This window comes from Ambystoma mexicanum, chromosome 6q, assembly GCF_040938575.1.
Source record: "Ambystoma mexicanum isolate Mex_15411 chromosome 6q, UKY_AmexF1_1, whole genome shotgun sequence".
In the NCBI taxonomy this organism is placed as follows: domain Eukaryota; kingdom Metazoa; phylum Chordata; class Amphibia; order Caudata; family Ambystomatidae; genus Ambystoma; species Ambystoma mexicanum.
Genome location: NC_090937.1, coordinates 1,269,827,849 through 1,269,899,937, shown reverse-complemented (window position 1 = coordinate 1,269,899,937; position 72,089 = coordinate 1,269,827,849).

Genomic DNA, 72,089 nt, shown 5'->3' with positions numbered 1-72,089 from the left:
AATCTGCTCTTCCTGGGGGCTTGCATTCAGAAATGGCAATATTTTGCACTTTTTAACTGGTTTGCGATACCGGACATTACCCCAAATTTACACACATGTGCGCAAGACACATGTGCGCAAGGAGTATGGACATTAGTTGATGAAGTGTCAGATTTTTCACATGCACACATTTTGAGTAATATCCTCTTTTCCGCTAAAACCCCCCTGAACATACCACCGGTTCTAAAAACCTCTTAAAATGTGAGCAGAAAAATCACAAGAATTATGGTATCATTTATAAAATTTTCACATGTCCGCTCTATGAGTTGTTCATCTTTTTAGAGTTATGTTCTGGCCCCAAAGGGGTGTGGTTTTCCTCCAGCACAAGGTTGAATTTCTGGTTTTTCCAGTTCTGCCAAGCCAGCTTGCTCTCACAGGCAGTGCCCCTCCCCTTTGCTTGCAGGAGAAATCTCCATTTACGACTCCCGCCATAAAACATTTGCCTGAGTCAAGACAGGGCTTTGTTCAATTTCCTGCAGAGCCCAGGTAATTCAATCAGGGAAGTGTCATATCCCTTTTGGTGTGAGCAGCAAAAGGGCAGCTAGGCCTGGGAACACAGCTGTGACTCAAGTTTCACTCCTGATGGGGGTAGTTGCCAGGCAAATTGGAATCTCTTTAAGCCAGTTTTTAGCTACATGTCATTTCTGTTCCCCAGTTTCTGCATTCAAATAAACTAACAATTTCACATATGCAGCTAGAATGCTGATTCTAAGTTTAAAACTATGACATTTAAAATTGCAACCTATGTGACACTCAAAAGTAGGTCACTCATTTCTCTTAAACATTGAGATTTTTAATGTCTTTCAGTCCAAATTTACTTAAACTGCTGAAATCCACAGCTCAGCCAGTCTTGTTATAAACCTTCAAGTCACTTCAGAATATAACTTTACATTGGATCCACCTCTCAGTAAGTCTTTCTTTGGCATGCTCTGGGTTCATTTATTCAGTTTTACAAAAAGTAAAATCTGGTGTTGTTTTAAAATGCCGGCTTTTGGATAGTGGTGAGTACTGGTACTGCACCCTTTTTGGGATTTAAGAAAATGAATTCCCAACAGTTATGGGTTTGCTTTTGGCAATCAGCATTGCCATTCCCAATGGTTTCAGACTACTGTGTGGGTAGTCCAATGGTGGTTTTAGGCAGTGTCCTTCTGTGCCCATAACATCGGCAAAAATGAGTGGCAGCCTATTCTTCATGCATTTCCCTGTGCATTTTCTGGGAAGCTCTGGCCATCATGATGTTTTCCATGTCAGTACTGCACAGTTTTGAGGTAGGGCTCGGATGCATGGGTAAATACATCCCACAGCATTTCTAGGGAAACGATTTAGAAAGTAAATGTTGGTCTTGTCATATATTCAATCGTTCTCATTTGCTTTCTCAATGATAGTAATAATAAGAGATTTCATCTCGATAGTAGGATCATTGTCCAATAGTGCGTACGTGGATTCATCTTTTAATACAATGTCACAACTGCTATGGTAAAAAGATGCATCCATGATGACAATCGCTCCCCCTTTATCAGTTGGTTTTAATGTTAACTACTCGTTGAAGGAGTCCGTATATCACGTGACTCAGAACGTGATCACATGATCTCTCATGTGACACGCTATACGGACCATGTGCTTTTTCGCCGGTTCAGATGTGAGTAACTATTCGGTGTATGCTGAATCGAACTTCACATTGTAAGCGGTCCGCTCCCAAAGCCCACTGAGTGCGAGGTAAGAACTTGCTTTATTTAGGCCGTGTTGGCCGCCGATTACTAGCTTCTTGTTCCAACGGGAAATACTAATGCAGGTTCCTGCTTGCAGGTGGTCCCAGACGTTGCAAGGAGAGTGACCCATTGCACACCAGTACAGTAACACTGGCGAAATGTGATGTTCTTTAACACATCGCTGAGGCACCAGTAACATGAGTGAAGAGGCTCTTCATAAGGGTTGTATCCTGAATTTTCAGGTACCTATTTCCTTTGGGTAATTATATATGGACTCTCACATTATTGTAGTGTATAGACATTATTGCTTACTTTATGCATTGTTTATATGCAGGTTGACTGTATACCGTTTCAATTTTGGTGCACTATGTCAGGTAGGAAGTGACTATACTCTCGCTTTGATGGAACTATACTAACATGTACACGCTTGAGACTTGTTGGCGAACACCTTTGTGTGATGGGTTCATTAAGCAGTTAGCTATACTGAAGGGAAAGTGTGTGGATTAACAATCTCTGTGTAAACACTTTCTCTCAACATAGGATTGAACTGAATTCATTTGGTTATAGTATGTATACTTGTGACAGCCACTCCCAGGGTGCTTTGCAATAAGGACTTCACACTTGTGGTGAAGGTGTTGTTGTATTGTATAACAAAACATGTGAAAGTTTTATACATATGAATATATTCTGGGACTGAGTCGGTTTGTTCTGTGTGCACTTACAGAATTTCGCTCCTGAAGAAGGCGTGTTTGACCCCGAAACGCATTCAGCTTGAAGGATTCGATCTGAAAGGAACGCACTTTTGTGTTTTATGAAATTGTAGAAGCAGATTATTATACGCCTGTAACACATGTTTATATATTTTTCATTTCTGTGAATCTGATGTTACATTAAACTGTACATTATTGTTTTGAAGCTTTGACTGATGTTCAGTAATAGTGTTGTGCAGGGGATGGGAGTGTCTATCCTTTTGGGCACTATTTTATTTGTAATTAATTAAAAAGCCTGAGGCTTCACCAATAACTGTGTAAAATCTCCATCACACTCAGTAAGTATTTCCCTGCATCTACCTAACAAAGGCAAAATAACATCAGTAAATAGAGCAATTTTATAGTGCTGCCTCTTACTTATAACTCCCATAATCCTCTTATCCTGTCTAATTACACCAGTAGCAGTTCCATTGCCATTCCTAAAATCAAAGAGGACGGCAGGCAACTCTGACGCGGACCTCTCAGTATGTTGATAGGGAACAATAGCGTACCACTAATGTTAATTCTCGTGACCGGAATTCGGAAGTTCGTCAAAATCATTTTGTTTAATGTGAACCCTAACTAAATGCTTCCAGCGTGTGCCATAGATATGTCCTGTCCATACAATTAAATGCCTGATTAGCATTCAATGTCAGAATCAACATTTTCTGTCCCATTTCGTCTCACCCATATGATCAGGTTATTCGCCCTACTAATGTTATTGTGTGTATTCCATCCCACCATGAAACCCATTTGGTCCCATTTAATCATTTTAGGCAGAACCAATATCATTCTAGAAGACAGAATGGTGGTGTATAGTTTAGCATCTCCATTATGAAGAGATATATGGCGATAGCTCCCACATTCCACCAGGTCTTCACACAGGTTCAGCAGTAGTGTCGTCATCGAGAGACCCATGTCTTGCAAACCACCCCCTTTGTTTGAATTTCATTGAATCATTTTGACATAGGTTGTACCAACAATGGTTCAAACATCTTATAGTAACTGTTCCCAAACCCATCCGTTCCTGGCGTCTTATTATGAGGTAAGGCATCAATCACCTTTCCCACCTGTGTAGAGATTGTAGGACTGCCCAGTAACACACGATCTTCCATTTTCACCCTGGGTAAGCCCACCCTTTATAACAATCTTTGTGTCTCACCATTCAATAATTGTTTATAATATGCCACACTGATTTCCAATGTATTCACCTTGTTTCGATGCTTCACACACAACTCATCTTTTTTATTCTGGTATATACTTCCTTATCCTTTGTTTGCGTACTTTTGCAGCTAAGAATCGGTTTGTTTTATTGCCCTTTATATAATAGGACTGCTTAGCATGAGGTATCAATTGGGCTGAATGGTCCGCTACATGTGCTTCCAACTGACTACCAGCCTTCGTTACCACTCTCAATGCCTTCAGGGGACCTTTCCTTTTATGTTCCCATTCAAGCTCCTCCATTATCTGTTCCAATACCACTCATGTATGTTCCTGCCCCTTCAAAAAGGCCGCCTAGTTTATGTCTACATCTATTGTTGTTTGCAGTGGGGGAAGAATTTTGTCTATTTCTAGATCACCCAGTTCAAATCTCTGCCTAATAGGGCATATCCCCCACAAAGTCCCTGCAGCTTTCCCACAAGACCCTGAATATACTTTTCCTGATGGTATTTAGGAGCATAAGACGAGACCAACGTGAAGATCTGACCCCTATGAGACCCTTGAGAATTAAGTAATATTTTATAATGTTCATAATGCCTGAGAGACGGTTTCTAAGCACGAGACCAGGATTCAAACCTGTGGTGCTATGACTTGTTTTGCTTCCAAGACAAACGTGTTGACCCTGAGCTATGGTCCAAGTCCAGTATGTACCCTTTGGATCTCTGTATACATATCACTTCGTGAATTCAACCCCTTTACCAAATACAATTGCCACCCTTCTCTTCTTGAGCCCACTAGAATCAAAATATTGAGTAGGGAATGATTTATTTCTCATCCTCTTTCCATCCTGTGAGAAAAGATGTGTTTCCTGTAAAAAAACGAATAGAGGCTTCCATTTCCATTATCCTCTGTAGTATGGAACTCCTCTTCGGTGGGGAGTTAAGGCCCTGTATATTCAGGGTAACCCAGCCCAAATCAGCCATCATCTCTTAGTTTCTTCCGCATCCATAAATGCTGTAATATCATGACTAATATGTATATATTCTCAGGAGGCCTCATCTGCCCATATCGGCGCACAAAAAACCAAGAACATAAAATATTGTAACTGTAACAGTAACTTCAATAACACATAACCAAACTAACTTCCTTCCAATTCCCACTCCTTGGGACTCTGCAGTCATCCAAGGAGTCTATGGGCCAGTATCTGGAGCTGATGCCCCTCCCCACCACAACCTTCAAACTCCCACCACATGTCTTCTCCAACGCACATCGCCTCCTCCATCCAATCACCATTTAGGACTAGGCCCAGCTTTTCCCTGGAATCTTAACCCACAACCTCCCCTCCACCCATTTGCCATCCCAACCGTCAAAGGACAGTACAGTATCCCTCCCATTTGCATCATTCGCATTGAGAGTACCCCCGTCCCCTTACCTCAGCTAATGTTTGGCAAACGATCCCCATTTACCCTCCCCCGGGGTATGGACGACCCCTCCTCCACTCCCCCTTCTCCTCTTTTTCCTGTTCATTTTACTCTCTGTTTGGGGAGGATTTAGGAGGAGGAATACTTTCCTGCTTTTTGAAAAGTTCTGCAACATCCTCTTCCTTGGAGACATTGTAGGACTTCCCCTCAGATTTAAAGATTAGCTTGAATGGGAAGGCCCACCTGTATCTCACTTTTTCTCTAAGCCATTTCATAACGTCCACAAGCTTTTCCTCTTATGCAGCTTTGCTTGTGCTATGTCTTGGAATATCAAAATGGAGGCATCCCTAAAATGCATCAAATTCTGTTTCCTATATGCTATCATGATCTTGTCCTCAAGTAGAAAAACATGAATTTGAGCCGAGACATCAGGAATACAATGTTTGTTTTGTTGGTACATTGAATAAACACAGTTTGTTCTGTCTAGCATTTCAACAGAATCTTCAGATGTGTTCAAAATGGGCTGAAAAAGTTCCACAATTTATTCTTCCAGATCCTTATCTGCAATTTTTTTCGCACTTCCCTGTAGCCTGATGTTTTTCTGCTGTAGTCTATTCTCAGTGTCCTCCTGCTCTATCAAGATGTATTCCATCTTACATTCCATACCCGTCATTCTTTAGGACAGTTGCGCTTGCCATGCACTTGGTCGCATAGGGTGGTTTCTACCTCTTCAAATCTCTTTTATGCCAACAACACGTGTTTATTTAGCTCTGTCAAGTCTCGTCAAGTTCGTCATGCTGTCTATAATTTCTCTCTTAATTTCAGAGCATTAACTGTAAAGCCAAATTCATAGTTTGAGGTCTTCTATCTGACACCCTGAATCTCATGGGGAATGAATATGCACCGCGGTTTGCTGTTGATTTCTACTTAACTCCCTTCTGAGCCTGAATCATGTGTTTGATATCACCACCGCGGGATCTCTTTTGTTTCGCTGGAGCCTTCACCATAAAGATGATATATTCACCTTATCAATGTCACCACCAGCTGAATCTTTACCAAAAGTGCTTGCTCACCACCAAAGCACTGGTGTGTTCCAAGGGTGCTCCACACACATTGCTGCCCTTACACTCCTGCTCAACCTTCTTAATGCTCTCATTCCATTATCCAGTATTACTGGAGCATCATCAATCTCCTCCTTTCAACCCCTATGCAGGCACATCCCATACTCATCAGTGAGCCCTGTCCAAGGGCTTTGCCTTGTGCAATGAGTGTTTGCTCTATCAGGATTTGTAACCCTCCAAGGTAAGTTGCCACATCACCCATCCAAGTGTGCGTCCAGTAGTACAACGGACGATCCCCCACCACACGATCGAATAGCATACTCCACTCCACTCTTCTCCCGGAATCGTTTCCTGCAGTCGGGCTGGGCCAGTTGCCAGGACTGGCTTCATTCCATTACTGCCTTTGCAGAGAGCTGATGGAGTCTCAGGCACTCCCGAGACATCAGTGCATGGGCACCATTTTGTGCATCAGTTTCATAATTTCCATTTCCCTCCCGGTGACCCTAGGAGCGTCTACGGGACCCACACTCCAGAGTGGTTGTTGCAGGGTGGATCTTAGGCACATTAGCGTTGGGTAAATCCATCAGTTTTGCACCATTCATGGGAGTCAAGAGCGTCTACAAAGCATGAGCTCACGTAGCTCACAGAAGAAGCAGGTCCAGGCTTCCCTGGTCGGCTACACCTCTCTAGAAAGTTATTTTCTGAATTTTGTTTGGAACCCTGCTCTGTCATTAGATTAGATGGTTTAATATCCCTCATCAGAGAGCTGTGGGAAAATCTCCCCAGCACACTCCTTAACCATCCAAGTTATCCTTTCTCTACCAAGAAATGTCTCACTATCCTCCTCTCTCTGTGCTGATGACTGACACGTACTTCTTCAAAATTACAAAAATAAAGGACACATTTTCCAGCCTCTTATCTTTCCCTCTCCTCTCACATTTGTTCGCACCACATTTCCCTAACAAACTTTCCTCACACTCACTTCTAGCCCACATGCCTGGCAGAGCTCCTACCCATACTCCTCTTAGTCAATCCTTCCAGGGCCTTCATTGAAGCCTCTGCATTGCAAACTATTAAGCAGACTAAAAGGCAAAGGTAAAGCCAGTCAGTGAGATCTTAGCTACACTGAGTGCATGACCAAGGAACTTAGTCAGAAATTGATAAAGGTTTTCAAAGACTGTTCTCTTGGCTAGGTCCCCTCCTTCACGGAATTATCTTCACCCCAGAAAGCCCAAGTGCCTGCTACCTTTTTTGAAACCTGCTGCACAGTAGACTTCAGTACAATCACCCTGATAGCAATCCTTTATCATTTTCAAAACATTGTTTGTACCAAATTGACTTCTTTCCTGCAGGAGTACCAGGGAGAGTAGGGATAAAGCCCCTACTCAGCCCTCACACATATAACAACCAATAGCCAACCCCATCGAAGGTAAAACATGCACAGTTAAGAGACATACCTCCTTCGCCTTTTGTGGTGACTTTGCCTGAGGGAAGGCTGTACTCTCAAGAGGGGTGTGAATTTGAAACAGCAACAACCCACACAGTTTAGAATCCAAAATTAAGGAATGTACAATAAAGTTTCTATACAAATATATTCACCTTATAAAGCATGCAGTGCCTGAGCTGAAGTTACTGCACTGAGAAGGGTGGACTGCTGGCCTCTGCTATAAACTCTGAAATCAATCTGGAAGGCTTTGACGGGGAGTCCGTGTCAACGCTGGGTCAGGCCACGTGACCGTTGACTTGTCTCAGTCTATGAGAATGGAGTTTCTGGATGAACAACGGTCTTGGCACAGGATCCATGTTTTTCCATAAATAAAACGTTATTTGTGACTTCACTATGAAACATGTGAATTTCAACACAGTTGGCTGTTACGGCCAGGGACGAGAGATGTCGCTTTCAAGTGTTGCAGTCCGAGTGCTTATCCAGCATACTATGCTCCTCATGCCTATTCTAAGACAATCTACGCTGCCAATTGTCCCATAACACTCTCAAGGGGCATCTTCACTCAGTAGAAACATAGCCCATCAAATTTGACTCCCCCTCCTCTTGCCCTATCCAGCAACCTCTGCTAACTCCGAACCCTACCTAATACACCTCTGTTGGGCCCCCTATGCATTCTGTTGTTTCCTAGCTAGCTTTGTGTTTTATAAATCCTACACGTGCATATACACAAGCATGCATACATACATGCATGCATGCATAACCGCAGCCTGTAATTGCGCACAGAAGTCCGTCCCCTTCCTCACTGACGCTGCAAAGGAAGACAAGGATGAGCTGGGCAGTCCCGGCAGCTAAGTGCCGAGAAACGCGCGATATAATATATCAGAGTGAATCCCCAGAAAGTTCGTTTTCCCTTTCTGCATGGCAAGCAGGCTGCACGAGACATCAAGCTCCTTCGCCCAAACAGCCATTATTCGGAATCCAGCGGCAGTACACTTTTATGGAAGACACAAAATCTTGAGGCGACCTTTTGAAATTTCTATAAATCAGTAAGGAGATCTTGGAATATTGATGAGGCTGTCTCTTGACGGTTTCACAAAGTACCCTACCACGCTAAACGCTCCTGTAATGCAAAATGACACGTTAACGGCCTGCTAACACTATGTGGCGCACTCTCTGGCGGATGGAGAGCCCAGTGCATCTTTCCACCCAATATAAAGTTACTCTGTTTATTAGCTGGCGTGCAGCCACTCGTTTTTACATTTTCAAAACCCCTTCTTTTCATTTTGGAACAGAGACTACATTTTCAAATGCTTCACGGCATTCCGTGTGGAGGCAGCAAAGTCTAAGCGCCAGACAGATACTTCAGCCATTTCTGAACATGGCCTGAAGTGTTCAAGTGGTGTGAACAACTCCAAGGTTACAGGCATCACAATAGAGCCACCACGCATGGGGCTTTCCTAATTTAGGCCAGGGCTGCTAAACGGCGCTTGCGTCATGTGCGCAGGGTCGGCCATGTGATGCGACGCTCGTGCAAGTCATTCCAGAGACTCTTGGAATGTGACATTTCATCTGAAGCACCAGCCTGAGTCCGTTCCCAGTCGAACCGCATGACCTAATAGCCGGAGTCTTTCCCTGTGCCTTACTCAGCTGTTGCACCGACAGCCTGTTGCGGTGTTGGGTTTCAAAATAGACAAAGATAGTCCGAAAGCATGCTAGGGTTAATTTATAGAGGGTCCGGCTGTATTCATACCCGGGCTCCAGGCAGTGACCTTACCCTGGTAAATTCTATTACAAGAGACAGGTGGTAGGCGTGGGGTTTCAGACACCGCAGGCTTCTGTGATACAAAAAAAATCCCTCTTAGGTCTCTGCTGTCATTTGAGAGATACTGGGCGAGCAAGTAATCGTGAACGGATGCAAAGAATAGCGAATGGTACAATTACTACTGGTGTGTTGGGAAAAATACAACTGCAGTATGCAACAGAATTCGGCTGGAGCCATATTAGGGCAGATCGTGTTCAGTGCTGCAAGGCAGGCGCGCACAGGCATACATACGGAGAAATAATGGCAATGCCTAACTTGCTAGGGTGGGCTAGTTTTTTGGGGTCAAAGTGGGTCAGTTTGATGAGTTACTTCGCTTTGCAGCTAGTAGTTTTGACCAGTGATATTTAACAGGTGTTCTTTAAAATGCACAATTGCACCACATTTTACCAAAAACACTCTCCCCTAGGCACTCCTCAAACAGTAATAAAAGGACGAATGGACATTTGTGACTGTGGGCCACTTTACTTTATTGGCGCATGAGTCAATTTTATGCCCCAGTCCGATCCTGGTTTAAGGTACAGATTAGAATATTATAAATGATCGTTTAACGCAAAATATCTCGAACAGAGTCAATACTCATGCGAGTGACAACACAGCTCGTAAGTGTCATGTGCCCATGCGGGAGGACAGCCGGTCCTGGTTTTCCCTTTGAATTCTGGGATAATAGTTTTTCTTTCCCATTTGAAATTGAGGAAAACGACAAGTCCCAGAAATCCAAGCCTACCCAGTAAAGTGTCTCCTTTGGATTCTGCGACTTGCAGTTTTTCTTTTCCATTGGAAATTGGGGGACACTGCAAGTTCAAGAATTCCAAGTCAAACCTCCATTGCTTTCTCACGCATGGCCGGGGCAAACTTGAGAGCTCTGTGATAGTGACTGAGTGTCCTTTTATTTGGGCGCATGCTGTGCAGAATGAAGCACTTCAAAGAGGGTGAAATGACACCATCTGCTGGAGAGAATCAGATCGACATCTAGCTGCTGGTCTTACACCCCGGCTACTGGTGTGCATTCCTCAAGGAGGGGATAGAGGGAGAGGCGGGTGGGCCTCATGCCCCAGTCTCCACTTTAAGTCCTCTGTATGCTCTTTATGAGGTAAACCTAGATTGTTCACACTCACTTGACATGTCAATTGCCACACTTTTTTTCATTTTCTTGTAAACTGAGGTCTAGCCCAGCCAACATTTAATTCTTATGAAGTTAATAAATTGATGATTATAGAGATAAGAAATAAGAGTGCATGCTGCTGTATTATTTGAACTGTGCACTGCCTTAAAATGCTGCAGGAAAAGAAGAAATCTGTTTGCACCTGTCAGGATGCAAGTCTGTGCATGGTATTACAAAATACTGTTTAATTCTGCATGCAGCACATTTGTGGATGCTCTGCACAGCACATGCCTCATTGTTAAAAAAGCATCTGTCTGTGCTGTCACTAGGGGAATATTTACCCGTTCATATACCCAGTGAAACCTTCGGTAGATGGGGACGTTGAAATGTGCATGTGTTGAAGCTAACAAACCTGCAAAGCTGCCATCTACTGGGCAGTGCATTTATGTACTGGATTTAAAAAGCACAAAACTGGCTGGAGAGCAAGTGTGTTAAAATAACTAATGATATTACTAAGTTGAGTGGTTGTCCTGTTATCTTTTTCATGATGGAGGCACAGAGGATGTCATTCTCAGATGTGGTGCCCAGGGATGTAATTTCACCAAAATGCCAGGGGTAGCGGAAGTGTCAAAACACGACCCCTGACCGCTGATGACATCACAGGAAGTGATGTAATATGACCCCACTCTCAAGTGACATCACAGGAAGTGATGGTACACAAGCTTTCACCCCTTGACAAAACAGGAAGTGGCATCACATAGCATTGTTTCTGAGTACACTAATAAAAATGTGGTTATATCACTGTAATATGATTTACATTTCATACAAGACTGGATCACCATATGTATCATTAATATCAGTGTGTATAAGCCCATATTACCAAATTACTGTGTATGTAAGCAGACACCCAATACAACAACCTTGGCTAGCGTACATAACTCAGGTTAAACTGTAAACAGACAGAGCATCTCCAAGAGGCCTAAACCCAAAAGCGCAGACATCCAGTGCCTGCCTGGCGTCTGGCCACAGACTGGACACAGCAATTGAACAACACATGCTCAACCAGAAAAGAATCAGAAGCTGTACCACTTCATGCTTTTACACTTGGACAATACATGCAATGATTTTCGGTACCCAGTCAATTTACCAAAAATAATTCAGAGCAGTATATTTCACAGAAGACCATAATAATGAAAAACACTGAAAATATTCAATAAATATATAAAGGGTAGTGGGTTAAGGGATTAAAATGAGTCAGGATGGGGTGGGGTGGCATTATGAGGGTAGAAAATCTGGGGGTTTATGGGCTGGTCCCCCTAATTAAAGAAAATAATAATACAGTGTGTTTTGGTATTTTGGTTACAAGGAAATGTACCACTCTGAATTTGCAGCGTTAAAATCACATATAACCTGATTTTCTTTTTCAGTAGTGCACTTTGAACCATTTCACAGCAACCCACTCCCGCCAGACACCCAGATCCTGTATATTCCCCAACTATGTTCACCATGGGCACCCCACCATCCACTACGAGTTGCTAAGGGTCCCCTGTCAACAGATTTAAAATGTCTGGCACCCACTCCCACCCTCTAACATCTTACACCTCCAATGCCTTCTTTCAACATCTTCATGTTGCTGTTGGTTGTCTCCATGATCATCAGTCTGGCTTCAGAGTTGCCAGAAGCACGGAAACTGCTCTCCTGAACATCCATGAAGACCTGCTCTCCAACCATAATTCCAATATCCCCTGTGTCCTCATCTTACTTGATCTCTCTCTGCCTTTGACACAATCAACCATGCCATCCTGATCAACTGTCTCCGTGATAACCTGGGTATCACCGGTCAGGCCCTGGCATGGCTGACTTCTTTCCTCTCTGATCGACCCTCCCAGGTTCAACTTGGGTCCTTCCTCTCCTCTATGTTCATCTCTATTTGTGGTGTTCCCTAGGGGTCTAGCCTCTGTTCCTGGCTGTTCAACCAATGCCTGGCACTTCTTGCCCACCTCATTGCCTCTCTCTGCCCCAACTTCCAGTGATATGCGGATGACACTCAGCTCATGTTCAGGCTACCTCTTCTCCCTCTCTCATCTCTGACTGTCTGTCCGCCATCCAGGAGTGGTGTGCCACCAATGATCTCTGTCTTAATTCCAGTAAGACTGAGGTTCGCCTCATCGGCTCACCTGCTCCCTCTTTTCTTGTCACTCTGTGGCCAGCCTCTCTTGCCCCTCTTCCTGCTCCCACCTGTGAGGCTAAAACCCTTGGGGTCATCTTCAACTCCACACTCTACTTCTCTCATCACATGTCTGACATCTTTAAGAAGTCAAACTACCAGCTGCACCTCCTCAGCGGTACTCTTCCTTTCCTCTCCTTCCCCCAGAAGCTCACTGTCTCCAGAGCTCTGGTTCTCTCTAGGCTGTACTATTGCAAGAGCCTCTTTCTAAATCTGCCTGCTTCTACTCTCCGCCCTCTGCAACTCATCCAGAACAGGACTGCGAGACTTGTCCTTGGCCTCAAGCCCAGGGGTCATATCTCTCCAGGACTGAAATCTCTGCACTGGTTCCCAGTGGCTGCGAGGATTCATTTCAAAACCCTCTGCAATGTCCACAAGACAACCTGGGGCCTCAATACCTTTAACTCTCTCTCTCTTCCAAAATATCTTCCATCTCAAACTCTTCACTCATCGGCCCCCAACTCCGTCAGGGTCAGTCGCTTCTCCAAGCAAGGAGTTGGTGGTAGATCTCTTTCTTCGGCTGGGGCCTCCCTCTGGAACAGCCTCCCTGCCTCCCTGAAATTTGAGGAGAATCATCGCTGGTTCCCGAAGCATTTCAAAAACTTTCTCTTTGCTTCTGCTTTCTCTCCTCCTCTACCCTGCTGAATTTCCTGGATGAAACTGAAAACTGCACTGGTTACCTGGCCACCCTCTGATCTCGGGCCCAGGTCCCCTCCCCTAACAGTCGCACACCTACATGGCCTCTTGGCAACCCCCGCATTTGCGGACTGTTTTCTGTGTCCCTACAGTCCCACTACCAGCACTTGACACCTGTGGACACATGATGTCTTCACTTACTCTTGCACTTGCCACCAGCTGGCCATACTTTTTTACCTATTATTTATTCTATTATCCCATGTACTGCACTGTCCCCCCCGCCCTTTTCCCCTTCCCCCTTCCCATGCACTTGCACAATCTGAATGACACATGGCCTAGTAGGTGTGGGATGTATTTACCCATGCATCCGAGCCCTACCTCAAAACTGTGCAGTACTGACATGGAAAACCTCATGATGGCCAGAGCTTCCCAGAAAATGCACAGGGAAATGCATGAAAAATAGGCTGCCACTCATTTTTGCCGATGTTATGGGCACAGAAGGACACTGCCTAAAACCACCATTGGACTACCCACACAGTAGTCTGAAACCATTGGGAATGGCAATGCTGATTGCCAAAAGCAAACCCATAACTGTTGGGAATTCATTTTCTTAAATCCCAAAAAGGGGTGCAGTACCAGTACTCACCACTATCCAAAAGCCGGCGTTTTAAAACCACCAGATTTTGTAGAAAACTGAATAAATGAACCCAAAACAGGCCAAAGAAAGACTTACTGAGAAGTGGATCCAATGTAAAGTTATATTCTGAAGTGACTTGAAGGTTTATAACAAGACTGGCTGCGCTGTGGATTTCAGCAGTTTAAGTAAATTTGGACTGAAAGACACTAAAAAAAATCTAAATGTTTAAATTGACTGAGTGACCTACTTTTGAGTGTCACATAGGTTGCAATTGTTTAAATGTCATAGTTTTAAACTTAGAATCAGCCTTCTAGCTGCATATGTGAAAATGTTTAGTTTTATTTGAATGCAGAAACTGGGGAACAGAAATGACAGCTTAAAGAGATTCCAATTTGCCTGGCAACTACCCCCATCAGGAGTGAAACTTGAGTCACAGCTGTGTTCCCAGGCCTAGCTGCCCTTTTGCTGCTCACACTAAGGATATGCCATCTATCTGATAATTGAATTACCTGTGCTCTACAGGAGCTCTGAACAAAGCCTGTCTTGACTCAGGCAAAGGTTTTATTACAGCGGTCGTAAAATGTAGCTTCCTCTTGGCAGAAGCTGGGAGGGGCACTGCCTGTGAGAGCAAGCTGGCTTGGCAGAACTGGATAAACCAGTATTTCTACCTTGTGCTGAGAGGAAACCACACCCCTTTGGAGCCAGAAGATAACTTTAAAAAGATGGATCATTCATAGAGCGGACATGTGAAAATTTTATAAATGATACCATAATTCTTGTGATTTTTCTGCCCACAGTTTAAGAGGTTTTTAGAACCGGTGGTATGTTCAGGGGGGTTTTAGCGGAAAAGTGGATATTACTCTAAATGTATGCATGTTAAAAATCTGAAACTTCATCAGTTAATGTCCATACTCCCTACGCACATGTATGTAAAGTTGGGTCAATGTCAGAAATTGAAAAATCAGTTAAAAAGTCAATTATCTGCCATTTCTGAATGCAAGCTCTTAGAAACAGCAGATTTGGACGGAGACATGGCTAAATTCAGCCACACCATGTATATGTAATTTCAAACAACTGTGTAACTCTGAAATATGTATTTTGATCATATATAGATTTGGGTGCACAGATGACAGGGGAGGTTTTTCAAGGGATCATAAATGGATGACATCACTCTGACTCACAGTTCCTTCCCCAATCAAATGAGAAATGGAAGTTTGACCAATTAGAAGCTGAGAGAGAGGTAGGGTCAGTGATGCAAGAACACACCCACATTCTAAACACATAAAAGTAGAGAGACAGGACAGATAGGGAACCTTCAAATCCATCTGCCGCTGGAAGCTCTGCCGGAAAAATCCATACTTTACCTCCATCAAACCTCCAGAGAGCCAAACTAGAGACTTCAATCTATCCAGAACTAGAGACCCAGACCAGAGAACCAGAGAGAGCTGACCCAGATCACTGTGAAGTGCAGAGACCAGAGGCGAGTTTAAAACCTGACCAGATCCATGGCGAGGCCCATTTCACTCAAGAATATAGTGTGAGTACCTAGAAAACTGTGCAGAACCAATCTCCTAGTTAAATAATATAATTCAATCTAGTTTAATCTAAGTAGAACTGTCTCCTAACTGTCACCTGTCATTTGCAAAGCTGTTACCTGTCATTTTCTAGTTGCAAGCTGCACTTGTCTTTTTGAACTTTAAAATTTCAAATCTGAAAAACGACCTTTATTTAATCGCTCATATCTCCGCGACCTTAGCTTTGAATCGCACTAAGAACCACATTCCTACCCCTTATAGTTTTACCGCAATCGCGGAAAAGGCACGCGCGAATTTTGCCGCGATTTGCAAATTTCTCCACGTGTAAAAAGACAGCAGTTTTGCTTTTCCTTGCCAAAAACTTCGTTTACCTGCTAGTTACTACTAAAGCATTGTTAAGGTGATCCTGAATTCATAGAGAGTAGCTATCACTCACCCTGAACCTCTGAAAGGGAATTAAAAGCATTTCCAGCATATTTCTCATCCATTGCTAGCACATATAAAAGCATTTGGGCCTGTGTTTTCAAAACTCCTATCTGTTTTCTTTAAGCTTGCTGGGGATTGAACTGAATTACATTGATTGCATTTCTGAGAACTGTGTGCTTTCCTCCCATTTCCTTGCATTGCATAAAGAGGGGGGGAGTGAATAGCCCGAGAAAAGTGATTACATTGTTTTGCTGAAATCATATCAAGTTGTTTTCTATACTGCATTTCATTCATTCAACCTTGCATTTCCTTGAACCTTATAAAGCATTCTCTACCACATTATACTTCTGTACCTATTTACCAGTGTGCTACCTTATCCATTTCATGTCAACTCCTTATTGATTATAGAGAAGCGTGTTAGTGCCAGATTCTCCGTTGTTAATCTTTATCATATCAGATTAAGTGTGCTAGTCAATTATTAATTTATTATAAAGTGTGATATATATATATATTTTAATTTATCAAATAAACCTTTTAAACTTGCAAAACAGAACTACTTCTTGGCTCAGTGGGGTCAGGGGGATTCCAAGAGAGGGGTGTTATATAGGGGTAGTCATCCAGAACGCATGAACTGGACCTAAAGATATATCAATAAGGGTTTTCATTCAGTATTATAGACTAGGCGTTGACTTAGCTGTAGTGTTGAATTGAATCCTCTTACAAATTGGGGGCTCGTGCCGGACGTTTGGGTTAGAATACCACTTGTGCAGCTTAATACAGTGTGCTAACTGACGGGATACATACATCCGGTCGGATCACCACGCTGCATTACGCTGTGAAGCATTCCTCAAAAGGGACACTCCAAGAAAAGTTCTGTTCTGCAAAAATAAAATACTAACTTCTGTAAGTCAGGACAGAGACCAATCTCTAGAATGACGACCTTGGTAGATATGAAAATAGCCAGAGAGCACTTCTTACATAAACTATTTGTGAGAGGTGAATGGGCTGAGCAGGGCCAGGATGCCTGGTTGCAGGCCATCACGCGACAGGTCACTGAAACAGGGTCAGACTTATGGAGAGATCAGGGTCCATTACATGTGGCCCTGAGTGAACTATATATGGCTCCTAAAGCCAAAGAGGAACACAATAAGATTGCCAGGATAGCAGCATACCTGTACCTATATATGGGAGACATGCAGGATAGATGTGCTGAAAGCCAAAATCTGTCAAATAGGCAACAGGTGGTGTTAGAGAAGGTCCAATCGGACCTGGTCTCTTCTGAGCAGAGGCTGCAGGGGAGCCAGGAGTCAGAAAATGACAGCAGGCAGTACATCATTAAAATAAAAGAGGATATGGGCATCCTACAACAGGAAAAGACAGACCAGGATACCAGATTTCTGGCCCTGCAGAAGGAGCACCAAGACAGTTTGGACTCCTTACTGCAGAACCAGAAAAAGTTGGAGCAACAGATCAATTTCAACAGGGCATGCGCGGAGCAGGTAGTCACCCTGCAAAGCCAGCTAGATAGAGAGAAAGAGGAGAGCAATAAACTGATTCTGAAAGACCTGGATACCCAGGCAGAGTTTGATCAGGAGCGCCAGAAAGCTGGTGCCTTCCAAAGGCAGAGGGACGACCTGGCGGCACAAATGCAGGCTCTTAGTCAGGAAAGAGACGCCATAGGCCAGGAAGTCTGCCATTTAAAAAGGAAAATGGAAGAAAATCACCTGGCCCTCCAGGGGCTGGGTGACCTCCAAAAAGAAAACCAGAACTTGTTAGAGCACACCAGGAGGGTGGAGGATGCTCTAGCAAGAAAGGAGCAGGCCAATAGGGACACAGCTCAGGAGGTAAACCTCCTGCAGCAAAGACTGGCCCAGTTCTCCAGGACCAACCAGGAAGCACAGAGGGAAAATGAGGCCCTCTGTCAACACAATGATAGGCTCCAACAACAGGTAGCGATGCAGGAGAGACTGATAGAGTCTAGTAAGGCCTTAACTGAGGAACTGAAGGCACAAATGCAGGCTCTTGCATTGCAACAGGGAGCAGGGGCGGATAGAGATGAGGTTCGCTGGGAAATGGAAACTCCGGAGCATAACCTCAGGAGCCCTAGTACCAGAGGCCCTCATACCTCTCAGTCCCTGGACTCTGCCACCCCCATGTCCCCTGGCGCACGTGAGCACAGGGCCACAGGGATGGCAGATTACTATCCAGCTAAGAGTATGGGGCTCATAGGCCAGTACCACCCAGGAATGGAGGGGTGGGCATCTGGGTATGGGCACCCAAGTACAGTACAGTTTAGTGGGGAACCCCGGGAGAATAGGCCCATTAAGGGCATCCTGAAAACCTCTGCCCAGTTAGGTCAGTGGGGGGGTACCCATCAAATCCTGGCAGCAAGGAGGAATCTGAAGACTCCTCTGAACTGCGCAGGACACAGGAGACCAGGTCCCCACATTCTGCCAGCCATTCCCAGGCTCGCAGAATCCGGGAAAACCTGGAAGAACAGACGGGAACCTCTGGGAGCAGTGCCTCTGAGTCCGAGGACGAATGGACAAGGGTTACCCGAACCAAAAGGGCCAATAAGGCAAAAAGGGCCTTGCTTAAGGACCCCTTAAAACAGATTAAGGCGATCAGGAGCGTCATCACGCCTTACCATAAGAACGCTAAGTATTCTGTTTGGGAGCACTTAGAGTTGTTTGAACAAATGATGGAGACTTTCCATTTGAAGGACAGCCAAAGCTGTATTCAATATGTAAAGTGGACCTTCTCCCCGGAATACTCCAGTTTCTTTGCGGGGCTGGAGGACCAAAATCATTTAAGATGGTCCACCTATAGGGCGGCCATCTTGAAACATTTTTCTGTTCACAGAAATCCTCAAGAGGCTCGCAAGGCAGCCTACAATTTGCAATGTGGGGAGGCTCAGGCCCCAAAAGAATTTGTGCTCAGGCCCCAAAAGGAGTTAAAGCGTGCTTTTGCACAGACCACAAGAAGGGTGCGCACGGATAGCAGAGAATTTATAAATACGTTCTTCCATGCCTTGCCCAAATATATCATGACCCAGCTCGTGAGGGATTTTCACGAGAAAAGATCTTTAGACTGGGTCATTGAACAGGCTACCCGGATCTATGAGGTGCAGAAACCGGTAGATAGCAAAAGTAATGCCCAGAAAAACCCCAAAGCCAACACCACCCCTGCTGCTGCCAAGGTGGCAGAGGTAAAGGTCACCCCCGTTTTAGATTTGGAGATGGGGGTGCCTAAAAACCTACCTGCACCTAATAATGCTAGGCCCAGAAGGTCCTCGGGCCAGTCACAGACAGGGAGCCAAGGAGGCAGCCCCACAAATGGGGTCCCTCGCTCTCCTGATTATGTAAGTCCCCGTTACAAGGGAAATCGACCCATCCTGGGTCATGTGTGGACTCCTCCAGCCCAAGGGGGGGGGATCCAGCCAAGCACCTAACCGAGGGAACTTCCCTCCAAACTTCCCACAGGAGGGCAGAAATTTACCAAACCCTGGGCAGAACTTTTTCCCCAGATATCCACCCGACTTTCAGCCCCAAAACCATCCATCCTTCTTTCCCCAATTCCCTGAGCCCAGACCACTGAATCCGGGAGAGGGGAGGCCAAGGGTGGAGGGGTACCCAAATCTTCCCAACCCGGGGTATTACCAGAGGAGGGACAGCTACCCTTTCCGGGATCAGCCCAGGGGAGAAAACAGGGCCCCGTATCAGCCTGAGCGGGTTTCCCAGTTAGAGCGCCAGGTTCAAAACATGGCGCGGGACCTGGGTCACATACTGAGGGCTCAGCAGAACCCTCAGATGGGCGTGCCGGCGCAGAACGCACCCAACTCTGGACCTGGTGCTCCAGAACAATGACGGGGGCAGCACCCCGATAACTCACTGGTTCCCAGGGAGGAGGCACAAAGGGAAGGGGGGTGTAAAGCCTTGGAGGAAGCTTCCTTCCTCACTTGTAAACAGCCCCTGGAAACCCAGGAACCGGAAACAAAATCTCTTGCCCCTGAAAGTCTGCCTCCTAAGGAGCAGAGGGGGGGTAGGAGAAACAAAAGACCCAAACAGACTCAGTTTGAGGAGGAGGTACAGATCTTCCAATTTGAGGGAGAGGGATCCTCAGAGGATCCTGGGAAAAGGATCTTCTCCTTCAGAGAGGGGGGAACTCCTCCCAAAGAAAAATGGGTCCCTAGGGATGCAAATCCAGACTGGGGAGATGTGGAGACTGAGCTACCGCCGCCCACCATCTCATCCCAGAACCAACAGCAAGAAAATCCCCTGGTTCAAACCCATCCTGGTGACTGCCTCCAAAAAGGGGGGGGGGCGGCCCAGAACCGGAGCCAGGGGAACCCACAATGGCTCTGATCTCCAGTTGCCAAATTTTTCTTTCAGATTCCCAAGGCTCTCCACAGAATTCTGCCCAAAATTCTTCTCTCGCGATGTCCAAAACCAGAAAATTAGCCCACCAGTTGTCCAAAAATGTACATTATCTGTGCCCCCTTGAGGAGAAGGAGGGAAGATATTATGCCCCGGTACAAGTACAGGGGCAGGGTACAATCTCGGCACTGGTGGACACTGGATCTCAAGCTACCCTTCTGTCCAGAAGGGCCTTTGACGAACTGAATGCAGGAAGGGGAGAGAATTACCAAATTCCTCTCACCTCTCTTCCTGGACAACTGCAGAACTTTGACGGGAAGGAAATTCCCGTTGAGGGGACTGCAGACTTGGACATTAAGATCAGGCGACACAAGTTGAAACACCCGGTCATAGTTGTGGCCCCAGAGGGCACCCCTTGTTTACTAGGGTATGACCTCCTGAGAAGGTTGTCACCCCTAATTGATTGCGTAAACAAGGTCCTCTGGACCCAGACTAGCCGACCAATAAAATTAAAACAGAGTGTCAACCATGTTAGTTTAAACGGCACCTGCCACATGGTTGAACAAAAATCTGACCAAGTAGAATTTCACTTCCAGAACAACCAGATTCCAGACGTGACAGTAATAGCAGTAGGACAACAGACTGGTGATGGGGGGTCCTCTCTATTTCTGAAAATCAACCTTCCTTCCAGTCTAAAGTGGTATTCCACGCTGGAAGGAAACACTCTGAAATTCTATACCAATCCACAATCTGAAACTCCCACTCCTATAGTCCAGAAAGATGTGAAATCAGCTCAGAGCCTGGCTGATATTCAGCAAATTGGAGAGCAGTTGTTCATCCCTGTTCAGTTAAATGATGGGAAGGACTCTGTTCTCGCTCGAGTGTGTGTGAACAACGGTAAGAGCTTCATCAGCGAAGCCATGTTTCGCCAACTTCCAAAAGATCCAGCCATTCCCACCTTCAAACTGATAGACAAATGGGAAATGGACCTGGAAGCACCCAATTCAAAACATCTCCTGCCAAGCAGGTGTATGCTCAAAATCTCCATTGGCAACAAGAGCATAGTCCATAATTGTTGGGTCGTGCGAGACGTCACTGCCGCCTTTTACTTAGGCAGTGACATTCTCAATCGCTTTGCCATTAGTTTGGACCTAATAAACTTCAAAGCTTGGTCCCGATTAGCGGATAATCCCATGGGCTTTGATGATCCAGAAAAAGCATTTAGGTCAGCTCAATTGCTACCTTATGCAGTTGAAATTCAGGTTAAAGAGGAAGTCACCATCCCAGAAAGGACCCGACAATTCTCCCTGGAAGTGAAAGTTAAAAGGGGACAAGAGTTGAAAAACCCTGATGCTTACATACATCTAAATGCTTCTTTCCAACAGCAAGGGTTGGGGGTAAACCCAACTCCATTAGTCAACATAGAACATGACACCATTCTAATAGAGGTGGATAACAGCGACTTAAAGAGTATTACTCTAGCCGCAGGCACCATTATTGGAATGGCGGTTGATGACCGACATTTCTCCATTGATCTTGTAAATGAACTGTTAGGACCAATCCCCAAGGACTGTGTTGACAGTGACAGTGAGGACAATACAACACCAGACAGGATTTTCACCCGGCATGGGGGGAACTTCCTGGTGTACACTTCTTGCCCCTATGGTAAGGAAGATGTGACGTGTGACTTCAGGAGGGATGAGGTGATTTTCCAGGTACATGAGGGCTGCCTTTCCCACCTGAAGCCTCCGGTCCAAATCAGCACTCTGACCAGGGACTTCTCCACCCAGCTGGAGGAGGCCGCGGAGATAGCCAAACCAGAAGTCTTTCCAGGCTTCAGGCAGATGGTGGAAGAGAGAGTCAACCTAGCTGATGCCTGTGTGACTCTGGAACAAAAGCAAAAGTTGAAACAAGTTTTCTTGGATTTCCAAGATCTCTTTGCGGTAGACTCATATGACTGTGGTCGCACTGACATCCACACAACAACAATCCCCACGAACCCTGGCATGACTCCTGTGTTTGTGAAGCAATATCGCTTGCCTCTCGCATCAATGGAGTCCCTTACTGAAATAATTAAGAACCTTGAGTCCCGGGGAATAATCCGTCCAGTCCACAGCACCTTCAATAATCCGGTGCTGGGAATATTGAAGCCAAACGGCCAGTGGAGACTCTGCGCTGACCTCAGGGAACTCAACAAACGGGTCCATACTTCCCGATGGCCTCTGCCCTACATTGACCAAGGGCTGGCCCAGATCCAGGGGTCACAGGTATTCACTGCAATAGACCTGACCAATGGATACTGGACCGTGCCTGTCAGCAGGGAGGACCAATACAAACTGGCTTTTACCTTTGGGGGCCAGCAGTACACATGGACCCGGACTCCCTTCGGATACCTTAACTCCGGTAATGAGTTCAATATTTTCCTACATAAGGCCATGCCCGACCTGGGTGCGAGGGGTAACCTGGCTTATGTAGATGATGTCCTCATTAAAAGTTCATCTGTGGAGGAACACATAGCGGAGATCCGTTATGTTCTGACGCAGTTGAGGGCCGCCGGAGCAAAACTTTCCTTTCAGAAAGCACAGTGGTGTAGAACCCGTGTTAATTTCTTGGGGCATGAGATTACTCCTCAGGGTCTCTGTCCCCAGGAAAAGAAAGTGGAAGCACTTCAGAAACTGAAAGACCCCACAACTCTGCGGGAACTAAGGAGCCTCCTTGGACTGACTAATTACAGCAGAAAGTTCATTGAGGGCTACGCAGAGATCACCAGACCCCTGATTCATCTCCTGAAGGGGGGGGTCAAGTGGAAATGGGGTCCAGAACAAGCCGAGGCAGTAAGACAACTCAAGAGAAGCCTCTCACAAGCGCCTTGCCTAGCTTACCCTGTCCGAAACAAAGAGTTCTTCCTGGAGACAGGGTTCTCTAATACGTGCTTGACGGGAGTATTATACCAAAAGCATGACAAGGTCAATAAAGTAATCTCCTATGCGAGCAAAACTTTATCCTCTGTGGAGGAAAAATTCAATGATTGTGAGAAGGCACTCCTGGCGACGGTGTGGGCATTGAAGAATTACCGCCCGTTTATCCAGGGGGAGCACATCATAGTGGAGACTCCACACCAGCCTCTGCAATATCTCCAAAGTGACAGAATCCGGGCCGGAAATGTGAGTAATTCCCGAATTACTTCCTGGATTCTGTCAATGCAAGGCTTTCCTGTGGAGGTCAGATATGGCCAAAACAGGAAGAGTCCACTCGCGCAAGGTCTGGCTGACTTGCATGATTGTGCCAGAGAAAACTGTCTCGAGGACGAAAGTCTAAAAATCAAGGACAACACGGAGGCATACCTTAATTCCCCACACAAAGTCTTTGAAGAGGACAAGTGTGAGGGAATGCCCACTGTCTATGTGGATGGATGCTCTTACCATGTTGACAACAACGGGGAGAAAGAACTGGTGGCTGGCGTAGGGAATGCATGGGTGAATGAGTCCCCAGAACCCTCCGCTGGATACAAAATTGGTCCCCGAAGTAGTCAGGTGGCAGAATTGATGGCTGTGCATCAGGCCATCCTCACTGCTATCCAGCATCAACTCCACGAACTGGTCATAATCACAGATTCGGATTATGTACGGAACGGGTTCGTGGAGCACCTGGTTAATTGGAAAACCAGAGGCATGTTATGTGCTAACAACAAACCCTTGAAACATGGGAAGTTGATCCAAAACATTGATGATTTGGTCACCTCGAATGAGATGACCATCTATTGGAAAAAGATCAAGGGTCATTCCAAAGTAGAGGGACCAGACAAAACTGGAAATGACTTAGCTGATCAGCTGGCCAAAACCGGGGCCATCCAAGGGGATCTAATTGAGATTGAGTCCCTGTTGGGGGAAATCCAGGTCACTGCCATCACTAGGTCCCAGACAAATGCTCACAACGACCTTTCAATTGTACAATGGAGTAAGGAGACCCCTGATGCTGATTTGATTACCGCTCAGAAGGGGGATCCAATAATTGGTAAATTTTACCAGCACCTTGAGGACCCTGAGAACTTTCCCCTGACGGATACCGATTACATTGGGAAAGAGGACCTAAGAGTGTTGATGAAATGTCCAAAAATGTTCCGAATCCAAGACGGTTTGTTGGTAAGGAAATCCAAAGCTGGCCACGATCAGTGGGTGGTTCCTACCTCATTCCGAAGCCTGATGTTAAGTCACGCCCATGATGCGGCCACCGCCGGTCATAGGGGGTTTCACACAACATTGGAAATCTTAAGAGAGGTTGCATACTGGCCACACATGGGGCAGGACCTCGACCAATACTTGAAGGGGTGTCTTGTGTGTGCACAATTTCAGCCATCATCCCTCACGCACCGGGCACCTTTACAAAAGAGGGGAATGACACTCCCATGGTCAGATTTACAAATCGACTTTGTAGGCCCTGTGATTCGCTCGGCTAGGGGGAATAAGTACATGTTGACTGTGACATGCTTGTTTACCAAGTGGGTGGAATGTCTCCCAGCCCCAAATTGCAAGGCAGAAACTGCAGCTGCCTTGATGATTAACCACATCTTTTCCCGTTTTGGTCTACCTCAAAGGATTGAGTCAGACAGAGGTAGCCACTTCACCAGTGAAGTAATGACAAAGATGTGGGAGATACTGGGGGTCAAGAGAAAGCTGCATATTGCTTATAGACCAGCGTCTTCTGGGGCAGTAGAGAGATATAACCGGACAATTGTAAGCATATTAAAGAAGTTTGTGGCAGATTCTGGGCCAAGTTGGGATATCCGATTACCTCTGGTCCTAATGGCTATCAGATCTACCCCTTCATCTGCAACCAAAATGTCACCATTTGAGTTGATGACTGGGCGCAAGATGGTGCTTCCTCAGCATTTGCTCTACAGGACCCAAGAGCAGACACTGATAAATGCCTCCACTACTCATGAGTATGTGGAGAATTTAAGGAAACACCTCCAACATGCTTTTGCTTATGCTCAGCGGAATCTAGAAAGATCAGCTGATAGCATGAAGACCCACTATGACCTGAAAACTTCCAGGAAGGAATATCAGATGGGGGACCGGGTCTATCTATACAACTTCCAAAGGAACCAGGCCAAGCAGCGCAAATTTTTGCCTACATGGAAGGGACCCTTTGAGATCATCGACAAGATCTCCCCTGTGGCCTACAAAATCCACATCCCCAAAGGTCCTTTGGCAGCGGGGGAAGACAAGTGGGTCCACATAAACCAGTTGAAATGTTGCCATCCCAGGCACACTCTGCAACAACTGGAGGAATCCTCTGGAATCCTAGCGGGTACTGTCTCAGACTAATTCAGTTCCAACCATAAAACATACCACATCTAGTCTCTAAAATATTGTGATTTGCATGAAACTGTCTCTTAGTTATACTGTTTTTTTTTTCAAAATAAGAATGTAATGTTTTGTTATGATGAAATGCATATGCTGCCCCACTATCTCAACAGTGGTGGAAAAACGTCTATGAGTAGGTATTGCCGCTTTTGCTTTATCATCCTAGGAGAGATGAAACCATGGAGAATGACCAAGGAGGACGATCCGGAGACCGCGAGCAGAGACGCAACGGGCCCGGGGTACCGCCCAATATTCCCATCAGGACCGGCGAGGAGAACCGATCGATCAGTACCGGATGGAGGAAAAGATGCTGAACTGTGCCATCTATTGGAAGAAGATGAGGAAACATCCCAGGTCTTGCGAGTCCCATTCGTGAAATAGAATGGCCATCGCAAGAGGGGGGCTTGTGGGATGTATTTACCCATGCATCCGAGCCCTACCTCAAAACTGTGCAGTACTGACATGGAAAACCTCATGATGGCCAGAGCTTCCCAGAAAATGCACAGGGAAATGCATGAAGAATAGGCTGCCACTCATTTTTGCCGATGTTATGGGCACAGAAGGACACTGCCTAAAACCACCATTGGACTACCCACACAGTAGTCTGAAACCATTGGGAATGGCAATGCTGATTGCCAAAAGCAAACCCATAACTGTTGGGAATTCATTTTCTTAAATCCCAAAAAGGGGTGCAGTACCAGTACTCACCACTATCCAAAAGCCGGCGTTTTAAAACCACCAGATTTTGTAGAAAACTGAATAAATGAACCCAAAACAGGCCAAAGAAAGACTTACTGAGAGGTGGATCCAATGTAAAGTTATATTCTGAAGTGACTTGAAGGTTTATAACAAGACTGGCTGCGCTGTGGATTTCAGCAGTTTAAGTAAATTTGGACTGAAAGACACTAAAAAAAATCTAAATGTTTAAATTGACTGAGTGACCTACTTTTGAGTGTCACATAGGTTGCAATTGTTTAAATGTCATAGTTTTAAACTTAGAATCAGCCTTCTAGCTGCATATGTGAAAATGTTTAGTTTTATTTGAATGCAGAAACTGGGGAACAGAAATGACAGCTTAAAGAGAATCCAATTTGCCTGGCAACTACCCCCATCAGGAGTGAAACTTGAGTCACAGCTGTGTTCCCAGGCCTAGCTGCCCTTTTGCTGCTCACACTAAGGATATGCCATCTATCTGATAATTGAATTACCTGTGCTCTACAGGAGCTCTGAACAAACCCTGTCTTGACTCAGGCAAAGGTTTTATTACAGCGGTCGTAAAATGTAGCTTCCTCTTGGCAGAAGCTGGGAGGGGCACTGCCTGTGAGAGCAAGCTGGCTTGGCAGAACTGGATAAACCAGTATTTCTACCTTGTGCTGAGAGGAAACCACACCCCTTTGGAGCCAGAAGATAACTTTAAAAAGATGGATCATTCATAGAGCGGACATGTGAAAATTTTATAAATGATACCATAATTCTTGTGATTTTTCTGCCCACAGTTTAAGAGGTTTTTAGAACCGGTGGTATGTTCAGGGGGGTTTTAGCGGAAAAGTGGATATTACTCTAAATGTATGCATGTTAAAAATCTGAAACTTCATCAGTTAATGTCCATACTCCCTACGCACATGTATGTAAAGTTGGGTCAATGTCAGAAATTGAAAAATCAGTTAAAAAGTCAATTATCTGCCATTTCTGAATGCAAGCTCTTAGAAACAGCAGATTTGGACAGAGACATGGCTAAATTCAGCCACACCATGTATATGTAATTTCAAACAACTGTGTAACTCTGAAATATGTATTTTGATCATATATAGATTTGGGTGCACAGATGACAGGGGAGGTTTTTCAAGAGATCATAAATGGATGACATCACTCTGACTCACAGTTCCTTCCCCAATCAAATGAGAAATGGAAGTTTGACCAATTAGAAGCTGAGAGAGAGGTAGGGTCAGTGATGCAAGAACACACCCACATTCTAAACACATAAAAGTAGAGAGACAGGACAGATAGGGAACCTTCAAATCCATCTGCCGCTGGAAGCTCTGCCGGAAAAATCCATACTTTACCTCCATCAAACCTCCAGAGAGCCAAACTAGAGACTTCAATCTATCCAGAACTAGAGACCCAGACCAGAGAACCAGAGAGAGCTGACCCAGATCACTGTGAAGTGCAGAGACCAGAGGCGAGTTTAAAACCTGACCAGATCCATGGCGAGGCCCATTTCACTCAAGAATATAGTGTGAGTACCTAGAAAACTGTGCAGAACCAATCTCCTAGTTAAATAATATAATTCAATCTAGTTTAATCTAAGTAGAACTGTCTCCTAACTGTCACCTGTCATTTGCAAAGCTGTTACCTGTCATTTTCTAGTTGCAAGCTGCACTTGTCTTTTTGAACTTTAAAATTTCAAATCTGAAAAACGACCTTTATTTAATCGCTCATATCTCCGCGACCGTTTGTGCTAGAGACTTGCAGTAACTTTCATTTGAAAGCTTAGAATCTTAGCACCCAGAACCACATTCCTACCCCTTATAGTTTTACCGCAATCGCGGAAAACGCACGCGCGAATTTTGCCGCGATTTGCAAATTTCTCCACGTGTAAAAAGACAGCAGTTTTGCTTTTCCTTGCCAAAAACTTCGTTTACCTGCTAGTTACTACTAAAGCATTGTTAAGGTGATCCTGAATTCATAGAGAGTAGCTATCACTCACCCTGAACCTCTGAAAGGGAATTAAAAGCATTTCCAGCATATTTCTCATCCATTGCTAGCACATATACAAGCATTTGGGCCTGTGTTTTCAAAACTCCTATCTGTTTTCTTTAAGCTTGCTGGGGATTGAACTGAATTACATTGATTGCATTTCTGAGAACTGTGTGCTTTCCTCCCATTTCCTTGCATTGCATAAAGAGGGGGGGGAGTGAATAGCCCGAGAAAAGTGATTACATTGTTTTGCTGAAATCATATCAAGTTGTTTTCTATACTGCATTTCATTCATTCAACCTTGCATTTCCTTGAACCTTATAAAGCATTCTCTACCACATTATACTTCTGTACCTATTTACCAGTGTGCTACCTTATCCATTTCATGTCAACTCCTTATTGATTATAGAGAAGCGTGTTAGTGCCAGATTCTCCGTTGTTAATCTTTATCATATCAGATTAAGTGTGCTAGTCAATTATTAATTTATTATAAAGTGTGATATATATATATATTTTAATTTATCAAATAAACCTTTTAAACTTGCAAAACAGAACTACTTCTTGGCTCAGTGGGGTCAGGGGGATTCCAAGAGAGGGGTGTTATATAGGGGTAGTCATCCAGAACGCATGAACTGGACCTAAAGATATATCAATAAGGGTTTTCATTCAGTATTATAGACTAGGCGTTGACTTAGCTGTAGTGTTGAATTGAATCCTCTTACATAGGATTGTTGTCTCTGTCTTACCTCTGTTCCCCTCCCTTGCCTCATTGCGCCTTGAAACACTTGTGTAAAGGCGCGTTTTTTAATGCCCTATCATATCATATCTACACAGTACCATCCTCCAGCAACTTAAGTCTCCAGCATTCTGCTACACCATCAACCTCAAGCAAACTATCAACTAAAGTCTTCAGTACCCTCCTTCAACACCCCAACAGTGTGAGTCTCAATTACGCTCCTCCAACATCTTTTATCTGTATCAATGCATTTCAATTCTCTTACAACTCATTGCATCTCAAATACTCTATCCCAACATCTTTAAGTCACTAGTACAACATCTTAAGTCTCCAGTACCAGCCTCCATAACATTGAGCCTCAAGCACATACCTCAAACCCAGAGCTGTGCCAGTAGTTATGAATATTTTTTAAACCTTCCAGCCATCACCTTTCAGTCTTGCTTATTTGGTAAGTAGCCCACAGTTTGTTTTTCGTTGGATGGGAGATAGAGGGGAAGGATGTGTTGCAGGTCAAAGTAATTGCATTTCCTAAGCATTTTAAAATGTAAACAGCAGCAGCTCCATGACATCACTCCTAGAAAAGGCCCATTTTATTATTTCCTTTGGTCCTTTATATGTTGCTTAATGCCAACCTCCTCCAGCTTCTAAGAACTGGAACAGAAACCCATGTTGCACTGAAACCTCTTGTTCCCAAAGCGAGTGCATTCCCCCTGAGAAGTCCTTCCAATACATCTATTTTATTGCGTGAGGAATCATCAGGTGGTTTACTTGAAAGGCGGAGTGCAACTTCATGTAAATGAATTATATCTTTTTGCGTTTTATTTACAGGGTCCCTGTGATGCAGGTCTGGCAGATCTAGGTCAAGTTAAACAGTGTCCAGACAGGATTGGTGGCAGAAGTCACTGGGGCACATCCTTCTCATCACAGGCCCAGTGGCTCACTGGAGGTGCAAAGCAGACAACGAGAAAGACTGATCAGTTTTGCGTTCATGCTGTGCTGTCGCTGAGTACCCATTCCCTTGAGGAAGTGGATGGAAGGCTCCAATGGATCTGACCTGCGACAATATGGATTTGTCGCGGACGTTGGGACTGAGCTAAATCTGTACGTGATAAATCTTCTAAAAAGCTCTGCTGCAACAACGCAATCCAAAATATATCTCGCTATTATAGATCAGAGAAAAGCATTTGGCATGGTGGACAGGAACTTATTGTGGCCAAAAATGGAGTCAGCTAATTGCCCTAACGAGATACTTGAACCCATAAAGGCCCTATATTCCAAATAAGATTAAGCGAAGAAGGAGCCCTAACAAAAGAACTCTTCACTTACTGAGGACTAAAACAGGGATGCCCTCTGGCTCCCACCCTATTCAATTTCTTCCTTGCGGATCTAAAAGAAACAGAAAATTGGCGCAATACATTCTCTCAGCAGACTAACGGGCAAAAAATATAACACATTTCATATGCAGATGATGTAGTCCTCATGGACCAGACTCCCATGGGCCTCCAAAGAGATCTGACAGACTTGCAAAAATACATGCAAAAAAATGGCCTAGAAATAAACGTTGCCAAAACAAACATCTTGGTGGTCTCTGGCAGAAAGGGCAACAGAAGAAAATGTTTAATGTTGGGGAATCAGATCCTATCTGAAATCACCTCAATAGTTTACCTTGGCATATGCCATGAGAGCAAGATCTAAAGACAAATGTCAAAACTCTGACAGCCCAAGGTCCATTGATCTACAGGAAATACTGTAGATTCTTTATTCTACCAATTCTGGCTTTTTATAAATTGAAGGTAGTGGTGTGTTTGACTTACGGTGCAGAAGCTTCTGTGTTCACTCCATGGAAAATTTGGAATAGCCTGGAATCTTTTTTTTGGAGGAAGATCTTGAGATTGCCCCAAAACTTTCCGATAGCGGTTATCAGATGGAAGCTGGGGCCGACATCCATCTATACCAGCATGGTCTGAAAATCGTTATCTCTATTATGGAATTGCACATTGGATCTAAATCCTAACCCCTTCTCATGTTTTATACAGGAGAAAATCCGGAAAGTGAACAATCTTCTAGACCAAGGGGGAAAAGTTTGCTTAGCCCTGATAGAAGCTTTGGGTACTTCCCTGGAAACCCTGCAATCAAATCCAGGGAAAGTCAAAAAACATTTGAAAGAAGATGACTGGATTGAGACTCAAAGGGTTAGAGGATCATACCTTCGCCAAATTCACATTAAATCTGAAACGAAGACTTATGACGCTTTCCCTAAATACCTAAAACTTTCTCCATCTCACTGGTACATATCGCAGTTTATGAGATTTCGCTTTAACATATTGGCAACAAGACACATTTTGAAACTATATGGACAAGTCCCAGATTCCAGATGTAGATTCTGCAATTGGCAAGACAATATGGAAACATTGAAACACAAAGGGCCTCATTATGACCCTGGCGGTACGGGGTTAACGACGCCGTAAAAGGTGCTGGCGCCGTTAACCCCGTACCGCCTCATTACGAGGTCCCCTCGCGGGACCCGGTAAGTAACGCCTGGTCAAACCAGGCGTCCTTACCGGGCCCCGCGAGGGAAAGAGGGAGCAAACAACAGGCCAACTTGTAATGGGCCATTGTTTGCTCCCTCTCCCATTCCCATTCAGCCCTATAGGGGCTGAAATAGGAATGGGGAAGGACCGGGTCCGGGTCCTGGAGGGAGGAATTACCGGACCTTCCGAACTCGGAATGGCCCGGTAATTCCTCATTCTGTGGACCCGGACCCGGATGCGATTTCGGCAGCAGCCATGCCGCCAATAGCGGCATGGCTACCACCGAGGTCGTAATGAGGGCCAACGTGTTGTTTAGCCCCGGATTAACAGAGATCCATACAAGATACCTTGGTAAATTGATTGAAGGAAGATACATGAGAGAAACTGAACCTATCTGGATTTGGGTTACAGTGGGTGATTCTTACCCATTGTTGATTGCAACTGTCCAGTTTTTAAAGGACATTTTGGGGGTAAATAAGGAAAGATAATCCCTGGGACAGGGAAATAAAAAATAGAGATGGTTGAATGCTATGCTGAACTTTTGTGAGAGTAACTCAGTAAATGTTGTTCTATATGGGAAACGTTAGACTCTAAGGGAGCTACTGGGTGTATTCTCTTTGCTTTATTTCTTATTTTATTAGGTTTGGAAATGGATGGAAAGATAAAGGTTTAAATATTTGAAACAGAACTTATCCAGCACAGGACTGCAAGACTTTTCCTTGGCCTTAGGCCCAGGAATAGTATTTCTCCATCTCTGAAATCTCTTCACTGGCTCCCTGTGGTTGCAAGGATCAACTTCAAGACCCTCTGCATTGTCCACATGGATTTCTGGGGCCTGGGACCACTCTACCTCCAACTTTCTCTTCCAAAACATCTTTCTTCTCAAGCTCTCCGCTCATCCAACTCTCGGAGGCTCAGACATTTCTCCAAGTACAGGGTTGGGGGAAGATATATCTCCTCGGGTGGGGCCTCCCTCTGGAACAGCCTCCCTGTCTCTCTCAAACTTGAGCAGAACCACCTCCAGTTCCGGAAGCAACTCAAGACCTTTCTTTTTCGCTTCCGCTTTCTCTCTTCTTCTTCCCCGCTGATGCGCCTGACGGCTGCACGCACTGGTCACCTTTTCACCCTCTGAACTCGGGCCCATGCTCCTGCATGTCCAGTTGCCCTCACACTACCTCTGGGCTCCCCTGCACTTAAGAGTCTGTATCTGTAACCCTTCTGTAACTTCTCTCTGCACTTATGAGCCTCCGGCTGGCTGCACCTGTGAGTTAACTGCACTCCCCCTTTCCCCTCTCCCCTGGCACTTCTCCCCTTCCTTCTTCCCAGCACTTGTGTGATCTGAATGACACAAGGCCTAGTAAGGTTGTTATTTTGTCCTCCCTTGTTTTCCCCTCCTTGTCTTGTTGCACCTAGAAACACTGTGTACAGACGTGTTATAAATGCCACATCATATCATATCATATAACCAAAAATCTTAATAATAAAAAAAGACCACATAAAATTGTCATTAAAGCTCACGTCTCCTGTTTGGGTTTTGTTTTCCTTCCAATATTTCATCATAATTAGCTGGGTTTAAAAGGTGGGACCCTTTTAAAGTTTGCCAGCAGAGATATTCGAAATTCTCCTTGCTCAGATCATTTTTCCTGCTTGATTATTTTTTTTTTAAAGCAAATGCTCATTTTTCATGTGTACTTTCTTCTAAAGGGAAAGAGCAATTGATCTAAATATGTATATTTCACTTTAAGATATGTTCACTTACTTTGCATAGATTAATAGTGGTAGCTTTTGATCTCTCCTATGGGGCAGAGAGTCCCACACTGAGTGATGCGAGGGAGCTCTACTGATTCAGAGGTTGAAACAACACATTTTGCAGCAGAAATAGGAACAAAAGCTGTATGATTTACCAGAGGGTTTAATAACATCTCAACAAGAGTAACCTAACCTGGTGAGTTGATTTTACATCATTCAACTCTAGGATCTTTTGCTACTTCTCCACCCACAACGCAGATTTGGCCAGCCCACCCCCTCCAATCAAAGATGAAGTGGCCCATTAATGAGGCTCCCTTTCCATTTTGAAGTGAGCAGCACTTGCTAATGTTGTAAGATGCACGATAGCTTGTTACTAAGCCTGAACCCAGCAGGAGAGGAGACAGAAACCCTGACACAACAATCATGTATGTGAGCAATCCAAGGGTGATGGGTGCAACTAAACCCCAAACCCCTTTTATTCTGCACCTATGCCTATATTATTGAGCCTCCACAACCCCACTTTTTCATTTTTCATACTTGAGCCCTTTGTTTGCATTTGAAGACCTGAAAAGGTGTTTACTTCCCTGTCTCAGTATTTCTCAGGTGAATAGGCTCTATCACACTATGAGGCAATCCTGCAGTAGCTGCAACCTGACCTGACTGCCCCAGGGCCTAGGCGTTAAGTGCTATCGAAATTAAATAAAAATACAAAAAAAAACAAAATAATGCAATAGGGATTTATTTCTCTTAGTGTCTTTGTCTGCTGAAGTGTATTAAAATGCCATAGTCCCAATTCCTGCATAAAGCTGTTTTTGAGGGGTGGGAGTGGGAGTTTGGGTGAAACAGAACAGAGTTTGTGTCAGGTGATGTTTTCAATGGGCTCGGATGTGTAAAGTGGCAGCGGCGAAAAATATGTGGAACCGGTTTTGCCAACAAGTGTACAACAAGTGTCAACATTGAAATGCAGCCATATATGACCGTTGGTTTCCTATTCGTTTTGCCAAGGAACCTCTGATGGCACCTGCCTAAAGTTGCTCCCTCTGAAACTGTGTTGCTCGGATGCACCACAGGTATTGTAGTCTACTGTGGCCAGATCTTTGTAGTACTGTCAGGAATCCAAACGGTGTCTCCTTTCCGAAATCATGTTCCCTGCTAAATAATGGATCTCATGCTCAGAAATCATACACAGGGCCACGCTTACTGTCTCTCCATAACAAAATCAGATATTGTTCACCATAAATTAGCCATCGTTTTTTGACACATACTGGAGTATCACCTACAAGGAAACACATGTTGTCTGGTAAGTGTTGGCAGTTGCCATGGAAATTGTGGCGTTCGCATTAACTCTCCCACTATGTCACACGCACGCTGCAGGTCAAGTGATTTTATAGCTTTTAAGCACCTCCTTGTCAGTGTATCAGTGCTTCTGATTTTGCTGAAGTGTGTAGTGTTTATTGTTAGGTACTCTTGAATTCCTGGTTTTCTGATCTATTGACTGTTTTCATGGACTCGGTTCTTCGCTTGCACAATCTGCTACGTTCACTTCAGAATTACGTCCTCTGGTTTCTTTCGAACTGGGAATACTGCCCATGACCTGCCTAAAGTTGCTCCCTCTGAAACTGTGTTGCCCGCCCCGTTGCTGACTCGGAAATGGCTCTACAAGAGCTGCCTTTGTCTCACCCTTTGGATATAAATCACCCACCCCGTTGCCTACTCGGACTGCATACACGGATTGTCCTTGTTCCCCGTATTCATTTTTGTCGCTCTCACGGCTGAACTGTTTCTTTTTGTAAACACTTACCGAGTTAAAAGCCCGGAAGCCTTACTCCTCGCATCAGCCCCGTGCAAACTAGAGACTGCCTGCGTACATTGGCAGAGACTCGAGGAGCGTCCTCGTTACGTTGGGTTCTGGACTATTAAGCACTTCCTGGCCTTTAGGCGTACGCATGCAATCGGGCATAGTCCCTCCACCTTGTTACTGCTTCCTGGGCTTACTCCTTAGTGTTAACTCTACTGCAACACTGAAAGGACCATTTCCATCCACTTGCACGGTAAGATTACATCCACCACTTCTATCTCTAGAACCTGATTCACACAACCTGTTCTTCCGTGGTAAGTTTTGTTATTATTGTGTTTCTAGATACATCAGGTGTACTCTGTCTTGTATACTGGAAGGAAAAACGATTGTCCCCAGGGTACGACGTCCTTTCGTTGCGGGATGTTTTTTCGCAGGGTCTTTTATAGTGAATTTTTTTTACAGAAAAAACATTGCATTTTTTTGAAAATGGCGTGGTTAGAGGGAAACCCACCCAAAACAATAATTTGATGGTTTAAAAAAAACAAATTTCAGTGAAAAAACCAGCAAAAAAACATCCCGCGATGAAATGACATGCGACCGTCCCCAGACATCGAGGTGGCATATCTTTGTTACCACTTCTTCCAGTTACAGGTTGGTCTGATCTTGCACCATGTATATTATTGCATTACCAGAGAAAGGTTTGTTCTTAACCTTACTTTCCTTTCCAGTTCTAGGAACTCTGCTGTTTGTGTTCGGGTCCAATCTCCCAAATATTAAATCCCTTCGTAATGGTTCATTTCCATACACAGGGTTATATTGTAAGGTATAATTTGTCGTCTACACTATGTGGGCAAATTCCAGACGTATTCTGACAAGTACCCCTTAAGAAGCACACAGTGCAACTGATGTCACTTCTGGTGATGTCACTTCCTATGATGCAACTTCCTGTGATGTCCCCACATCCTGTGACATCACTTCCCATTAGCTATACTGAAGAGCCCCCCACTTCTTTTTTTAGGACTTGATCCCTGTGAAATGGCTGATGTTGTGGTTTCTCTGTGGGTATCACTCTCAGGGTACCTGGTATCTTCCAAGTGGATATCATGCTCCTCATATCATGCGACTTCTGTTCACACCATCATGTGGACCATAATGTGAAAGGGCCTCAGGGAATATGGGAACGTTCTGTTTTGAATTCACGGGTGATTTAAGAGCACCTACTCATTGCAAAGTGTGTTTCCTTCCCAGTGAGCATCTCTAAGGGAAAATTACAATTCTTATGAGACAGTGTTATCTATATAAAATATATGGCTTAATTATTGATGCATTTCACTTCCCTAAATATACTCTTCTCCTTCAGAACTCCCTTTCTTTTTGTCTTCTTGTTTAAAAAAATGTTGTGTTATTTAGAAACAGTGCCTATACATCATAGGGAATCTGTGGGAACCCTCCTTTTTTTGCTACTGACAAATTCCAAATACCATTAAACTATATCGATGAAGGTAAAATCTTACATAAACATTGCTATAGGTAAAACGATGTTCACCTATTTGTCACTGTTTGTTCTGCCTCCAGCGGTTGCTCCTGCTGAGATTTAAACAGGAGAAAATTATAGGGACGCGAATTTGAAAACCACTGTAAATATACATTTCCTTTTCAGGTCTGACTAGTGAGAGCTTGCTGTCTGCCAGAACTTTGCAGCTTCAATTGTAGAGGCACTCTGGTGTCAGTCAGCTGCTCTGTGAAGCATAATGAGTGCATCCTGGTATAAGCTCTGTTCCAGCAGTGGCCGGTTTGGAGTTGCGAGTGGAGCTATCTAAGTACGGTAGAGATTTGTGATATCTGTGTAGGTGATAAAAAGGGAAGTTACACAGACTCCAAGAATTTGTAGAGACTCCCAAAAGTGACCAATCACAGGAACTACCAGGTATCCAAGAGATTTGTGAGTGCTGCCATAAAATCCATGTTTTTTTCGTTGAATCTTAGTACATTGATGTATTTTCCACTTTATTTTGTTTTATTATGTAATTAACTTCATTGGGGACACGGTACGCAGATCACAGCAATGTTACATCTTAGACCCACAGGGCACCGGGGTCCAGGATCACCTTTGCTGTGGGCACCCAGACGACCCACAAGACCCTGTCAGCCCATAGTCATACGGGATCTTCCATGACCTGGGGGCACCCAGGCCATCACGGCCAATGCAGCCAGAGTTGCCAGGCAGGGGCACCTGCATATGCTTGCAGAGTTGCCCGACAGGGGCTCTGCCAAGACAGTGGGTGGAGGGCATCAGGGACAGCGTTGCACAGCAGGAGCATTGTCTGGGTAGATGGCCCTGCACCAGCAGGCCCTCTGGCTGCTACGCAGCACCAGCATCGTGCTGCAGCAATAACACACATCAGGCAGGAGTCAGTTGGCATCGACTGACCATCTGAAAATGGCTCGTCCCTTTTATTCAGTAAATCACATGGTCACAGACATGTGACATTAGCACAAGCCCTGGGATGGACTCGTTCTCTAATAGGGGTGGCTCCTCCTTTTCCTTAACAAACAAACACATGGCAAGCATCAAATGAATTAACAGTTACAAACAGTAACACTTTGAATCCGGGTGCAAACAATGGAACGCAGGTTGGGACAATCACTACATATAAGCATACTTTGGTAGTTTCAAACATAAAACATATACTGAGCATTGGTACACATTTTAGGGTGACAGTCAGGGTTGGTAGACTGCTGGTGACACAATGGAAATTCCACATTAAAAAGGACCCTTTATTCAACAGGGTGAATGGAACCCACTGAATGACACCATTGTTAGCTCCTGGCACCATTTATAACATGCCCACAATGTGCAGGAGCACACCTACGTATCACATTTTAGCTGGGGCCACTTTAATCATGTCCTGGGTCTGAAGGCTCCCAGCATTTATATGGATGGCTACTGAGTCAATTTTAAGCACTTGCAGGGCTGCAGGAGACCAGTCCAACTTACATTAGTATCGGTTCAGGACAGTTCAGTTCACAGTTCGGGTCGGCAAAGCTTCACCTTGGGGTACCACATCGGCCTGGTCCATGGATGGTGGGGGCAGGCAGCAACACTGGGGGTCGGGTGACAGGTCACTCATTTGACACTCCCTTCCAGGTGGGGCACCGTTGGCATAGGATGGCGCCCAAGCACACCAAAGAGCTGCAACCCTCTGCATTGGGGCATGTGCTGTCCAGTTCATCCCTTCTTCTCTCATCAGCTCTGATCCCAGAGCACTCAACATGGCATCTCGCCTCCTCCAGGTAGGAGGTTCTTTGAGAAGACATCTCTACTATTTCCCAAAGTTTGTGTCTCCTGAACTGTTTCACTTCTTTTCTGTGCCCAGACCGCCCTGCAGGTGACTAGGGGTTCTTCCAAGGCAGTAGGGGGACATCAAGGACAGCATTGACCAGCAGGGACACTGTCCAGGTAGAGGGCCCAGCTGCAGCAGGCCCTCTGCCTGCTAGGCAGAACCATCAACGCACTGCAGCAATAACACACAGCAGGCAGGAGTCAGTTGGCATCAACTGACGAGCTGTAAATGGCTCGTCCCTTTTATTCAGTAAGTCACATGGTCACAGACATGTGACATTGGAACAAGTCCTGGGAGGGACTCGTTCTATGACAGGATAGGCAAACCACAAGCAACAGCAGCATGGTAATATGGGAGAAGTGAATGGATGTCACCATGGTCATGTGGACATCAAAGGGGTGTGCACCTAGTCGTAAAGATTGCCTGAGGCTTCATCTCAGGCTGTTCTTTCGAGTGTGACGTCTTAGAGCATTACTGGATTTTGCAGCTTCCACTTTATCTGTGTATATAGCAAATCACGTACTGTGGAAAGCAGTGATGGTATACACACTATTAAATAAACAAGTATAGGTCCAAGTGGGCCCCGTAATTTATGTCCAATATCAGAATTGCCATTCATTGCTAAACAATTCTAAAAAAACAGCTACCTGTGTGTGTATGGAGAACATTATTTATTAGATCAAACCCAGCTGGGTTTAGACCAGGAGGTAACACACAACTGTATTTGATCAGCTCAGAGTAGTGGCTGGTGGTGGCACCACTGCACTTGCCCTATTGGACTTTGCTGGCAGCCTTTGTCACCGTGGATCACATTATCTTGTTAGCTAGGTTTAAAGTCTGTGCCATTGGCAGAACAACATGGGTGACCCTCTTGTGACTAACATGTTAACATCTGTTCATATTAATCTGTTGTTCTCTATTCTAGATCAATAAAACATGGAATACCTCAGGGGTCATAATCATCACCCTTGTTGTTTAATATCTATGTAGGCACTAAAATAATTTGAGTGACTGGCTTAATGAAACATTTCAGACAATACTTAAATCTTAGCCAAATAATTAGGTCCTAGAACAGACACCACATTCAGATTTAAAGAGTCACTATCCTCAATTAAGCTTTGGATAGACACACATTTTCTGAAATTGAATTCTGACAAAACGGAGCTGCCTTTGATAAAGGCCAAGATTAATCATTGGAGACCCCAATGTGTGGTAGCTGGCTAAGTCCATCTCCAGTAGTACATAACCTGAGCATTGTGATGGATGAACATCTTAACATGAAAACCCAAATGTCCCAGATAGTAAATCAAGGTTTTTCCATGTAAGGACATTTAATTAAAACACTGCTTCTTCTATCTTTTGACAATACGTTGTTAGAATCACATGCTTTTGTCCTATAATGCCTGAAACACAATAACAGCATTTATTTGGGGCTGTCAGAAAGACTTCTCTCAATATTACAATGGACACAATATGCAGACACTAGAATGTTGCTGTACATCAACAAATGTGAACACATTTCTGCAGGATTGGCAATCTTACACGGGCTGCTAGTCAGAAAAGTGTTTCAGGCCATGTGCAAAGCTGACAAATTATGCAACATGCATTCTTCAAATATTACCAGGACAGACTGTTAAGATCAAGAGGTAATGCCAAAGTAGTGATCCAAAAAATCAGGAAAGCCAAAAGTGGTGGACGATCGTTTACGTTTTAACTAGCAGAGCTGTTCCAGGACAACATTAAAAATATATTGCATTCAAACTCAGCCAATAAAGTTGCACTTCATCGGCTGCACTTCATCGGCTGGTCGTTTCATTTAGAGTGCAGAACATTCTACAGTGCCATGATTCCTTTTGGTGATTTGTGTGCTTTATAAGACTCCACAACATCAAATCCTGTAACTGTTAATACATGAACACAGTGTATACATTTAACGCAAATCCAAGAGCAAACCGTGTAATACCCAACAGACATATGATATGATTTGGTATTTACAACGCGCCTGTACACAAGTGTTTCTAGGCGCGACAAGAAAAGGAGGGGGAAACAAGGGAGGACAGAATAACGCTCTTACTAGGCCTTGTGTCATTCAGATCATGCAAGTGCGAGGAGGTGGGGAGAGGAAGCAGGAAGTGCAGTTAACTCACAAGTGCAGCCAACAGATGGCTCACAAGTGCAGAGAGAAGGGACTGTAGGGTTGCAGATACAGACCCTTAATTGCTGGGGAGCCCAGAGGCAATGCAATGGCAACTGGACATGCAGGAGCCTGGGCACGAGTTCAGAGGGTGACCAGGTGACCAGTGCGCAGAGCACTCAGGTGCATCAGCAGGGGAGAGGAAGAGAGAAAGTGAAAGCTAAAAGGAAGGTCTTCAGTAGCTTCCTGAACCAGAGGTGGTTCTGCCCAAGTTTGAGAGAGGCAGGGAGGCTGTTCCAGAGGGAGGCCCCAGCCAAGGAGATAGATCTTCCCCCAACTCTCTGCTTGGAGAAGTGTCTGACCCTCAGAGAGATGGAGGTGGATGAGCAGAGAGCTCGAGAAGGAAGATGTTTCGGAAGAGAATGTTGGAGGTAGAGTTAGACTTCTTAGAGACCTCAGGGATGTGAGGAGAGAAGGAGAGGCTGGAGGTGAGGATAACACCAAGGCTCTTAGCCTCAGAGGAAGGATCGAGAGAGGAAAGGAGGGAGCAGGTATCCCAATGAGGAGGATCTCAGTTTTAATGGCATTCAGGCAGAGATCATTTGGGGTACACCATTCCTGAATTGAGGCCAGACAGTCTGGTATGAGAGAAGAAGCAGCAGTGACTGAGGAGAACCTGAAAGAGAGGTGAGTGGTATCCACAGAACATTGAAAATTAGCATAATGTAGCGATGCCGTGGGCAAGAGGTGCCAGGTAGTGGTTGAAGAGCCAGGGAGAGAGGTTAGATGCCTGGGGAACACCACAAGTAGAGAGAGGGATAGAAGAGAGGAAAGTCCCCAGTTGGACCTGAGAAGGTCAGTCGGTGAGAAAGGAGGTCAACCAGGCCAGGGCCTGATCAGTAATACCAAGGTTGTCCCCGAGACGATTGAGCAGGATGGCATGGTTGACCATGTCAAAAGCAGAGGATAGATCAAGGAGAATGAGGACAGAAGAGAGATTAGAGTCAAGATTGGAGAGCAAGTCTTCACGTGTGTTCAGGAGAGCAGTTTCGTGCTTCTGGCAGCTCTGAAGCCAGACTGGTGGTCATGGAAGCAACCAACAGATTCAGTATGTAGATTAAGCTGGGAGATGGACAGGTTTTCCAAGAGTGTGCCCTGGAAAGGAGTTATGGACACCGGGCAACAGTTATACAAAGAGAAAGGCTCAGCCGAGGGCTTCTTTAGGAGTGGGTGCACAAGAGAGTACTTAAGGGAGTAGGGGAAAGTACCAGTGTCAAAGCAGTGATTGCAGAAATTGGCCAAGGCTGGAGAAAGGGTGTTGATGTGCTCCTTGATTGTTCTGGATGAGCAGAGGAAAATCTGCTTTGGCAAGACTTTCATAGATTGGACTTGTCTAGAAATATTGTCAGGGGTGAACAGGGAAAGGAGGAGGAAGGAGGAGGAGGAGATATGACCTCAGATGGGCCAGGAGTGATAGAGAAGGAGGAAGAGGAGCTAGTGTAAGAGAGGGTGGACAGGATATCCTGAGGTTTACTAGTGAAATGAGAGGACAAGGCCATGCAGAGGGCCCAGAAGGAACAGGAGAGGTAGAGACTGCAGCAGGAGTTGTTAGATACCACATAGATCCAGGCTTGGATGTAGGCTCTCTTCTTAGAGAGGAGAGAGAGTCTAAACTGCCTTTGCAGCAGGCGGCAGGCCAGTTTGTCAGGGGGTGCTTACAAGACCCTCCTCTTCCTCTGCAGTGCACTTGCGTTTAAGGACGGTGAGGACTGAGAAGGTAGGTGGCAGTGCTGGAGTCAGCTTGACCTGCATGGAATCGAGAGAGCGGGGGGAAGAAAGGAGAAAGTGATCACTCCAAGAGAGAGGAGTGGTGAAAGGGTTAGAGAAGGGGAGGTCTGAGGAGATCAGAACATCCAGGGTGTGCCCCGCAGAGTGAGTCAGGCCAGAGGGAAGAATAGAGAGAGAGAGAAAGAATTCCAGTGGTTGCAAAGGAGTCCTGAAGAAGGGCTGGTAGTATCCAGGCGGATTTTCAGGACTCCGAGGAGAAGTTGGGCGAGGAGAAGAGGTCAGCCCAAACAGAGAGGAAGAGGGAGACCTGGCCAGGGGGATTGTAGATAATGCCCAGGAGAGATAGAAGCCTGCAGTCCAGGCATTCAAAGGAGGAGTAGTGCTGCATTTGATTGATTGAAGTGGAGTCACTCTTGGAAAATCAAGGCTACACCGCCACTGGGACGGTTGGTTCTGGGTTTGGAGAGGATCTTTTGGCCATCGTGAATTAGAGTGTTGGAAATTGTGACAGAGCTGGCCATGAACCAAGTCTTGGTGAGATCGAGTGCCTCCAAATCAAGCTCTTCCAGAAGATGGCAGATGTCAGAGGAGTGTTTGACAGCTGAACGAGAGTTGAGAGTAGCGATGTGGAACAGGTTTCCCGATTTGAAGGACCTCTGGGGAGGAGTACATGCCAGAGGTACACCCTGCTGAAGTGATGGAGGTGCCCGAGTATGGGCAAAGGAGGAAGGAAAAGAAGGTGGGGTAGTCAGAGAGGGAGAAGAGCGTCCCAATGGAGTGGCAGAGGAGGGAGGAAACCGGGTGGCCAGAGAAGCATCAGGGGGTGCCAAAGAGGTGGCAGTTGAAGGAGGCAGCAGAGGAGCCAGAGAGGGGTAAGAAGGGATAACAGGAGAAGAAAGGAAGTTGATAAGGTGCAGGGAGCCTCTATCAAAGAGGAGGAGATTGGCCTGAGGTCCCTGGACCAAGACGGTGCCATTTAAGTGGACAATAATGACAGTCTTAGAGGAGTGGAAGGAGGCCAGGAGGGCCTCCCACCAGGTGCCACCATTAATGGAAAAAGAGGAAAAAGGAGAGCGAACTGAGACCATATGGGGGTCCATAGGCCTGGAGAGGGAATTACAAAGAGCATGTCGGTAAGGGTCTGTCTGGAGAAGCACTGGTATGGGTATCAGCGATAGGGATGCCTGGGTTGGAGACCAGGATGTCCCTTTTGAACTTCTTCCTGCCAGACTTAATGAGAGGGATAGGATAGTCGATAGAAAAGCAGTTTGAAAAGATAGGTGAGACAGAGAGCACCATATGGGGTGCAGGAAGGAAAAGGGGTAGGGAGAGGGACATCACAGTCAGGGGACAGGGTAGGGGAGGTCAATCAGGAGGGGCAGACAGTAGGAATGCACCGTGGGATGCAAAACAGAGGGGGGCACAACAAAGAACAAGAACAACGGACCTACAAAATTAGATGCAGTACAGAACCATCAGAAAGAAAAGAGCACAACAGGGAACCATAAAGTAGAGAATGCAGATGTAGTACAGAGCCAAGGCAATGCACAAATCACAACAGGGAACCTGGAAGTAAAGAAAGCAGATACAATACAGGACCAAAAGAAAAACTGAGGTCAGCAGGGAACCTAGAAGTGAAGAATACAGGCAATTGCAATGTGATGACACACATCGTGGATAGCAACACAATATCAAGAACCGTAGAGAGCAAACACCAAGTCAATACAGTCAACAATACTGTCAACAAGGCACAGAACACAACATGAACCTAGAAGAAGAATGCAGGCAATGCAAAGTAATTCCAGAAAAACAGTGGAGCACGATACAGTGTCAGAATAGCACACAATTGATCGAAGAGGAAAGGACTGAGATGCGAGAGGAAGGAAGTGAAATTTGGGGGGGCAGAATAGGATGCTGGGACCTACGATGCGAGGGAGCGCACACCAGTTGTTAGCTAAGTATTTCAGCACAGCACAATACAACACACATAGATTCGACTTTCCCAAAAGATGGAAAAAAGGCTACGTTTTTGAGCACAGAACAATACAACACACATAGATTCGACTTACCTGATCAGTCACATCATATAGCACAGCACAAACAGAAAATGCAAGGAGGGGAAGATCAATCAGAGCTTCTAAATGTGTTCATGGCACCCGTGATGAACCTGAAGAGGGCCTCGGAGCACTTACATTTCCAATAACTTTAAATCTTCAGCATTCCACTCATGGTGACATGGGGTACCAGGGTATCAGGAATATCTTCTCAAGTCCTGCCTGAACATTGGTTTTACCTGGAGGAAAGGCAGACTCACTCCCTGGCTGTAGGTCTTTGAAGGAGAAACACACAACACAAACCCTTCACAGAGATGGTGGGCCATGCCGCCACTTGTAATCATGAAATGGGGACCTTGTTTTGCACTAGAAAGAACTGGGTTCGCAATTTTTCATTCTAATATCCTTTAAGAGGATGGGTATTATGCATTCATCTAGCATTTAGATGATCGTCTGTGAAACATAGCACTGTTCCATTTGTAGAACAGGAAACCAGGATGTAGACATGGTTGTTTGCACAACTAACCCATTTTCTCCTCACGCACACCGCACCTTTGCAACTTATTGAAAGGTAAGGGCTCACTCTAAAAACCCTCAACACACTCTGCACCCATATATAACCCACATACTATTGTATAACACCTCTGCCATAAAAATGAAGCTACTTTTATGACAAAAATTCAAACTGTAGCTTCCCACATAACTATCTCCTTTGACACAATCCTCACCCTGTAGTTCATAGTTTACCTCTGCTGCGCCCAGACACACTCCATTAAGACATGGGTGACTAGCAGGGTCTTGGCCACCCTCACATAACTTTTATCGCTGAAATGCACACACACATAATAGCACCTCCAATTGCTCTCAAATTTTAGACTCCAGTCCCTCCAAGGTCATTCAACCACCACCGCTTGGGGACCATAATTATGGTGAAAGGCGCTATACAAATGACAAAATAAATGAATGAAATGTGCATGTGGCTCGTATCAAAGGCTGAGGATAGTTTAGCAGCCTGCAGTTAATCTGTTTTGCCAGTCATTTCCACTCACCGTTTTCTCATTCTCCCAGTCAGTCTATTTCTTTTTATATGCCACATGTGTTGATGTAGGTGTACATATATTGTATGGTAGCCCACTGATGCATGTGTTCTGGATAGCCAGGTTGGGAGGAAGACTTTGCTTCCCAAACTTAGCTGACTTCCTCCACTCGGCAGCGATAATGCAGCAATCAATGGTTAATTTCTAAAGTGTGGTTACTTCTGATTTACAGAGAGAGCAACAGCTGCACGGGGTGCTAATGTTGCTACATGGGAGATGCACTAGAAGCTAGGGCTGCATGTGCAGGTGTGTCTGCAAAGCAGGGTAACTTTTGCACTTGCAGTCATATTCAAATTCATGCAATCAACCTTCTTGTTATGGAAAACAGGCAGTGCTTTAAATGGGCTGGGACCAGCCAGGACTGGGCCCTGGCAGTCTCCTAAAAGTGGGGTTGAGCCAGGGCCCTGCCGGGGCCCCCTGGCCCCACCACAACATTAGCGGGACCCATTATCCCGCCGCCACTGCGACAGGAGATGCACCCACCATTAAGTCAGGAAAGCTGACAGAAGTGCCAGCAAGCTGCAGTGATGGTGTGACTGACTGCCCTTCGCACAAAGGGTCACCAGAGGAGGTTACCAGAGGTCACCAGTCACCAGAGGAGGTTACTGTCCCTTTGTTACCTCACCCCGTCCCCAGGTCACCAAGGTGTTTGATTCCCTGCCCCCCTACATGACCCACGAATGATCCCTCCTCGTAGCTGTGTCTCATTACTGGGCCTCCCCTTTTGAATAGGCCATCCACGGCTTCAACCTAGCTCTTAGCTCCCCTTCTGAGAATCACTATATTTCCTACATTGTCTCCCCTTTATACATTGCCACAGGCTAAGATTGTCTGACACCTGCCAACACTAATATGAGCGATCATCTCTGCTGGTGCTGGAAAGCTCACAGCCACTGCCTTTTACAGCATACTAACAGGCTGTTGCTGTTGTTATTATAATATTGTTATTAAGGTAATTGGTGAGTGTGGACCTAGCTTCGGGAAGCAATGGAGCACTTTACAATCATAGGGGAGGTTGCAGTGAGGAAAGCAGAGAAAAAGAGAGTGGGGAGCTAACATGGACAGGCAAGGGTAGGAAATTGGCAGCAAGAGATCTACAAGCAACTAGCAGAGGAGACAGTAGGGAGCAAATACAGAGTCTCAGGTAGGGTGGGAAATGCAGGCTATGTGGACCTAGGTGTTAGAGAGGAGCCATTCCTTGAAGAGGAAGGTCTTGAGCTCCTATCTGAACTTGTTGAACCAATTACTACTCTGATAACTCTTATGCTTCGCCACCCTCATAATGTATCATCTACCCTGTCACCTGATGATGGACCCAATTCCTTTTCTTCTAATTTCTCTAAAATCTGAAAATATATATATCAACATACCTTCCCTTTCCTCCCCCACATGCTCCCCCTCCTTGCCTTCCTTCTCCACCTCACCTACTGAACTGGCTCCTGTCCTCCGGACAGCCAATCTCTTGTGTTCTCCAGTGAACTCCACAAACTATCGAAGAGCTTGCACCAATAAAGTACTCTCATCCCTCATTAACCTCTAAGTTTCCAAAAGTGCAAAATCTAGACTGAGCACAGGGAAGACAAGGAGCAGTTAAGAGAAAAAGAAATTGAGAGTGCAAAGAGCCCTAGCGATGGATTAAAAAACACAAGAGATGAAAGATATGAAGGAGTAAGACCATAGAGAGATTTCAAAACCATACAAAAAAAATAAACTTTAAGACATGAGTAAAATGACAACCAACCAAGTGAAATCACCAACAATGAAATAGAACCAACAGGTGAAAGAGAGCATAACAGATGAACAGAAGAATTGAAAATAGATTTAAGAGAAGCAAAACATGAAACAGGGTGTAAGACCAATAAAACAAACAGGAAAAGAAAAGAGAGAAGATCGGGAGCATAGTTGCTCCAAAAGTAAGAAGGGGCCTAGCCTTATGAATGTTAAAGAGATGAAAGCGACATTAACGAGAAAGTATAGAAATATGATGAGAAAAGGAAAGTTCAGTGTCAAAGTAGAGGCCTAGATTATTTGCTGTGTAAGGTGGCCATAATGGAGAAGGGATTGTAGTTGCAGGAAAGAAAAGAACGTCAGTTTTAGCGGAGTTCAAAACAAGAAAATGTTCTGTCATCCAGGATTTAATAGACAATGCATAGGATGTCAAAGGATTCTGGATGACAGGAGTAAAAGAAGAAAAAGAAAGAAAAAGCTGAGTGTCATAAGCATAGAAATTATGGGACATTCCAAATGAAGCAATAATAGAGGCAAGGAGAGAGGTATAAAGAGAAATAAGAAAAGGTCCAAAGATGAAATCTTGAGGAATGCAATGAAGAAGAGGCACAGAGTCAGAATATTTCCCAGCCCAAGAGACCAAATAAGTATGGCCAGACAAACAAGAATGAAACCAGGATAGAATAGAACCAGAAAACCCAAAAGAAGAAAGAGATGACAGAAGTAAAACATGATCTACCATGTCAAAAGCAGCAGACAAGTCAAGAAAGATTAGAAGAGAATAATATTTTGAGTAACAACCTTACAATAAAGAATCACAAACTGAAAGAAGGGCAGTTTCAGTAAGGTGCATAGAACGGAAACTGGTTTGAAAGCAAGGGAGAATGAAGTTGTCAGACAAAGTAAGAGACTTGAGAATAAACCAGTTGGAGTTGGTGCGGGAGAGCTCTGTGATGATTTAAGAGTCCTGGAGTTTCGTGGATAAGGGCGAGCCTCTCCAGAAGCCAGAACATCTGCTGGCTCAAAACAGCAAACAGAATGACCCAGGGAGCAGCAGCCAAATGGCATGGAAAAAAAGGAGGTAGAATTCAGAGTCGGAGAAAAAGTTTGTGAATCCTCAGGTGAATCCAGAGCCGGGAACAGGAGAAGCCAATGGAGAAAAACAAAACAAGGGCAATGAGGAACGGTCGAGGAACCGGAGGCAAGGAAGAGGTAGAGGAAGAGAGAAGGAAGGCACAAGCAAGAGGTAGGGAAACCAAGGAAGGGAGTGCAGAACTAGGAACCTTGTTTCCTAGCGTTGACACACAATGCTGGTTATGCAAGTAGTTCCTATATGTGGAACAAACCCGGAAGCACGGAAGTGCAAAGGTGGCGGCTTCGCAAAACTAGAGCGTCAACCGGCATGAGTGGAAGCCATCTTAGGGAAGCTTGTATGCCGGATTCTAAAAGTGCATAAGACATAAAGTGCTTATGATCAGTTCTGTTTAAAACACAACAGGTAATAAATACCTATCAGCGCCATCCTTATGCATACTGTGTGCAACTACTATACATCTTGTGGCAGTACAAATATTTCAAGCCTATCTACATGCTAGTTTTTGAAAAAACAATTTATATCCAATGGTCACTGACACATAGCACAGTTATTAATGCTGGCAAGAATCATGTTCAAAGAGCCAGGCCATCTTCAGGCTAGACACAATTGTTAATGAGGTGGACAAGAATCACTGAGCCTCATTATAAGTTTGCCGGTCTGGTAACAACGGTACCGGTAAGCTTGCCGTTACCATTGTTACCGGACCAGCAAACTATGAGTTCCTTCCTGCCTGTCAGGACTGGCCTTTCAGGCATACCCGCAACCGCATGTAGTGCATGTCGGATGCACCGGCACCATTCTGAATGGTACCGGTGCATCCGACCTCCCCATTCCCATTGAGCCCTATGTGGCTCAAATGGGAATGGGGAGCATTTCATTCCAATGTCCCAAAATGGGCAATTAAAGGGTCAAACAGGGCTTTAATGACCCAGTAATTACCCATTCGCGGATGCCGGAACATTTTTTACCGGCAAGGCTACCGCCAAACTTGTAATGAGGCCCAATATCATGATCATACAAAAATCTACAAAACCGTTCAATGTTTCAAATCGGGTCCTAGTCCAATCCTGCACATTTTTGCCAAACCATTCAAAAAGCAGGGCCTGTGCCCGACTGACACCACCTCCACTACCAACCCATAGGCAAGCGAAAAGTCACCAGACACAATCACTAATGGAAACAAATCAATCATCCAATTATATAATCCTGAAGTATATCATTGTGCTTTTGATGTAGTTGTGTAGAATTGAAATTCTTTATATTTGTCAAAATGGTAAGGCAATTTGTTGACAGCCTCTCCTTCCACCTGTAAATCCAGGATTTACCTGGAATTTTAATAAGAACCAATGAAAACAAGTTCAATTGAAAATACCAAATTTGAATGTTTAAATACATTTTATTTATGTATAATAAGCTTTTAGAAACATACCAATTAAATTATTTTATTTTATGACTAGCAGAAAGCACCCGTTCATTGAACGGGTTCTGTGGCCAGACATGACAACACTCTCATCAATTGTTGAAAATCAATTATCCTGTAGGTCGCAGTTCCGATTTTGCTTATCGCTTGATGTGCTTTACACTCTGAAGTAAACTGCACAGAGAGAATGGGTGTGTGTGGCTGGCTGACATAGCCAGGAGCAGAAATTGGGGGGAGGTGACAGTTGGTGTGCTGCTGCATACTGGGACCAACTGTGCGCTTTTCCCACCTGTTTCCTCACCCTGGTTTGGTGCAGTTCATTGCGGTGCATTGCAATGCATATGTCCCAGAAACCATGTATTCTAGGCTTGTGGATTGGTTCTCCCACCATGACATTGATGTTTTTCCGATTTCAGGCAAACGTCTCATGTGTAAAGGTGCTGAAACCTAGGGAAAGGGGTAGGATGTCCAAATGTTATGTAGCCAGTAATGTCTGGATGTCCGAACAGGTAACTATGCAAAATCTGGTGAAGATTGGTGAAAAATTGTGGGATTGTATAAGCAACAACTCTTTGTCAAGTCACAATGGCACAAAAAAATTGAATTTTGCTGGAAACCGGGGAAATGGGTGGGGTGTCCAAATGTCAGGTAGCCAGTAATGTCCAGAGGGTCCTAACAGGTAACCATGCAAAACCTGGTGCAGATTGGTAAACCAGTGTGGAATTGTATAAGGAACAACGCTTTGCAAAGCTGCAAACCTACAAGAAAATTTAAAGTTTTGTTGAAATCCAGGGAAAGGGGTGGGGAGTGCATATATCATGTAGCCAGTAATGTCTGAGGGTTCTACCAGGTAAGTATTCAAAACCTGGTGCATATTGGTGAATGGGTGAGGAATTCTATAACGAACAACGCTTCACCAAATTGCAAACCCACAAACAAATGTTGACTCTTGCTGAAATCCAAGGAATGGGGTGTGGTGCCCCAAATATCATGTAGCCGGTATTGATAAGAGGGTCCTAACAGGTAATTATGCAAAATGTGGTGCAGTTTGGTGAAACGGTGTGGAATTGTACAAGGAACAATGCTTCACAAAGCCACAAAACCAACCACAAACCCACACATTTTCACTTCCATAGATATAGATGTTGGGAGTTTTAAATGTTTTTAATTATCAAAAACTCTTTTTAGTGTCACAATGTTTTGTACAGCATAAAGCAACATTTAAAATGATATTATGTGTTGTATGTATTTTTAATATTAATGGATTTGTTATTTCAAATTGGTATACAATGTATTTGTGCTTTTTTGTGGTATTCATAAATATGTTTTTAAAACATAGTATTATTTTATTTGAAAATATACAAATACTTTATTGTAATACATATATTTTTCATATTGTATTGTAATACATTGATTATTAAAGAGCTATGGCCTACATTTATAATTATGCACTAACATAAAAAGTTACATTTCAAATGAATCATTTTAATATGTATACTTTTTTGTAAAAAGATTGTGTTTTTATAAATATTTACTTTTTAAAACCATTTCTACATTGATGATTATTTAATGTTTGCAGATGAGTAGGTGCATTTGTTTCTCCTGCTGCAATTATTGTTCAACATTTTGAGCAGCCTAAAAAAGAATAAGCATACTGTGAATCAATACTTGGTAAATTTGGATGTGACACATAATCACCAACTTGATATGTTTTAGGAGCTTTAGAAGGTAGAGGCTCATTTCCTTTGTCTACCATTACAGTTTCTATATGTTTTCTTTTAGTATTTTGTTTAGTTGAATTAACTATAGTGTAACTCTTTTTTTTATTGAAGGTTGTTCGGTAGTTTGATTTTTTAAAACATTTCTGAAGAATATCTGCTCATGTTTATTTCTCAAATGTGCTAACATTGCTGAATTTCCTAAATACATTTTTTGAGGGTTACCCCTTTTTCATTTTGATTTGGAGATAGTGCAAATTATTTCTGTTACAGTTTCCACATCATCTGGGACAGGAGGTTCAAGCTAGTGCCGAATCCAAAATCTTAATTTGCCAACTGAAATTGTTCCAGCTGTAGTTATATTTTTGGGAAGTTCGTTTTCGTACATTAGTAAACCCCCTTGCCATTTTTGTACTACTGTCAGTACTACAGACATTTAGTTGTGATATTTGTTCAGTTGTTGAACTATCTGATATATAAGTTAAAGGATTTGTAGTAATAGGTAAATTATCTTTTTCTTTGTTTTGGGAGCCACGCTAGGTTTAATTTTTAAAACACTTCTACTTCAAAGTTAAGGAGTTTTAGGTTGCTTTTTAGCGGATGTTATAGGAGTTGCTACTGGCACAGTCATGATCTTACTTTTAGGTACATCTGAAGTTTTATTCATTTGAATAAAATTAGTCAAAGTGTTACGATGTTGTCTTTTTTGGGTCAATGCAAGTAGTTAACACTGTTGAGATACTACTACTACTAGTAGTAATAGGGAATGTGTTTGTGTTAATTTTGCGGATTTTGCTGGACTTTGAACTTTTGGAATACGAGTGTGTTTCTTATTTTTTATTTATGTATTTTATTTGTGTCTTTGGTTTAAAACAAACCTTGCACAATGTGTACAGAACAGGCCATTTATAGAATCATCTTACACAATGCATACAATACAGGATTAAACATCAGACGAAAACAAAGATCGATAGCTTGAACATTCACAATCATAAAAAACAATATACTAATAGCACCATCATCCCAATATAGAAAACCCCAATCAACTACTTTAACACAAAATATATCATCTACACAACATTTCTTTAAATGACTTAAGCCATTCTAAACAGAATTCCCCCCAATTAACAATTTCTCAAAGATCAACTTTAAGAAAGCTGTGAGTGCAATAATCAGAGATATCAGCAGTAATCACAGCCTCTGTACTACACACACACATTTACCAAGAAAGGATAGTTAATGCTTTAGAAGTATAGGATATTCAAGAGCAGGTGATAGACGGATTCCAGATGTTTCACTTTTGATAACCTACAAATTGTCTCATCACTGGGTCTCTGGGTATAACTCTCCTTGGGCTAATTACCTCAAGGGTATTTAGACAGTTTATCCAAAACCTCAAATATCACATTCTACACTGCTGTGAATGAAATGTTTTGATATGAATGTGCATCTCCCTCACATTGGTATACCAAAGAATCACCTCCTTATACAATTACAATCTTCATTTCTATCCTATGATCATACTCATTTCTTGTTTTTCATTTCTGAAGTGTTCAAAGTGATCCCCATCACATTCATGATTCCTTCACGTGTCACCAAAATTAGATACAAATACATTCCATTTCCTTTCTCTAGCCTCCCCTAACTTGGCACAAATCATGGAGGTAGATCCCTCTATGAGCTTCCTGTACAAATTAATTTTGCTGGCCTGTACAATCGAGCACCAAGCTTGTAAGCCCAGTTCTAATCTTATAATGCTTATCGGGACTGATACTGGAAGCCCCAATACAGTTCTCCAGATCTTCCCTCCCATTGTATCAAACTATTTTAATAAATTACATGGGAAGAGCTCCAAACCATAGAGCGCTGCAGTGGTCTCCTTAAAATGATATAATCTATCATGTGAACCAGCAAATAGACAAACAACTTGGATTTTACCACCTTCATTAATGATTTTAGTGCTACAATTTTACTCCTTACTTTTTCTTTTACCAATTGCATCCTATTTCTATTAGCAAATATAAATCTGAGATAGACAAAGTGGTCTACAACCCCAATTCTCCTATTACCTAATGTCCAGGCATACTTATTCCCTCCTTTTTTGCTTTTCAGTGACATAATTCTTGTTTTTTCTGCATTAACAATCAGGCTATCATCCTCTAAAAATCTCAAAACTGCCTCTAATGCATGTTGCAACCAGACAGGAGTTAGATCCATCTGCCTAAACTATGCAACTGATTCTTGCTCCATCCAATTTAGGGGGGTCTCCCTCCAATTCTCACCTTCTTGCCACTAATCAGATAGGTGCAAGTTGAAAAGTGTCAGCGCTAGAACACATCCCTGATGCAGACCCCTTCCAACCTGCAATGACTTTGGAGGCTCTCTCCAGTATTTAGCCGGACTTTCACTTCATTATTAGTATGAAAATGTATCAACATATTAAGCAAGCCTGGGTCTATCTTTTTCTATCACCCCTGTCAAAAGCAGAGGATAGATCCAAGCTCGCCACAAATAAAGCCTGGTCTGTACCCCTACCTTCTAGGGACAAACATGCTGAAAGAACCATCCCACTGACTACTGTATAAATTCCCCTCTGATAACCAGTTTGAAAAATGTGCAACCTGTTTCGCGCTTCCGCCCGCTTTATAAGATCCTTAAGCACAAACCTAGCAAATACTGTTGAAGGAATATTAATGAGGGGAATAGTGTAGATTGACGACTTTCCTGTTAAAAATAGGCACAATAATTGCCTGTTGCCAAGACCTAGGGATCGAGAGCACAGAAGCTACTTTTGAAAACATAGAAAATAAAATATCCGACCAAAGTATGTTTCTTATTAGGTGATGTATGCTTTGTGTTATGTGGTGCTATTTTTAAAGCAGTGCTAGAACTAGTGGTAGGTAATGTAGGTTGTATTTGTTTTCAATAGGAGACATTTTTACTATAGAAAAATACATTTAGACTGAGTGCTTTCCATATTTTAACTTGTTGACTTTAGGTGTTTTGCATGGTATGATATGGCATTTATAACACACCTGTGAATGCAATTCATGAGGTGTAGTACAGATAGCCTCAGTGGTAATATTGGGAGTATTGAAAAGTGTAATACTATTTTCTGTGGCTACAAAGGGTAAGAATTCAACCAGTGCAATAAATGTTGTTGTTTCTCTTGTAAGGTGTTATTTTGAAAATATATGTTCTTCTGTGACATTACCAATAGTTGATATAGTTGTAATGTCCTCAGTGGGAATGTTATTTCAACATATTGGTAGCTAGTTACACGTGTGATTTTATGTTCTTTTTTGTGTTCCTTTTTTGAGGAATGTTTGTGGTGTTTTTATGTATTGTTTCTTTTTTCTTGTTTTGCTTTCTTTTCATGCTTGTGTTTTCATGCTGCAATAAAATAGCAAAGGAAACATTGTTTATTAAAAGATTGTGTTGTTTATTAATGCATGTTTACATGTTTAGGTTTAATAAACACTTGTGCTTTTGTTTTTTGTTAAAAAAGTAAATGTGTTGAATGGTTTAATTTGTTTATAATAAATTACATTTAAAATATTTACGATGATGTTTGTTTCTTTTTTCTCATCGTCGCTTAATGTAGATATTTCGCCTATACAAAAGAAGACATATTGTTAAAATGTGAAATGTGCTGTTTACTTTATATGCCAGTATGTTATAATTGTAAATACATGTGATGCTACTGCTTACATTTGGATTCACATTTTGTGTCTAGTGCTGTGTATGGTACGCTAGTGCCTACAGTCATATTAAAATGTTCTATATTTTGCTATTAACAGGACGCCAGTGGTTTTATGCATATTTATTTTTATCTAGGATTACAAACATAGCTGCATTTTGTGTACGTACTTGCTGAAGCTATGTGCCATCTGAAGCCTATTGACTAGTCCAACTGTTTACTGTGCACACCACTATGTTGTTAATAGTAAGGATATAAGATGCTACTTCTTACATGTGTATTAACATTTTCTATTTAGTACTTTTTATAGTGTGCTGTTGCCTACATTTGTGTTATCCTTTTCTATATAGTGATATTAATAATACGCTACTGCCTACATAGGTATTGACATTGTGTATATAGTTATATTAACAGCACGCTAGTGGGTACATTTGTATGAATTTTTATTTAGCATGAGAAATGTAACTGGGTGCATCTGTATATTATAATTGTAAGGACATGTGATGTTACTGCTTACATTCATATTACCATGTTCTATACAGTGCTATTAACAGTACAGCATTGGATACATCTATATGCATTTTTAGGAAGAATTACAAACATAAACACATTTGCATACACACTTGTTGAAGCTATGCAGCATATGAAGCATATTGACTCATCCAATTGTTTACTGTACACACTTGTGTGTTATAATTATGTTATAATTGTAAGGGCATTACATGCTAATGCTTACATTTGTATTAACATTTTTATCTAGTGCTATTTATAGTATGCTAATGCGTGCAATTTTGTTGACCTTTTTATATAGTGCTATTAATAGTGTGTTAGTGCCTCCATTTGTGTTGATATTGTGTATATAGTGCTATTAACAGTACGCTAGTGGCTACACTCATATTGTTATCTATTCTTAATGTTAAGGTTTCCCCTATACGAAAGAAGACATGTTAAAATTTAAAATGTTGGACTGTTTACTGTATACAGCTGTATGTTATGATTGTAAGGAAATGTGATGCTACTGTTTACTTGTGCATTAACATTTTGTATATACCTCTTCATTTTAATTGTAATAACATTAGATTCTACTACTTATGCTTGTATTAACATGCTCTATCTAGTACTGCAAGTGACCTTTTGTAGATAGTGTTATTAATAGTATGCTGGTGTGTAAATTTGTATTGACATGTTGTGTATAGTGCTATTAACAGTATGCAAGTGGCTACATTCATATACATTTTTATTTAGCATTACAAACATAACCAAAACCACTGACATACATCCATCTACATTCTTACTGCAATCGAACAACTAACACTAAAAGTGTCCTATTATATACTTCAATTAAATAAATTATAACAAATAATAATTCTGAACATAAAATAGTACTTTAAAACATTTTACACACAAGTTCACACCATATACTATTTTAATATTAATAACATGTATGTCTGTATTTATATATTTCCTCAATAACTGGTGATTTGCATTATGCTATCCAGAAAAGTTTTAGAACCTAAAAGTAATCATACTATAAATAAAAAACTTTAATTAATAAAGCTATTATACATAACAATAGTGTAATTGGAATTATTAACATTTCAAATTTGGTATTTTCAATTGGACTCAAATGTTCTTATTGAAACTGGAGGTATAAAACTGCTTTACAAAGATTCTACTCACATTTTTGTAAATTTAAATACTTTCTATTTTACACAACTGCATCAAAATAGTATAATTACAACAGATATTCGCATATTTCATTTCCATACTTTATAACAAATAAGAATTTATAAAATTAAATAGTGCTTAAAATATTTTACAAACAAGAAACCTTAACAACTGGATATTATTGATTTGTTTACGTAGGAATGAATGTTAAAGCAACAAGAAAGTAGTCTACAAGACCAAAGGAAATCATAACATTAAGGTAACAGCATATAAACATATAAAAACATTAACAAATATATATTCAAATCAAATATCATGTTAACATTAACTCACCCATAAAAATCATATCAAGTATTATTACATAATAAATGCATTCATATGCATGCAAACACATAATTGTTTCATTGAACATGTAATTAAATTTACCCCATTAATAAATCATCAAACAAAATGTAACATATTTTCATACTACTATACAGATTCTCCATAATTAGAAACATATTATACACATGATTCACATACAACACTTCTATTTAAAACAAAATAGTTGACACATATACTTTGCATGAAAAGGTAACTTTAACATCTAAATAAATAGCCAATATATACATTAACATTTCACCGTTATAATTTCCATTATAAAAAACATTAATTACATTTTACCATTACAAATATATAATTAATAAAAATACACATGACATAAAATGCAATATACAGCTCATGTAAATATACTAAGAAAAAATGACTAAATAATACAAAATGTAAATAGTAAGAAAAGCAGCCCAAATGCACATTAAAAACAAGTCAAGTTGAGGACAACCCCAAGTGATCAAGGCATCTGATTGTGATTCAGTAGGATTATAAACCACTCAATTATGCCCCTGGTGGCCCTGTGTGCCGTATTGTACCTTTCTTGTTGCATACTCTTGGGCCACCTGCAGGGTGTCATGAGGTAGGGGTGCAATGGATAACTGACGTCACCTGCATGAGGAGGGACAATATTGGTTTCAGTGCCCATTGGGTGTTACTTTGTGTGTCATGTTGGATGCATGGTCGTTGACTTACCGTGGACGTAGTGATGGCATGTAGGTGTTTCAATGGTCATTTGCCTATGTGTGGATGTGTGGCTCTGCATGTGTGTGGTGGGACATGGTGGGATTTACAATACTTACGTATCAGCCACATGTTCCCTTAGTGTCTGACTTCCAACTTTGCACACACGCTGGATACACAGACTATGTGGCTGTCATGGACAGAGCCCAGGAAATTGGCATGCACATCCATGAACATCCCACTGGCATCTCAGACCAGTTGTGCATTGATGGAGTGCCTCCGGTGCCGATTCTAGTACATGTACGCATTGGCGTGGAGAAAGGCATAGTGCGACAATGGTGAAGTCAATGGCACTGCTGGCCTGTGCGAATCAGTTAGGTCCGTAGAATCCCCCGGCCACCTGTCTTTGTTCCTACTGGGTCAAGGGCATGTGGAAATGGCATCGGCTGCACGATATGATGCGTGTAACGATCTAGTGCAGAGCGTGTGACTGCATTGTCTGGGAGATGCCTTCAGTGAAACAACTGGTCCTCTGGACGGAGCAAGTGATAAAGAAATGAAGGGCATACAGGAACTTCACTTGTGCCCTGATGGAATGCAAATGGGCATTGATGGGGTGCAAATTACCCTCCCACTCCCGCAACATGTCTATGATGATGTACAGAGGGACATGATAACTTTGGTAAAATCTCCATGTATGCCATGCTGAAGAGGGTAAACCTGGTGCAGAAGACCCACTCCTGCGTTTCCTCCTTGGCTGGTGTGTGGCAGCTGCAGCAGCGGCATTGTGCCATTGCTGCATATACAGCACTATCACTAGGGATACATATCCTGTGGTGGGAGGTGTCGAGTGACACTGTGTGCCTTCAAATCGGGATTTATCTTCCTTGGTAAATCGGGCCCACACATGTTTGCCTTGATCGGTTCATTTGCTTTTGAAATTAGGTCGGGTATTAAAATGCCTATATTTTATGTTTACCCTGTGTGGGCACTCAATGTTGTTTTGGTAGCACGGTGCTGCTTTTATTTGGATACTTCTGTACTGGTTGTCACATCCCTGTCGGATGTAGCATACCCACTGACCATTCTACCTTAAGAGTGAAAGAATGCTTACAATTTGTTGGGGCGCTAATTTCACCTTTTTGATCGGATCACTGCTATACTGGCAGTGCTGCGAGATGGAGCATAAGCTTTCGAAACCACCTCCCTGGCAACATTCATTTCGTCACATTGTCGTAGACAGCATTAATGTCAGACAGAGAAGTCTGAAAATAAACATATGATGTACCATAGCCAGAAATAAAAAGATAGACAGACTGAAATATAGTTAATGCACAGTAGACATCAATGAAGAGACAGACAGATGGATATATAATGTACAAGAGACACGCATTAAGAGGCAGTTAAGGCAGGGGGGCACATGTATGTAAAGCATTGTGGACAGAAATGAAGGGAAGGGATAGATTGAAACATGTTTAATGTGCGGACAAGTTGAAAGGGGATATATAATGTATCATGAAGAGAAATAAAAGGACTGACGGATATGTAATGTACAACAAGTGACTGGCAGTACATCCACTATAGATAGAAATAGAAAGATAGATTGAGAAGGAGATAGAAAGATAGACGAATACGTTGGCAGATAGGGAGAACGGAGGCTAGGAGCTATGCTTGTGTTCTGAAACATAAAACGTTAGCTAAAGTATGCGTGTCCTGTTACTTCCAGGCCATCTAATGCCATGGCTTTGTTTCTAAGCCGTGTCATCAAAGGCAACTTCCTAAGCGTGATCCCTTTAGTGGTCCCTGGCGTAAGGCCTCTTTTGGGAATACAGTCCAAGACCATAAAGGCAATCCTGTGTCGTTTGCTTTTCCTGTCAGGGTTCGATCACTTCAGCAAGCATCCAGAATATGCAACACCAAATGCTTACAGGAGCACATGATTGAGCGGCGACTATTGACAAGCACAGCGCTGCTAATTGCACGGAAAAGAGCCATTCAAACGACGTTGCCTTGCTCACGTACTATATTCATGATTCACAATCTTTTAACACACTGGAGCCCATGTTTGAGTCTCCCATAATTTGACAGCGTTACATTGTCGTCATTTGCACGACAGAGTACAAAAGGCAGTGTACAAGCATGCACCTTTGTGCCCTCCCTTTTGCACTCCACCATGCAGATTGAGTAAATGCTGCACGCCATGTTGCATGGCAGGCACCGTTCACAATGGATTCCTATGTAGTCTGCTTTTTGCTGGTGCAAAGGCAACCGACTCTATTGGAATCTCCAGCCTCTGCACTGGGATAAAAAATCATGTGGGCGCAAATGCTGGAGTAAGTGTATGGCAGCGGGGAGGGAGTCATACAAAGATTGCAAAATGAGGCGTGATGTAAAAAAAGTGCGTACCTAAGACTTTTATGCAATTTCCTTATGTTACTCTGAGCTCCGAATGAGCTCCAAGGTGCCTGGCGGCGTGCACTTGAAACATTTAATTTCCTGAGCATCAAAGACAGCGGATACATGCTTTACAGACCCAAAGATTTGAAAAATAAAATTGAAGAATCATAAAATACCAATGGATTATCTGTCACTACTTTAACTCAACATATCTGATTATCCGAATGGCAGAGCCGGCCGGTCCGAACGCCGGGACACAAGGCTCCCCCAACAGGAGCTCTCTGCAGCTCCGCTGCACCTTGGAACACAATTGGGCATTCATTATTGTGCTGAGGACATAGGGACCGCTTGGATACCATAAATCATTCCCCCCTGTAAAGATGGCCGACCGTGCCGCAAGGCCGACCCAGCTTGAAGCCTGCACCTCGCATCTGCGTGCTGATTGGATGTCAGAAGCAGGAAGTACTAACATTTTGATTGCACCCAATAGCCGGATGAGGTAGCTGGCCAGAACCAGAAGCCAGGACACAAGGCTCCACCAGGAGCTCTCTGCAGCTGTGCTGCTGGATTGCCTCCCTAACACATCTATGCTGTTAGCTCTTAAAGGTAACCGCCTGCAGGCATACATAACCATGGCTCGAATACGGTTGGTCTAAAGTGTTTTGTCACGCTCTCTTGAAATAAAACCCCTACCCTCCCGAGTCCAACCCTGCCCAGCCTGGTACCTGCCGCACACAAACGCCAGCAGCTATGTAAGTAGGACGCACCAACATATCTCCACTCGGTTCGTCATGACCGCTCTCAATAAGAAGGGGACAGCGCAACACCAAAACCACTCTACCCCCAGCGCTGATCACCCCCTAATCTGTCCCCCACTGCCTGCAATGTCAGCCCCACCAGTCCAAGCCACACTTACTCCTACCCGCCTGCCCCGAAGGCTCTTCATTCGAGGCACCTTCCATGTGGCCAATAACCCACGCATCACTCTGCCCAGGAAATCCAAAGACGCCGTCCCCAATGAGACTTACCCCTCACCAGTCGGCCACCCAAAAAACCCTGATCTGCTGACTCAAAGCACTGCGATCCCTAACCCACCCTGTACTCCACCCCTCTCTTCCTAGGAATACCACTGCCAGGAACTGTATACTGGGTCTCAGCACTCAGCCCACATTACCTACCATCTCCCATCTCAACACCTCTACAGCAGCCACCAAGACCCACAAACCTGCTGCTATCAAGCCATCCACTCAGAGCACAACCTGCTCTGCTACGGGAGCAACCATCAACCTCCTTCTCTCGAGCTTCCAAAGATTCCACAGAGCCTCGACGATTCCAGCTGCATGACGTGCACACTCAGATAAACAGAGCCACCCCCAAGAAGCACATCTACCCAAGGGGCCCCAGCTATCACATGCAATCACAGCACCTGCAGACCACACCCACCCCATCTCGCCTGAAAGCCTCTGCTCTGCCCCCGACACCTTTGCCTAAACCCACCAAAGGAAAACTGTCTCCATGCCAAAACTGAGCAAAGGACACTTAACTATTGCTACAAATGGATCAGGTTCACCCCTTTCCTGTTTTCTGGCACCCTTCTACACCTGCTGAGCTCTGCAGACTCCAACAAGACTACACCTGACCCATCTGTAGTAACTCATCTCCCTCTCCTGACAAGACCTCCTCATTGCTGCATTATCTGCTCCAAATGCAGAGGTACCATTCCCCAATGGTACATTAGCTCAGCAAAATGTTGTACATGCTAATATTCTGCATTCAAATGTTGTAATTTTTGACCCTAACCTTGATAAACACAGTCCCACCGCTGATACTCCTAAGCCAAGTGTAGCTGTACCTAACCACTTTAACTATCATGCACCCTCAACCACAGTCTTGAGAAGCAGCCATACACCTACAACACCCAAATTAAGTCACAAACCCCCGGCCCCTCTAAAATGCACCCTCTAGAATGCGCGCTCCCTCCCAGCCCACGCACTGGATATCAATGACCTGCTCACCTCTCACAATCTGGATGCGCTAGCTGTATCGAAACCTTACTCCATGAAGCCGTTGTCTCTGCCTTCTCCCTAGCACTCCCCTTAGGTTATACCATCTATCAGCATGACCACCAAAATGCCAGAGGGGGAGGGGTGGCCCTCGTAGCCAAAGAGTTTCTGCCTTTCAAGCTGATTAACACCTCCCTCGAAAGCGAAAGTGACATCATATCCCTCAAGCTCACCAATTCTCCCAACTTCACCATCACCTTCCACATTGTGTACGAGCCCCCAGGCCTCATAGCTAATTTCCACGACAACCTCCTCCACCTCCTAGCTGACAACATAAAGATCTCCTCTAAGGTTATCCTACTAGGGGACCTAAACCTAGGTCTCAATGATCCGGAGTCTGGAGGGCTCACAAGCCAAGTCACTCGCCAAGGCACTAGAAACCTTGGGCTTCAGACAGTGTATCACCAACCCCATGGATACCAAAGGCCACATCCTTGACTCGATAGTGAACCTCAGTTGTTTGCTAACCATCAGCTCCAATTCCCCCTGCCCATGGACAGCCCATTGCATCATCTTCTTCTACATCCCCCTGTCAAAGAAACAGAAACTTCTGACCATCCTTCTACCTCCCACGCTACAACAAAGCACAAAGCACCCGGAAACTGACCAAAGAAAATCTAATGCTACTTCTAGAAGTCCCTGTCTTAGACCTCCCTTCTCGAAAGGATCCCAATGTTCTTGTTGACGTGTACAACTCCACGCTAAAAAAAAGGCAGTTGACTCCATAGCCCCACTAGCGGCGTTGAAGACTAAACCCATCAGACACTCAAACTCATGGTACACTGCAAAGTTACTCGAACTATGGAACTTGAAAAGTATCGCCCTTACCACCTGGCAAAAAAACCCAGATGAATCTACGAAAGTAGAATTCATTAAGTTCTCTACAAAATACAAAAATGCCATCATTCTGGCCAAAGCTGCATCCTTCAACACTAGCATTGCTAATGCAAAATGAGATACCAGGGAGATCATCTCCATCTTCAGAGAACTCAAAGCCCCAGTCCCGATTATGTAGTCCTTCTCCAAAGATGATGCCCGGTGTACCAGGATCCAAACTGCCACACGCACAACAGCATAAAACAGCCTATACAAACATCCTCATATCATCTACATTATCTACGTATCATTTCTACATATCATGTGTCTATCTACATTATCTACATATCATTTTTCTCGGGAGGATAGCTCAGGGGTAACATGCCCCCCTTGGAAGCAAGATGACATAGAGGAACACAGGTTCAATTCCGGGTCCGCGCTTAGAAACGTCTGGGTATTAAGCATGTTATAAATAACCTATCATATCATATCCTAGATTAAATACATAGCTAAATCCAGTCTAGTCAGAATAACCTGAATATACCTCAACACACAACCACTGCATCCACCCTGAACACTCCCACCCAGGATCTCCCCCTTTCTCTTTTAAGGATGTGTCCGAACTCGAAGTTCTCACCCTACTAAAAAACCTTAAACCTTCAAAATGCAAAGGTGGGTGCCTGCCCTGCCACGATCATCAATGACTGTGCAGCTGCCCTTGGTCCCTTCTTCACACCCTATATAAACACCTCCTTTGCCTCTGGACTCGTCCCCCATGCCTCAAGGAAGTGTGGGTAAGCAACCTAATGAAATAAAAACTCACTTGATCCCACCTCCCCCAATAACTACAGGATCATAACAACAGTCCCCTTCCTTCTTAAAATTCATGACAAGGCGGCATATCTGCAGGTCCAACACTACCTTGAAACCAATCGCATCCTGGGACTACATCAATATGGCTTTCGCCCAGCCATGGCATTGAATCAGCACTGATTGACTTAAAAAAATATCTGGATGAAATTAAGGACATAGGCAAGCCAGCCCTGATTCTCCTCTTAGACCTGTCAGCTGTGGACCACAAACCTCTTTGTCACCACCTCACTACTTCGGCTCACTTCTCACCCAAAGCTACAGGGAAGAGCTATCAGGTTGATATCAGAACATGCATGTGCTACCCCTGCTACCATCGATTGTGGAGTCCCACAGAGCTCCTTTATCTCTCTCACATTCTATAACATGTTTACTAGACCACTGTTTGACATCCTGGACACCTTTGATATGTCCTACACCAACTATGCCAAAGATACCCAAGTCCTCTTCCCCCTCACTCACCTGTAGATATGAAGCAGATGCCAAGGCCCTTAATGCAGCCTACTCCACCATTCAGGCCTGGATGGCAGCCAACTGGTTTTGCCTCAATGGAGACAAAATGGAAATCCTTTTGCTATTGGACCCAGGACACTCTGAAAAAACCTCAGCAGTCAATACACTGCGTTCACCATAGACAATATACAGATTCCAGTATCATCCTCAGTCTCTATATCACGTCAAATTAGCACTATTGCATCTTCATCAGCCTACTCTACCAAACTATTGAATGCATCCAAAACATTCTTGTCCACCGAGAACTGCCTTACCATTGTCAGAGCAGTAATAGGCTCAAGACTTTACTACTGCAACATCCTCTTCGCGGAATCCTAAACCAAAAATGTACTGAAATTACAAATCATTCAAAACAATGTGCTGTGAGCAGCCCTCAGCATCCCCAAAAGAGAACATATCTCTGCAGCGAGGTGGGAAGCCTACTGGCTTCACATCAAAGAACGAGTCCTGTCCGAACACTGACCATCACTCACAAGTGCATCACCAACACAGTCCCCCCTATACCTCCCAGTAGGTAGTTAGAGCATGCTCACCCAGACCTACCAGAACACCATACTCCCACTGACTCATCCTTCCCAAAGTCAGATGCACCAAAGCAAGTGGTGCCAGCTTCCCCTTCATTGCGGCGAGACAATGGAACCCCTTGCCACCCACACTCAGAGCACAACCCTCCGTTTATGCTTTCCGCAAGGCCCTCAAAGCCTGGCTGTTTGACTAAACTACTCATACACGGTCCTCATGCTAGTTCACACTGTTTTATATATGTGCCCATGTAACTATGTAAATCCATGTACTCATCTGTGTAACAGTGCCTCGATGCCTACAGCTGCTGTGAGCTGCATACATGAAAAAATAAATAAATATTTGCACAAGAAAGAGACATACAAAAATGATAGGTAAGCCTTAAGTATCCTCCAGTGCAGTAAGATCCTGGAGAAATTCATAAGCCACTAACTGCACTCAAACTTGCATAGACACTGCCCAATGTGTATATGCTTTCTGGCTTGGTAGTGGTGATGGAACTGCACCTGTCAAGCTGTGAGTAGTCTTGATAGAACTAGGTTTGAACTTTGATATTACAAATTCACTCAAAAATGTTTGAGTACATCCGCAGAACTTCGCAGGCTCAGAGCAAGGGAGACCACTGTTGAGCTCTCGCTCAATTCCACTGCTGAGGCAATTGGAACATTCCAGTACAGTCAATAGCAGATCAAAATCAGCAGTATTATTTGCAGAACAGGGTCAACTAATGGTGCCTTTGGTTTTTTACCAATAGAAATAAGGGGGAACTCCAGGATGCACGAATATTCTTGTATGTGCAGCACACACTCTCAGGGTTTGTAGGGCAGGAATCCCTTGAGTTGAACAGTGAGGCGTGGATGATGTCGATCTAGATGTTAGAGAGGAGCCATTAGTTGAAGAGGAGGGTATTGATCCCTACAAACTCTGAGAGTGTGGGCTGTTTGAAGCATCTTGAAAGACAGACAATTAGCAAGTGTGTTATTGTATTAAAATGTAGGTACAAATAAAAGAGTACCAGAATTCAAAAATTACTACCTGTGATGCTCCTGAGAAATGTTCTCCAATCAAAGGATTTAAGAGCAGAAACATGTTGAGGCACAGGCCACTGACACTACAAAGTGCCATATTGAACAATTTTATTCTCATTTGATTTGTAATTTGTTTACACTAAGTATGGTGTCTTTAGGTGTGTGTTGTTTTTTCTTTGTATAGGTATATTTTGACAACTCATTTTTTTTGGTAGTCATAGGCCCGATAGCACTTTATTTGCTAATCCATCTTTGCACTTTATTCGTACATATGATTGATGAAATGTATGTGATGTATTGTCTTTTTAGATTGTACTTACTATTTTTTATTAAATATATTATATTGATTATTTTGACATTGTGTATTTTTTTATTTTGTTAGTTCAGGCCGCTCAGCTCTCCACACTGCCTTTCCCCTTATACGACATGACCCTATTATTATTGCTTGCCCTTGATTTCTTTCAAGCAGGATGAGGAAACATCGTTCCCCCTCCCCTCTGCAACCTCCCAATACCTGTTGGCCTGAAAGTGCAGGTATGAAAAAGTAGCAAGAAGCAACGTTTCTAACTTGGAGGAAAGCTGATCCTGGAATACCGTAAGTGCAAGAGAGGAAAGTGGGCTTGTGAAGCTTAGTAGAAGCACAGAAGTGTAGGCTTATTATTACTATTATTATTTTTATTATTATTATTATTATTATTATTATTATTATTATTATTATTATTATTATTATTATTATCATTATTATTATTTATATTATTTTTCTTTTTTTTAATTCTTTATTGTTTTCACTTTTATACAACAAACAACAACAAAACACCAACAAACATCACACTGCAACTGGCACTTCAAGGTGGAATCTGCTCTGTAACGTTCATCTTCTTAGCACGCTGGTTTGGTTCCTTCTATGTCCCCATCATTGTCTACCCCTTTTTGTCCATGTCCTTTGGAACAGGCCCCTCCTGGCTTGACCTCTGCCTCCAACTCCCCACCCCACTGAGGGTTCTCTTCCACTAGACCACCAGCCTTTCAATCTTCCTCCAGCCCGCTAGGGTCCGTTGTGCCATGCCCTGCTGTTTTTTCAAACAGGTCTTTTATGAGGGAGTTACATGCAAGTAGGTTGGCCCCACTTTCTCCCTCTCCTCTCTGCAGCGCTCTGGTCCACACTGATGTTTCAGCTATTGGCCATTTTATCAGGTCCGCCCATCACATTTCTATCGACGGCCCTGTACTTGTGTTCCACACCATTGCTATGCAGCACTTAGCCAGTATTCACATTAAATCCTTCATTTTCGCCAGGTGTGTCCTCTGTCTACCACCTCTCGGGAAGAGCTCCAATAGATATGACTCTCAAGACCACGCCTGCATCTGCATCCCTTCTGCCGCTGCTCTGCCTTTAAGAGTGTCCCAGAAGTTGGTTATTACCGGGCAGAACCAGAACATGTGCACCCTGTCCACCTTCTGTACCACACAGCGTGGACAGCTGGGGTCTGCTTACTTCCCATGCTCGACATTCTTTTGGGCATGAGGTATGCCCTATGTATGAGGTAGAGCTGCATTTACTTGAATCTCGCATTCCCGGAGACTGTCTTTGCAAATCAGAGAGCCCCATGCCATTCCTCATCCATGAAGGTTTTTTGGAGTTCCTCCTCCCATCTGGACCTCACTTGTAGCTCCCTCCCATTGTTGCTGCCCAAGAGCAGATCGTAGAGTCTGGATACTGCATGCCCCCCCGTCCGACACATCATATCACGCGTCCAGTTTCCCATCATTGTCCTCCCACTCGAGTAGCGTCCTCCACCTCTTCTTGATCCTCCGGTCCACACTGTTATGTAGCAGGAATTGTCCTCTGTGTATGTTCTGCTCTTCTCTCAGGATCTGGAAGTCCACTCATTGTCCATCTTTGCACAAATCCCTGGTCTGGTCTACTCCCTTCCCAATGTGCACGATATGTTACGAAGGACTCCCTGTGGGTATTGACCAGTCCCGCAAGGGGGATTTGCCTAGAGCAGGGGTCTTGTGTTCCATGTGCTTTCCACGCCCTCCTATATAGGGTCAGACCCAGTTTGACTATGTTGGGAAGCGATTTGACTAAAGCGTCATCGATCCATAGGAGCTCCGTCAGGTAATATTGTCTTATTGTCGGCTGAAAAAGTAATGTGCCTATGGATGTGTCATCTCCCAGCCACCTTATCACAAATTGGAGTTGTCCCACCAGATAGTAACGTTCAAAGTCCGGGAGTCTGATCCCCCCATTCTTAATCCCTCGGTAAAGTGTTCAGCACCACCCTGTTCCTCCCCCCGCCCCATAGAAATTCTCTTGCCATTGTGTGGAGTTGTTTGAAGAAGGACCCCGGGATGTAGTGTGAGATATTAGTAAAGTAATATAGAAGGTGGGGCAGCACTGTCATCTTCAGTAGAGCTGCTCTCCCTATCATCCCCAGTTTTTTACTATTATTAGGGTATTTATTGAGTGCAGACCTAGCTTCTAGAAACAGCAAAACACTTTACAAATCATAGGGAGAAGGACAAAGTGAGGGAAGGAGAGATACAAAATAGTGAGCAGGGGGAGAATGGGCAACTTGGCAGAAGGGGTCTAAACGCAAAGGGGGAGGAAACATTGAAGAGCAGTACACCCAGTCTCAAGTAGGGTGAGAAGTGGATGAAGTGGATCTAGATGTTAGAGAGGAGCCATCAGTTAAAGAGAAGGGTCTTGATCTCCTTCATGAAATGTAAAAGTGAGGGGGTGAGTTATTTCTGGTGGATAGTAGGCTTTTGGAGATTCTGAGTTTCTCAGTGAGGTGGTTTAGGGACCTCAGTGTGACAGTCTTTTTAGATGATGCAGCAGGATTTGAAGATGATACATGGTGATACTTGTGATTTCATCCAAGCCATATCTACCTAGGGAATGGGTGTTATCCATGACATGTCTTACCATAAGGGCCAGTAAACCTGTGCTGATAAGACAAAAGGATAGCTCAATGGCTACTCCGTGAGGCTCATGTGATTCAGGAGATGAATATATTTTTGTTTTCGGAGGTGGGGGATTTGGATTTTTTTTCATGCAATACTGTTCAGGAAAAACAATATACTGCCAGGATAACTAGTTAATTGTTTTAGGTTTTTAGTGACTATATGTGTTGAGAGGTATATGAGCAGTTGCTGATGTCTTTGATTGCTGCTCTCAGCTGCACTTATTTCTGCTGGACAGATGATGCTCGCAATTGCTGATGGATTGAGGTGAGAGATTTTTGCATCAGTGGGTTGGTAATGTGGGTTCTGAGAATCCTCCCCCTTTCACATCTACAATCCATGTCAAAGGTCACAGGTTCACTGTGTTTTTATTTTGTACACTTCTCCTGGGAAATAAAGCTAATACACAGCTAGACAAATAGATGTGGTTGCTTTATGGGAAACTGGGGAGTTGCATTAAGTTACAAATTCCATTAAATTCTGTATGTTCTTTGTGTCCACGGTGGTCCGGTGAGTCTCCTGCTGAACAGTGGGCTATGCTTTCTTACCACACCACCCCAGCGCTGGAAATAGAAGAACTATATTTTTTTTCTAGCGTCCCATTCTAGCAATTTGTGATATGTTTTTTTTTTCCAATATAAGGGAAATGTCTGTATTTTTTCATTTCTAGCATAAGGTCCACCTGCAATTGAAATAAAAATGTGTTTTTTATTTCCACTGTGTTACTAGAAATAGGAGGCTGCACGCTTTGCACTAAAAACCCCTGGTGGGCCTCACACTCCTCTTCACTGAAACAGAAAATGTATTGCCTCGACTGCAGTTCACAGCATACGTGCTCTAAAAAGGGACTTTATCCAATGCTCCCTTTATTTCTGGTAATGCATGCATACCAGAAGACAGTGAGAGTGAGCACAGTTGACCAGCTGCTGCAAATCCTATTTACAAATGAGATGGTCTCACTCTAAAGCATGTCGCAAACTCCAACACAATTTGCTGAATGGACAGATGAGATTGCCATACCTCCTGTAAGGAAATATTGGTCTGATTCACTGAGGTCAATGTTCAATGACTGAGACCATTGAAAATGGAATACCTTAAATATGTGGAAGCTTCTCTTATTTATCAATGAGCATGTACCACATTTCCACAAAGTGTAAGCCCACCTGCTGAGCTTAATTTGATACTAAGTTAGGGTACCGCACTCATACACCATGCACCCACAACTCCTCACCAGTGCAATCTGATTTATATGACTGTCCCCAGCCAATAACAGTACGGCATCAAAGAACATTGGCTGGTGGGAACTACTTTTCAGCACTACCTACGCATGCATCATTGTCCCGCAACATGTCCCTGCAAACCACAGTCTGTCATTCCCAAAGTCCATCTGCTAAGCATTCATTGATCCTAGGTTAGGGTAACACACTCATAAACATGCACACACAACACCTCACCAGGGGATTATGGAGTAAATGACTGTCACCAAACAAAAACACTAGGGCATTAAACAACATTGGGCTGGCGGGAATTGCTTTGCAGCACAGTGTATGCACACATCATTGTCCCTCAATATATCATTGCAAACCACTATCCTGCAGTCCCCTTTGAAGAAATGATCAGGAAAGATAGCACTGCTTCCAAAGCTCATGTCAATGGAAATCAATACAGGTGATAAATTGGCCTGCTGGACAAATCAAATGTGCAGCCAGCCCCAAGTTATAGCTGCATTGAGTTTGAGATGGCAGTGGTGGGTCATGATGAGGACATTCCCCTTCACGCCTTCTAAAATGCCTTTGCACACACAGTGCCATTTGTCAAGTTGCTAGATACTTTTACCTACTCAAATAATGACATTTCTATTTCACAGTAGCCACGTACCACAGGCCCAAAACATCATTTCACTGTTTACATTAATGCAACATTTTTTTATGAACCCACCAAAGAATGCCTTAAAATATGTGTTTCAAGAACACAAATTAGCAAATCCCTCAATTAGAACACATTCTCATGTTTGCACTACTTTGTGATTGAAAATATGATGGAGCCATCCCACTACAATGAACACACATTAAAGTGTGTGCTCGCTAATAGACAACTTAAATAAAGCAAATGCATCACCACTTCAATGAAAATACCTGACACCCATAAGCACATCAGATGTCTGGGTGTCCGTATGTCTAAGCGGAAATAACAATGATCCATGAAACAGAGAGTCCATACTTTGTGAGTGTGAGAATATTTGTTGCCATGTAACTGAAAGCTATGGATGCAAGATTTAATGCATTCACCCTGCTTATAGGAGACCTTCATAAGTGGAAGGGAAACTGCATAGACAAAGAAGCCATTTTCCAGGAACAGGACCTTACAAATATGGATGTCATCGTCCATAACAACGAGGGGACACATGTTAAGGGCAATGTCTTGGACTGGGTTGGGGCCAGGAACATGCCGGTTGACTCTTTTTGTACCACCCCTTGTGTTTGGACTGCCCATTCGACCATATTCTTTAAGATAACCCTACCTGGAAAACAGGTCCTACAAGGAAAACCATTAAAAAAAAGTAACCGTAGGAATCTAAACAAAATCGTGTGGGAAGATCTTAATAACTACATTCGCCATATTATGAAAAGTGCACTCTCCAGAGCAGCTGGCGACCTTGCCATGACCTCGCCATGACTGATATGCTTGACAACATAGCACCTGTCAAGACTAGGTTAGTCAGGAATAAGCAAATTTACTGTAATTGGTTCTCCGCAGAACTCACTAAACTGTAGTAGGAGAAGAGGACAGCAGAATGCCATTGGAATAAAAATAAGACGCATGAAAACAAAACTATCTTGAAAAATATAGAAACATTGTATAGGGACAATATCCTTAAAGGTAAG